The sequence below is a fragment of the Polypterus senegalus genome, chromosome 6 (genome assembly GCF_016835505.1).
Source record: "Polypterus senegalus isolate Bchr_013 chromosome 6, ASM1683550v1, whole genome shotgun sequence".
In the NCBI taxonomy this organism is placed as follows: Eukaryota; Metazoa; Chordata; class Cladistia; order Polypteriformes; family Polypteridae; genus Polypterus; species Polypterus senegalus.
Window position 1 is genome coordinate 143,207,444 of NC_053159.1, and position 72,089 is coordinate 143,279,532.

The window sequence follows — 72,089 nt, forward strand, 5'->3', positions numbered from 1 at the left end:
TTTGTGTCATCATGGGTTATGTTTAGCAGTATTGAATTTCCAAATGACTGTTTTTCTCTTTTTACTTTCATCTAGACCCTTTCTGAATAATATACGAATCAAAAAGAGGGGTATGAATTTTCTATTCCCTTAAGGATCAATGTTCATTTCTTGCTACCTACTTAAAAACTTTTTAAACTCCAAAACACAATTTTTAGTGACTTTTCACAGTTTGCAAAATTGCATGTGAAATTAATTTTAGTGTCAATTTCATCAAAATGCATGAGAAAGAAAGTTAATCTGTTTCACTGATTACAATATATTATTTAATAATGTTTTATTGTACATAACCAACAGTAGAATGTTTTGGTCAAGCATGCAGATAAGAATTGTATTGTGCTGTGTACATGTGACAATAACTCTGTAATGAACTGCAGACACTACATTTTGATCAAAACAAAACCTTTCGTTTTTTAAAAGGCCAGTGCTAGTATTCACCTTGTGAAATTAACAAACTCACCACACTTAAAAAGGTTTGGGGCAGCCACCTATATAATTTACCTGGCTGCAAAAGGGCTTGAAAAACAGCACTGATATGCATTGGTTGTAGTCCGAAACTGAACTGACCTAGGTAAGCCAAAGATGGCGGCTTTAAAGGTCTGTGCAAGAAGTGATGTCATTTGGGTCAGAACCGGAAGTGACATCTTTCTTGAGGTTGGAAATGGAAGTGATGTGTTTCTTGGTGCCGGAACAGGAAGTGACGTCTTTCGTGGGGCCGGAACCGGAAGTGATGCCATCAAGGCTGGATCAGGCAGAATTTCCCATATTTGGTCTGCAGAAATAACAGAGGAAGGTTTACTGCATGCCACCACCCCCTGGCCTGGCAAGGAATTAACTTCATTAGGTCCATTTAGCTTCCTCCTAAGCACACATGTGTGACAACATCAATATTGATACTAAGTGCGATAGAGAAAAGTCGCAATGAAACAGAAGGAAACATGACTCTTTAGTGTATGCTATGTCACAGTTTAAAATATGGTAGAAAGAGAAGAACCAAGGATGGTGTTAGAAAACTTTTACTGCTTCTTGATGGTTGACAATCATTCAAGTCCATTTTATGATGAGGCAGTTATAATTTAAGGCCTTTGATAACAATACATTGTGATTTCTAGTAATTTTAAGTTAACATTGAATGAACTGACTTTGAATCATCTTTATAATATTTTTGAATACCACTACTGGTGCTACCTCTTGAGACCTGCAACAATACCTGTGAACCCCAATTGTCTCCAGCCACCTTCTGTAGAAGTTTTTGGTGATCCATTTGTTCAGTTATTCAACAAGCCTTTCAGTTTATGAATGCAGGATTAAACACTAAGCATGGAAAAAAGTGTTTGACCCAACAAGGAGTTACAACGATTATGTAAATAAATTATATACAAAAGTGGAAAGCCTTTACTTTTGAGATCAAACACATTGATATTTATCAAAGAGGTAGAGTGGATGATGAACAGTATTTCATCCAGTAATGATAAAACAGTCAACATCTGAAAAATACATAATTATTTACCTTTTTACATTAATCTTTTATACTGTACAAATATACCTGGGCAACACCAAGTACTTCTGCTAGTTTGGAATAAATGGGCTTGGAAAGCAGATTAAGGAAATTAAACAATAGACTGTATTAATATTTATAAAGCTGGTTTCTATTTTAGTTGCATTTAGTTGTCCTTTGAAAATAAGAGACTCATTATTTTTATTTGTTTGACATTTATTTGATGATGCAATAACCAAGTGAATTGCTTACCAAGAGGCTTCTCCTTTTTTTGTGAACAAATTTTTATTGGAAAATTTAAGAGGGCTGGAGACATGAAAACTGTAAAATTGTAAGTTAATTAGATATTTATTAGAAGCATATCATGAAACGCAGAAGAATTGATATCCCTGTTATCTTCACCCACCCTGTAAAACTAGAAGATATGAGAGTTGTAGGGAAAATGCAGACATCTGCTCCATGAGAGGAGAGGAAATGGGAAAGGAACACTATGTTCACCATGGGCCAATTAATTCTGGGCCAGCAACCATTTGCCCATCTGGTCCACCTCTAATGACCACTCAAAATCATTTTTTCAATACACTTTTGCCTCTTTTTATTAGATAGGTGGGAGTGTCCTGCACTTGGGTTGGCACCCCACCCAGAACATTTGTAAATAAATAGATGGATGAATATAATCGAGGAGTTTCAAGCAGACAATGAGGCTTACTGGCTAACAAACCAAATCTTGACCAGGGGCCTCATTTATAAAGCTTGCGTATGCACAAAAAGAGACTTTATATGTGTGTACGCAACTTCCCATGCAAACGACATTTATAAAAGAAAACTTTACGGGGGAGTGTGTATATATTTACGGCAACTCTTACCCATGCATACACAGCATTTATGAGAAACTAGGGAATGATGATACCCTTCATCAAGTAGGGAAATGCAGCCAAATTAGGTAAATAATGACTCGCATGCATAATGATTAATATCACCAAGCTGTTACTATAATGCGACAAACATATTAAAGCTCAAATGTGATGAATATGATGCATAGACTATACTTTAGTTCCCTTTTAAGAGGACCAGTGCTGCGTATTTGCATTGTGCAACTTTTGTTGTGTTTTTTTCACCAGTTTAGACTACCTGTTGTCACCTTCCAGGGACCTGGTCGACAGGTCTTAGCCAAGCCTCACTTCATCATGCCATCTGTGATGGAAGCCTTAAAGTGAGCAAAAAAGTGCTACATCTAATTTCTTTGTGATGAAGGTGCATATACATATAACTTAACATGTTACTAGTATAAAATGTTCCTTTAATGTGGAAAGTGACATCTTCTACCTCTCCTACAACTCTACGATGGCCAGTGCAGTTTTTTACACTGTGGTGTGCTTTGCTGGTAAAATGACTTCCAGAGAGGCTCACTAAGCTAACTAAAAGGGCAGGGTCAGTTTTAGGACACACTGTAGACCCCCTGGAAATAGTAGCAAAGGGGAGAATTAAAACAAAACAGAGTGTCATTATAAACAATGCTGCACATCATCTCTGTGACACAGTAACACTGAGGACTTTCAAATAAATTACTCAGCAGAAGTGTGTCAAGAAACGCTACTGGGGCTCTCTTATACCAACAATAATACATACGCATAATGCATCACTGTGATTGTGACAGCTAAGTCATAACTTTGTTTTCTTTATAATTTTCTTACTTTTTAGTCATTCTGGTGTGTTTTCAGACAATTGTGTGTGTATATTTATTTATCTGCCTGTATAATATATATATATATATATATATATATATATATATATATATATATATATATATATATATATATATATATTTTATTTATTTATGTATTTATGTAAATGCTTCAGTAAAAAGCCACTGGAGACAATCAAAGTTCTATCATTCTAAGAAAAGGTCATTTGCACCAGTGTCCATTTTCCTAACATAACCACAGCACTTTGATAGACTCATACTGCAATAGGGGCACCTAGCGAGAATGAAGCTGCTTTTTTTAACCATAAGCAATTACATTCTGTTAACATGACAAGTAATCTGTGAAGCCAAGATAAAACTGACAATTGTCTAGACTGCTCTGGCATAATGTTGCATAAAATGTCTTCTCCAATTATAGATGGCATCAGAGAGTGTAGATGTGTTTTTTCCCACCCCCTGTTACAGGTACAGGTATACTCTGCCAGTGACTAGCAATCCGCTTTGTCGCCAGAGATCAGATTTTTTATTTTTTATTTTAGGCATGGTCTGCCTGGAGCTCATGGCATTTACAGCAGCAGTAAAATGTTGCCATTCAACATTTTTGCTCTTGTTGACACATGTGCTTAAGCCACCAAATTAAAGTTCTTTGTGTGCCTGTAATTTTGAGACCAGAACTTCTATCCATCTTATGCTACTGGATGCGTAATGTGGCTGCACTACCAGCCAGTGAAGTTCTGCAACATCATGTCTGTATATGTATGAGGTTGATTAGCATGGTAGGCAGCATGGTGGCACAGTGGTAGCGTTGCTGCCTCACAGTAAGGAGACCTGGGTTTGCTTCCTTCCTGTGTGTGTCTGCGTGGGTTTCCTCTGGATGCTCTGGTTTCCTTCCACAGTCCAAAGACATGCAGGTTAGGTGCATTGGCAATTCTAAATTGTCCCTAGTGTGTGCTTAGTGTGTGGGTGTGTGTGTTTCCTGCAGTGGGCTGGCACCCTTCCCAGGATTTATTCCTGCCTTGCACCCTGTGCTGGCTGGGATTGGCTCCAGCAGACCCCCGTGACCCTGTGTTAGGATATAGCGGGTTGAAAAATGACTGACTGACTGACTGACTGATTAGCATGGTTTGATTCATTGATGGTTGTTTCAGGGTAGACCTGAATACGGGGTTTCAGGCACCTTCACAAATGCATTTTACAAATTAAATTTGATTAATAAAGGGTAAATTGTTTGTATGTAGGGTTGGTTTTTTTTTTGATACACACATTTTCCTATTTTTTTTTTTGTATACATGTATTGTCTCGCTTGAAATCATACAAAGTTTAATAAATGAGGTCCCAGCACTAGTACTGGCTTATATAGTACAAGCTGGTGTCTATCCTATCAGCAAACAGATTCATTCTAAATGGTATTCAAAGCATTATGGGATATTCACACACTCTTAGTATGACCAGCAATTAGTCTGTTAGTTTGCTTTTGAATTGTGGGAGGAAGCATGTTAACACCAAAATCCACATTTGACATGTTTTTCATCTATGTGCTTATGCATAAATCTAAAATTACAACCTACAAACTAGACCCAATGCCTTGGTCAATATGCATATAGCAGATATTTTTCATATGTCTCTGAAGTCTGGTATTATACCAACAGACTGTACAGTGGCTGCTGTTATGCCAGTCTTCAAAACAGCTTGGAAGAAGAACAGCAGCACCAAGCAGCACAGCAGGATGCCAAGAAGAGAAGCAGAATAAAGGAGGAATACTGATCAGAACAGTTTTGCTAATTACAAATGGGTTTCCCACCTTTTGTTTTTCAGTTAAGGTGCAGGAGTATACTGTTGCTTAACATATATTTTCCTAAATGGAAAAATCACCAGTGTTTTACAGCCTTATTTGTATGGTTTTAGGCCTAGGCCTAGTACTAAAGATTGTCCAAAGATCTTCTCATAGTAGCTGATAATTGCAATTGTAGTGTTTTTATATTTCTCAGTCTTTCATCAACTCTTAAAACAGTGTTTCAAATTGTGGTCATTCAATGACTTGAGTTTTATTTGGGCCTTAGCAAAGTACAGTTTCATGATTTTAGTCTTATCAATCTGGTGGACAGCAATTAGAGTCAAATGGCAGCCACAAACATTCACTATCCCTGTTATCAACGATAATTCACAGGGTCCAGCCAATGGTCCACACTTATTTATTGTTTAACTTCTTCTATTTGATGACATTGTCAGAACAGATTGAAATTTTATTTTTATGTTGAAGACACTCAAATTTATGGTCACATCAAGCATACCCCGAGACTTTCCTCTTGATTCATTGATTACTGTTTGTGACACAACTATTTAAAACTTAATAGGGTAAGACAGAATTTTATTACTCATAGATTAATCATAGATTATATGACTCTGCTTAAATCTCTCATCATCTTTAGCATTGATATTAATGGTGGCATCTTGTGTGATTTTGCGGAGCATTTAGACTCTTCTCTTGCCAATTTTGATACTGAAACACTTAGCCTAGTACTAAACAGATTACAGAATTTGAACTCACATAAAATCTTGGGAATATATAACTCCTTCACTCTTGTCCTTGCACGGGTTACCTGTTAACATATTTCATATCTTATATAGGAAAGCATCTTCTTCTTATATTTAAAGTTCTGCATGTGAGTGTTCCCATATCTATTTTTTTAACATGTTACATTATTACACTCCATGCCATGTCAAGTTGTGGTCTTCTAATGAAGAATTAGAATATTGTCCCCAACACTAAACTTAAGTCACTAGGTGACTGACTGTTATATTTCAGCCAAGATTCCTCCTTTCTGGCTGATGGTCAAATTCCTTTTTTTCCATGTTTGTTTCTTTTATGGTAATGGTGTTATTGGGGTTAATTAGTTGCATTATTTTATGTTTTTTATTAGTTTTGTGCATTATTTAATTCTGCTCTGTCTGTGCTTATTCTGTTATGTTCCGTGTTCTTTGAGAGTGGTTCCCGAAGATTTGGGGCAACCAGCTTATCATCCTAATGAGTCTGCTGTCAGCCCTATAAACACTGAAGAAAAACCTACAGTCCTTTGCAGTTAATTGAATGTAATATATATATATATATATATATATATATATATATATATATATATATATATATATATATATATATATATATATATATATATATCTGCAATATCAGCATATTATCACAGAATGCTATGGAGATGATGATTGGGAAGTGGCAAGAAGTAGAAGAGCCCCAAGAAAAAAATATGTTGTGGAGACAATGAGCTTCCAGTAGGACAAAAGAAAGACAGCAGAAAGGAGGCATGCATCAAATATATAACATGGAAGGAGGGGGCACAGAAACTAAAATTGGCTCTCTTGATGCCTGAAAGTAGAGATCAAACTAGTAGCAGTTGTCACACACGTGCACTTAGGGGATGGTCAAAAGGCTCGATCACGCGTGAAAGAACAAAGGACAGTGGGCTGAAACGAGACTCTAATGCTTTTCTTTCCTTTATTCCGCAGAATAATAACAGAATAAAACAATCCTACTGGTCATCACATCCCTTTCATACAAAAGACTCCTTGGCTGGCTCCGTGGAGTCACCACACTTCAGGACTTCAGTTCCTCAACTCCACTCCTGACGTCAGCTCCACTATCTACTATTTCCTCCCCATTAATTGCACTTCCTTTTTGTTCCATATAAAAGAGTCAAGAAAGAACTTTATGTTGTCAAATGTTTCGTTTTAATTTTGACCTGAGTTTTGTACTGGACACTACACCCAGTATATGGGGAAGATTCCCCACCCCGTAACCTGAGTTTCTGTGTGCTTATTTTTTCACACAGTACAAAGATTAGTTACACAAGCAAGGTGCCAATAACACCAGAAGGTAGGTCACACTTTACACTTAAACAAATCCCTACATCTTTTACAGGCTCCACCTTATGAAACCATTATTGTGCATCTCTGTTTACATTGCATGTTGTTGCAAAATGCTGCTCAAGCCTTCCCCTACAAACCCTGTACTTCCATCATATTTCCAGTCAAAAATAACCAAATCAAATTAAAATCCACTCTTGATGAGATCTAACATGTCTTGTTACCAATAGTCTTAGCTCAAATGTCACACTAGACACCCAGGGTGCTCTTTAACATCTTCTTTTGCTTTGTTCTGTTTCTCTTCTGTTACGTCTTCTTATTTGCCTGATGTGAAGCCATTACTAGAAGCAGCAGCTACAAGTATTTTTTCTATTAGATCTGCTGGAACATGATCTCTCTCAGCATGGAGCTGCTGGCCCTCTGACCTAACTACAGGGATGCCAGAGGTATAAGAGATAGATGGTGGTAATCAGTTCCATTCCTGGAATATTTGAATATCTATGGGATATCTATGTGTGTGTAGCAATGACGTAAACCTCTTCTAGTAAATTCATACAGTTCTGATCTTTTCAAGTCACCATTTGCTTTGATTTAGTAATGTTAAGAGCACCTCATACTCCAAACTATCATTATTGACAGAATTGGTAATTAAGTAATGTTTGAACTGCTCATATAATTAATTACAAAATCTATTTTAAAAATGATACCTAAAAAGTCAATGCAACTAACTATTATACTTGATGTCCAAGATTTTCTGGTTAAAAACCATATTCTACAATTTTCTATTGCTGCCTTTTGTTTGTTTGTTCAGCTACAGATAAAGCTGTTGTCACATTACGCCACTTGCAGTCATGGGGTAGGTCACTGGACCTTGTCAGTTTAAACAAAAACATTGCTGCTCATGTCTACCTTATCAGTGAGTTCAGATGCATTCACAGCCATTTGTTTCCTTTACACATTCTATTTTAGCATATAAAACATGAGACATTAGGAAGATGAGCTTCTCTTCTGTTTGCAAGGTTCAAAACACCTGTGTTCCCACCCTTATGACTAAAGACAAAATGAAACCTATTTGGTTTAATTGAAAAGAGTCATGGACTAGCTGGAGTGATTTGCTGGGAATGTCACATGAGGGGATTGGCTTCAGGAGAGCACACTGCCTACTGCCTCCGACTTGTTGAGATTTTCTACATGAAGGTTAAAACTCAAAATCACTGGAAAAGTCATCTAATGTGACATAGCCTTAACTCTTGGCTGGAAATGGATGTGGAATTTATATTGGATTTTTATTGAACAAAGAAGGATGTGATTAAGCTTTTGCGTTCAAGTAAAATTACGTGTTTTTGATATAGGGTGTTAGGGTGCTGGTATTTTTAAGCTTTTCAGTGATTTATCAAAATGATGGGAGTTGATCAGATATTTTAAATCCAGCCCTAGAGCTTTTCAAAGCACAACTTACAGTAAATTAGGAGCCATCTTTGTAACTGGAAGTCAAAGCTGTCAGTATAGGGGCACACATTTCCTCACTGAAAAATGCAGATAAGCTGCAATACATGTCATTTATGCATATTGGTTATTTACAAAAAAATATCTACGCACATTCTCCACCTTACAAATGCTCCCATACCTGTGCATTGTTATGAGAAACCTCTGATTTTGAGCCATCCACAGCGATTTCTTCAGGTTAAAAGACTCAGACAATACATACAAGCAGGGGAAATATTTAAAGTGTGCTCACATGCTGTTGTGAGTATTCAAAAGGTTATTTTTTTTAAATTGAGTTAGTAGAGTACCTTGATTGTTCATGATACCCCCCACTCCACACTACTGCAACCCATTCAAAATTTAAAAACTGCAACTATGTTCTTCCTTCCATTATAGCCTACATGGACGACATGACCATTATTACAACAACAAAGCCATGTACTAGGCGATTGCTACAGAAGCTCCAGGAAAACACCCAGTGGGCAAGAATGGAGTTCAAGCCAAGCAATTCTCGCAGCATCTCCATCATAAAAGGAAAACTGACAGCTGAGCGGTTCTATATTAGTGGAGAACCAATTCCAACAGTCTTAGAGAAGCCCATCAAGAGCCTCGGGCGGTGGTATAATGCAGACCTCAATGACACCCAGCAGCTTGAACAACTACGGCATGCCATGGTTAATGGCTTTAGGCAGATTAACAACACCATACTCCCAGGGAAATTGAAGCTCTGATGCCTCCAGTTTGAGTTATTACCCAGACAGTTGTGGCCATTGACCATGTATGAGGACTCGCTCACTCATGCCAATCGATTGGAGAGGCTAGTGAGTTCTTACGTGAGGAAGTGGCTTGGACTTCCAAAATGCCTCAGCAGTGTTGGACTCTACAACGATGGAATACTGTCACTGCCCATTCCTAGCCTGGTCGAGGAGTTCAAATGCACAGAGGTGAGGCTGGACATGTCACTCACGGACTCCCGGGATCCCATAGTGAGAGGCGCTGCTCCTACTCTAGCAACAGGGAGGAAATGGACCCCAGCCACAGCTGTACTACAGGCCAAATCTGCTCTTCTCCATCGTGACGTGGTGGGCCACGTCCAACAGGGCAGAGAAGGCTTTGGTCTTGGAGCGGTAACACCTTTCTGGCAGCAGGCATTTGCAACCGAACGTCGAAACATGGTGGTGGAGGAAGTGCGTCGACAGGAGGAACCAGCCAGATGTGCCAGAGCTGTAGTGCAGGCCAAGCAGGGCCGCTGGATGAAGTGGGAGAGTGTTGAAAAGAGGAAACTCACATGGAGTGAACTCTGGGGAATGGAGTCCAACAGGCTGAGCATCATCATCTGAGATACATATGATGTGCTGCCTTCCTCCATAAATCTGCAGCTGTGGTTTGGAAAGAACCCATCTTGCCCCAGTGTACAGTCCCAGCAACACTCAAGCACATCCTGGTTGGTTGTAGGACTAGCCTCACTCAAGGCAGTTACACATGGAGACACAAGAAGGTCCTCAGGTGTTTGGCTGAGAATGTTGAGTACAAGAGGGAAGCCATCAATGCCCAAACTTTCACCAACCAGTAGGTGCATGAGCCCACCAGCATTTGTCCGGGAGGGGGACAAGCAGTGGACTATCCCTTCATTCCCGAATCTGGGACCGCTGAAGGTAGCCAGGGATTGGCAGATGCAAGCTGACTTGGATCAGAGACTCATCTTCCCCACAGAGATTGTAACAACTACTCTGCGACCAGACCTCGTCCTTTGGTCTAACTCCCGAAAACTTGCTTACGTCATCGAGCTGATGGTACCGTGGTAGGAGGAATCCTTTGAACGTAAGAAGCTGCAGTATGCCAACTTAGCAGCTGAAGCGGAGGACAGAGGCTGGAAGATCAAGGTGCGCCTGGTGGAGGTGGGGTGTAGGGGCTTTATTGCCAGTACAACAGCAAAGCTCCTTAGAGGGGTTGGAGTCAGGGGACAGGCCCATCGACAGGCTATCAGTGAATTGGCTGACACTGCTGAGAGGACCAGTCACTGGCTATGGCTGAAGAGGGATGATATCACTTGGGCAGGTAAGGCAATCAGCTAACCGCTAGACACATGCCCAGGCTTGATCAACCTGTGGTGGGCCTGCCTCAGCAGAGGGTGTCTTGTGATAAATGGCCGAAACACCCTGTGAAGTTGAGGCACACAACTGACAATGTGTCCTGCTGGTAAAGCCTCCTGGCTGCCATCCCTCATAGCAGCCATCCCTCAAGATTTCCCCCCATTTGAAGCGATGCAAATAGCAGGGATTGTAACATCTAGTCCTTTCATTGAATCTGATGAGCAAACAACCTCTTTTATTTGTAATTATTGCTTTGTGCTGTTTATTATTGTACACTTGCTTTCATATTAAGCTTGCTTTTTGTAACCAGGTGCTTCTATATAGGTCTGAATGTATTTAAAAGCAAAATCTAAATTAATCTGATTAGGCAGGTTTTATATCCTGGTCTAATCTGGATTTTCTTCATTTGAAGTGGGCAATCCTACCAGTAATGTTATGGAAAGGAGAGGACTCAAATCCTAACATTCCTGGCTTTATGAATTTAGCAAAAGCATGTATTTGGCTGACACTGACTGTATTTACAGTGGAATGACCTAGAAGAGGGCACTGGAAACCATATTCCCCTCTCCTTATTCATTCATTGAGTTGACACCGCAGCCTTTCTTTTCCATGACTTCTCATTTGTTAGGATTGCATAGAGAGAATGACCTTGTTATCGAATATTGAATACCTCAGACTGCTTAGCATTAGCTATTCTGTACTGAGGCTGGCAGAAGTGCCTGTGCCATGGTGGGTGATTCAGTGCCCTGGTGATTTAATCACATCCTATACATAAAACAAAGGTGAAAAACAAGATATTTATCAAAAATTACAAGTTTGTTATGCCAAAAATATAAGAGAAAATTGTGGTAGAATACAAAGTTTCAAAACAAATAAGAAGAAAGAAAACCCTGGCTGTCAAATTAAGCTTGCTATTATACTGACTCAGGGTGAGACAGTCAAGCTTTAATTTATAGAATCAGAAGATAAGTGCAGTCAAATGGGAAATTAAGATTGGGACTGAAAGACAATCCTTCTTTTCAAATAATCTGGAAACATAATCAGTAGTCAGAAATGAGAACAAGAGATCAAAAAATGGGTAATCAAAAGGAACAAAAGGTTTTGAAAGATTTGAGCGTAATTTATATTCGTAACACAACACTTTGGAGATGTTTGGGGCAACCTTTCTATCGTTGCTCAGTAATGCCAAACTCCCCAAAATAAGTTGGCATTGTGGCATAAAGGGCAAAATCTTGAACTATCTCAGTTCAAATTAGAAACAAAAAATAATGAGAAAACTAGGATCTTTGAGTTCTAAAATGCCTAGATCAATGCATAAATTGTATGAATCTATCCAGGAATTTCCAGAAAAACAGTTATAGGGCTTTGGATCATGTCTTCTAGGTAGAATGGTCCATCTGCTAGCCCACCATCCCAGAACTGTGTGAAAGCACCGACAACTCACCAGTGTCGCCTTCTTCTGTTTCTTCTTTGTCACTTTTTCTTTGCTATGCTCAGGCCACTCTATTCTCTTTCTGAATGAGTCCTAACCCAACTCTCTTCCTTGCTCTTAGCTCAAAGGCACTCGAACCGGGGGCCATCTTTAAATTCCTCTTTGGTGCAATCTCTGGAAGTGTTTTACAGGTCAGATTTACCCTCGATAGTCTTGTGGTCTGACTTACAGTGCTCACTCCGATAGCCCTTGGTCTCCACACTTCCCTGAACCCAATAGTTTAATTAAACCGGAATAAATATTAGGCCTTATCCAACATTGCTTTTAAAACTTGCAGTAGGACCATTTTCATTACTTCTTATTTTTGCAATAACTTATTTTCTATGGGGGAGGAGCAACAACTTTAGATTCGTCAAAATTTGATCGACAGTTTTCAGTGGATCTCAACATTTTAGAGTCCCCGATACCAAAACATTGATATTTCAATGATGGGTGTGTGTATGTCCGTGTGCCACAGTTTCTTGAGGGTGGTCTAGGGCTAAAACGGCTGGACAGAAAAATACCAAACTTGAAACTTAAGCCTGGTATGAGATGACGATGTGCTGAGTAGTTTTTGAGCAAAATCATGCAAGAGAAAAAGGCACACAAGAGGGACACTCAAATACTGCAATTCCGCAATTAGTTATGAACTCTCATCAATTGCTATTGTAATGACCTATTTTGTGATCAGCAGAGTGATAAATAATTACTGAAATGTTATAGAATAGTTTGGGTAACTTGGTTCCTAGGGTGCAATGCCTACTGACGCTCACATCTGAATTTTTATACAATTGATTTTATTCCAAAAATCTAATTTCTGGTAGGGAGTCATGGGAGTGCAATAACTAGCCTCATGGATTCTGGGCTTGAATTTCATGCTTGTCAATGTCATTATGGAGCTTGCATGTTCTCCCTCTATCTGCTTGGGTTTTACTTTTGGTGCTTTGTCTTTTTCCACCAGCGTTCCTAAACATGTGTATGTCAGGTTGATTGGTGATTCCAAATTGACTGAGCTGTGAGTGTGTGAGTGAGTTAGCCTGAAAATGGTTTGCTTCCTGCCTTGTACCTGATTCTACTGTTCATTTTATTGTGAAACAAAAAGTTAATTACACTCAAGAAAGCTTACCTTATATTTTATAAAGAAGGCAATTCTGGAGATCCAGTCACTTGTACCTAAACCACACTTGAAAAGGGAATTGATTCACTGCAGGCATTGCTTTAAAAGATGGTAAATACTGTAATTACTAACTTAGTGCCTAAGCCCAGTGGAGAGCCCATCTCCTATTGTGTGTGAAGTACTAGGGGATGCCCTTATATTGTTCGGGATGCAGTTGGTCTATGTGCTAACAGCAGGCTTCGGATTCCAGCATTTTCTGTCAATTGCATTTACACAATTCTACAGACCTGTTAGAGAGACTAACTGGATAGCTGTATCGACATAGCAGAAAGTGGGAGTTGAAAATGTCTGGACTAGAAGCTGACAGTGATGCTGGGAGTTTTTCTGCTGTGTATGTATACATTGGGCAGTGTGTTAAATAATGCCGCCTGAGGCATTCCACATTCTTGTCACACACCCCTACCTCCCTGGCCATACAGTATATTCTTACTAGGCATGCATGAGTCGATACACTTAATCCACATACAAGATGTTTTCCAGCAAAGGCTTTTCATTTTTGTACAACCCTTCAGGGTATGCTCAGATACACACCTACACTCACTCACACTAGGCTAATTTAGATTTGTTCATTTACTTTAAATTAACATGCATGTTCTTGGGATGTGTACTTGGAGAAAACTAGTGCACTCCAGGCAGAACACCACACAGGCAGTCACCAGGACTCTGAATTCAAATCCAAGAATCCAGAGCTAAGAGAAAGTAGCAGAATCACTGCGTCACCATGCCACCATCATCACTGTTAAAGACAGATAAGGAACTGAATTTTAAACAGCTGAAAGTACTCAGTCGCTATACCAGATTATTCTGACTGTTAAAGGAATATACCACACAAAAATTATAAATGTTTTTGTATGTGACTTACCCCATGTACTGTAAATTTTTAATCTCATGTTTAATGCAGAAAGGAGAGAAAAAAGTTTATAACATAATAGAAGCCAACAGTGACTAATGGTTTACAACAGCAAACAATGTGAAAAAATGTTCATGGGAAAAAAAAAATAAATTCTTGTCACATAATCCTCGTGTCACTTATTCACTCATAGCTCCCAACGCATGCTTTTTTACTGCAATATGGTTAAACAGTTATTTGTAGAATACACAAATCATTTTTGTTTGTTTTCATAAAGATTAGTATCTCGGGGTCATTCAGGATCCTCTCGGTATGTTACGAAACAGCATCTCTAAAAATTATTGTGGGAGACCAGAAAAGAAGCAAAAGATAATTACTTGAGATGAAAATAGTAGTTACAGCCAGGCCAGGTCAAAATTGGAAGATAAAAATGAAACACGAGTGAGCACAAAAAAGGGGCAAAGTCAAATTTAGTAAGGAGATCGAAAACTGAAAGGAAGTCTAGGACCTGGGCCACTTCAACAGCAAACTAACTAATGCTAAAGATTATCCAACAGAGGGAACCACCACCATATTTATAGAGTAACTACCAGCCACGTCACAACTGCACTAACAGTGGTCACATGACTTGCCAACTGTCATGAAAGAACCAAAATAAAACTTTATGAAAACAAATAAAAATGGTTAGAAGCCTCCAAAATTTAATTTCATCTGACAGAAAACTGAGAAAGACACAAAAGCTATATATACAGCATGCATTTACTACATAAATAGACAATCACTGCTTTTCCACTTTTGTCTTTCTGTGTCTGTGTCTCGTTCTATTCCACCATTGGTTCTGGTTCATGAACTACAAGATGCCTAGGACTCAAAGTGGCTCCGTGATTTGATAGACATGGTGCATCACAACATCACATATATCTTATACGGTAAATTATAGCCTCATGGCAGTCATTTTTTTCAATTGAAGCTGAATGAGTGGTCTTTGGATGAGATGTAAAACTGATATTCCGTGTCTCTGTTCCAGGTCATTTTTTAAAAAGAGTACGGTGTGTTGCAATGTCCTGGCTAAATTGCCCTTCATGGCCTAATCATTCTGGCGACCTAATGTGTGGTGAACATCCTAATGCAATAATACCTGCCATTATTTCATCCAGGTAGATACTATGTATTGGTGATAAGTGAAGTGGTTCCCCACCGTCTGTGGAAATTGCTTTGAGTAGGGTAGAAAAGTGCCACATGCATTTTTTAGTTACAGGAAGAAACCAGAACTTCTAGATCAGTACAAGGATAGCGCAAATATTTATTCACTCCACTGGGCTGAAATTTGAATCCTGGGCTGTAACCAATGTGCCATCATTCCATTCACCATTATGTTGTATTGTTTAATAGTACTCCTCTGCCTTTAATTTAAAACCAATAGGTCCTACTGTCTTGATAAAGTTATCACACAGAAAGAAAGTAACTATGATTAAGACTACTTATCTTCATAATGTAGGAAGAAATCCCACAGAGATATGGAGTAAATGCGTGAGCGGACTCTGTGGCAGAAGTGCTAATCAATACACCACTGGGTCACTCTTTGTGGGTCATGGTGACAGCTATGTCATCTCACCGATTTCCATTTTGAAACGTAAAACATTTTTTTAATACCTAGTGCTCGCTCAAGGGTGGATCATCTTAAAACTAACGCATACTGTTAGAAAATTGAGATAAATATGTCTGAATATATTTCAAAAAAGAGCATGACAGACTGAATTAGTATTATTATAATGTATAACATTGGCAGATATCAGAAGAACAAATAACAGATGGCAACATTCTGAGCAGCACGCCATCAGGTGCATGCCAGACATACACCGCAAGTGTGAGTCTGGCTTTATGAGTAAAGTTGAGCTGACACCTGTGCCTGCTGTACAGTAAATCATAGTGATAAACAATTTCAAAATGATCTGCTGTAATGCATGGTAGCTCACCAGTGCCCCAAGGCTATTAGTAAATAATATACCTGTGTTCACATCATAGCCGATTACACTTTGTGAAGTGCACATTTAACGGCAGCCAAATCCTAGAAACAAATTTTCTACATATAATTTAACAAAATAATAGACTAAACTGTCAAGGCAATGGATGAATAGATAAAAATATCAGTTTCTTTTGACCTTGTTTCTCTTGCATCCCAAATTTAACACGCTGGGAGGACTGGGGAAGCAAGCATGGCTAGAGCGTTACCTCCACTGGAGTGCTAGATGGGTTGCAGCGTTGCCTAGGACTTTCACAGGGCTCCATAGGAGTTTGGAATTTGATACAGCTCTGTTTGGGTCCATGGGCACTGACAGGGGGTGCTGCAGCAACTGCTAAGCACTCATGGACAGTTCTTCCACCACACCTGAAAGTGCTGCCAGAAGTAGATCATCAAACACATGGAGCACTTCCGGGTGCCTTATATAAGGGGCCAGCAGACACTACTCTGTGAGCCAGAGTTGGGAGGAGGAAGACGAAACTTGATCAGGAGGACTAGAGGAGAGAAAAGAGATAGAGTGCGAGAGAGAAAGAAAGAGAGAAGAAGGAGAAGAATTGTGCGTTGTGCTATATCATGCTGGTGGGACTGTTTTATACTTATGGGAAACGGGGAAGGCGTTTCCCACGACGAAAAAGAACAATAAAGTCCTGTGTGCTGTTATTTGTGCCTCCTGTGCCTATCTGTGTTGGGTACGGTGGCTGGTACACCCCCTGTTGGTGCCACACAAGCTACACAATAAATAGACAAAATAACAGCAACTCTCAGAAGTGACCCTGTCCTTTACAAACACAGCCCAATAGGACTCAGACAAATTACCAAAGTGAAAGCAGTTGAGTTTGTCTGAAAGTTAAAGGTCTGGGATGACAACAGTGAAAAAGATATGAGAGACATGAAAAAACCATGAATATACTGTAGGGATTCAAGATTTAAATTCTTTTGACATAGCATACAATTATTCATAGCAGAATTGATGACACCTAATTTCCTCAGCCCAGTGATTTCCTCCAACAAAAATTATTTGTAAACTTGAAGAGCTGTAAAATTAAAATAGTCTAGGTTATATTTAATGAATTTCACACTAAGGACATTACTATATACAGTACATAGACTGCTAAATGCAGGCAGTCTATCTGTTTGACAAATGGCAGATTGTACACCGCAATAAGAAGCACTAACCATGGGAGCTCCAGGTAGGCTTATTGCATTTATGCGTTTCTCCGGTAAGATTTCGAACAAAAAATACAGCTTTTCAGATTCTCAACATTGAGAACATTAATGTAGTGTCAGTTTAGTTCTAATAATTATTGTTTTTGTTTAAGCTGGTGTAAGATATGGCCGGCCATGTACCCCGGCCAATACCCCCAAGCCGCCAGGTGGAGCCCTCCTTGCAGCATGGAGGCCCCAGAAGACCAGCAGGGCATTATGGACCATGTAGTTTTTATGCACCGCCCTGCTGGATGCCATGGGGCCACGAGAGGGAGCTGCAGGGAGGACCGAAGAGTTCTTCATGCCCTATGACCCGGAAGTTCGTCATAGGAAGAGCGACGGGCTTCCGGGGTGAGAAAAACATTATTTACCCTGACCCGGAAGGAATAAGGACTTGTGGACTGTTGGGAAGGAACACCTCCGGGTCAGGGAATATAAAAGGACTGTGGGAGCTCCCAGATGAGGAGCTGAGTTGGGAGGCAGGGTGGCTAAGCGTCTGGGAGTGGAGGATTGGTTTATTGTTATTGTTATTGTGAATTGTGGAGAGGAGCGTGCTTTGTGCACTTTATTATTATAATAAATATCATCATTGGATTTTACCTGGTGTCTGACATATAGTCCGAGGGTACAAGGGTGCGAGAAGCATCTTATTCTATTACACTGGCTGGCTTTGCAGGCAAGAGATTGGCACGAAGAAGGAGGTGTCATAGCATAAAAGGCCCACCAAGGTACTGACAGTGGTGGTGGATGTCACTATGCAAGTGTGGGAAGGTGGACAATGCCAGGGAGCAGTATACCCTGTTTGTGTACTGAAAGCCCCTGAAAGGCAATAGAATCACCAGTGAAGAAGAGAAGTAAGAAACTGGAGAAACTGCATAGTCACATAACATAATACTAGACTATAGATTCCTAAATCATGGGGGGTATCATGTCTTTATCAGACTCATTCAGAGTCATGATTCAAAATTGTACTCAATGGGAAAGGGCCACGTTTACACGGTTTGTGGAGTATAGGACCTTCTCAGCATATGTTTGAGTAAGGAGAACATTATGAGTTGACACAATGGACACAACACAGTAGGAAAGCATGGATGGAATGCCAGTCAACCACAGTCCTGAATATTCTTTGTTCAATTTTAAGGTCACAGGGGTTTGAAAGTTAACATCACGAGTAAGGTCATGGCAAGCACCTTCAAACCTTCAAATGAAGGAAGTGTGGGATGGGATGAAGATCATCATTGGCTACAGCTCGAAGCGGGGTGCCACCATTGAGAGAGACATGGAGAGAGCAAACCAGATGAACAACTTCTTCAACAGGTTTGACCACCCTAACCCACTCTCACCTCGGAGTACTTCACCCTCCATCCATCCTTCTGCTGATACCATCATAGGAGAGTGTTTCCCGCAACCCTCAATTACAGCAACACAGGTAAGCAGAGAGCTGAGGAGACTTTGTGCCAGCATAGCAGTGAGTCCAGATGGAGTATTGCTACAACTGCTGAAGGCCTGTGCGTTGGAGCTGGGGAGTCTTCTACAGCGCATCTTCAACCTGAGCCTGGAACAGGGGAGAGTCCCGAGGCTTTGGAAAACATCTTGCATCACCCCAGTCTCAAAGGTATCACGTCCTAGTGAGCTGAACGACTTCTGGCCTGTCGTTCTGATGTCACATGTGATGAAGACCATGGAGCGGCTGCTGCTTCACCACCTGAGACCACAGGTCCGCCACATCCTCGACCCTCTGCAGTTAGCATACCAGGAGAAGGTGGGAGCAGAGGATGCCATCATCGATATGCTACACCGATCCTTCTCCCACTTGGACAGAGGCAGTGGTGCAGTAAGAATTATGTTTTTGGACTTCTCTAGTGACTTCAACACCATCCAACCTCTGCTCCTTATGCACAAACTAACAGAGAAGGGAGTAGATTCATACCTGGTAGCATGGATCGTGGACTATCTTACAGATAGACCTCAGTATGTGCGTCTCGGGAACTGCAGGTCTGACATTGTGGTCAGCAACACAGGAGCACCGCAGGGGACTGTACTTTCTCCGGTCCTGTTCAGCCTATATACATCGGACTTCCGATACAACTCGGAGTCCTGCCACGTGCAAAAGTTGGCTGACGACACTGCTATCGTGGGCTGCATCAGGAGTGGGCAGGAGGAGGAGTATAGGAAGCTAATCAAGGACTTTGTTAAATGGTGCGACTCAAACCACCTACAACTGAACACCAGCAAAACCAAGGAGCTGGTGGTGGATTTTAGGAGGCCCAGACCCCTCATGGACCCCGTGATCATCAGAGGTGACTGTGTGCAGAGGGTGCAGACCTATAAATACCTGGGAGTGCAGCTGAATGATAAATTGGACTGGACTGCCAATACTGATGCTCTGTGTAAGAAAGGACAGAGCTGACTATACTTCCTTAGAAGGCTGGCATCCTTCAACATCTGCAATAAGATGCTGCAGATGTTCTATCAGACAGTTGTGGCGAGTGCCCTCTTCAACGCGGTGGTGAGCTGGGGAGGCAGCATAAAGAGGATCTATCTAACCATTGACAATAACCTGAACTCTGAGAGGACGTTTCATGTTATCTCAGCATTTTACATTCTTTATTTAATTTATCACTGTATAATACATTTCTATGTAGTCAATTCAATAAATGGGGCATTGAGGCATGCAGGACTTGTATGTGAAATTTTATAGTGTTTCTCTTATATTTTTGAAAAGAATTATTTCATGTTTAAAATGTCTTTTTTCTTTTGTCACATACATGGCTGTAAAATTGTAATAATTTAAATGAGATCATTCAGCACAAGATTAGCAATGAATATTACTGAATATGAAGCACAATATCATACACAGGGAAAATAAATTTAAAAGTAGAATACAATTACGTCAAAAACCAGGTAAATTACTAGAGGTTGCCAGGTGAAAAGGGCACTACCAGGATGGCATAGGCAGATCAAAGCCCAGTGAGACATATAGAGAGAACGTCAGGCCAGGGAGGAAAGGGAAAAAGTTACAAACCTCTTGGCTGCTACTGTGTGGAATGTAACAGAGCAAGCAGCTTAGGATTGATGGAAATGGAGAGCTCAGGGACACCAAGGTACATTTGTAGATATTCTAGAATGGAACCAAAGTAATGCCACCTCAACCCCAGAAATGTTTCTACAGGGTGGTAGTGGTGGGTGATCCCAAGAAGGCGTTTAAAGTCACCTCACAAGCAAAGTCATATTGAATTAGAAAGTGAGTTAGAGTAGAATGGCAGGAAGAAGATCCACTGAAGTTGAAACAGAGTATGTCAGAGAGAGAAAGAAACTATTCAAATGGATAATGCATGCCACCACACAGACTAGGATTCAAGTGGCTCACAGGGGCTCCATACCTGGTCTTAGTTTGCTATTTGTTTTAGATGGTTTATGTTGTTGTTTTGTTGATTACTTTCTAATATGTTTGAATATTAAATTTTTCTTAAGTTATTTTACTTGATATCTTGTTTTGTCTTTATCATTGTTTTTAATTGAATTTGTGATTGTCATATCTGCTTATATTCTGTGTTTATTTGTCTACTGACTGAAAAAGTTAGGCATCCTGACATGGCATTGCCTGAGACCTATTTAAGGGACCAGCATGCCTCAGCAAATTGCCAAAGCATTAGTGTTCTAAATTTTGTTGTGTTATTACCTTTGTGCACCCTGCTGTTCAGGTTTATGTATTGTTTTGAATTTGTTAATGGTTACCCCTTTGCTTTGAGTTCTAGGATTATGTGTTAAGGATTATGGTCTTAATTTTCTTGAACATTTAGTATAATAGTTTTTTTTCTAATTCTGTTTTTGGTATTCCTTTCTTGTTTTTTAATTAATGACTCTTAGAATCTTCATCCTGGACTGTCACCTTGATGTGGTGTTGGAGCTTGTGCACATTAACTATGCTCAAATCTAGGTGGTCTAGAGCTTTGTGCTTTTGGTAGGGTCTTACTTGGTGAACAGGTTTGGGCTGAAAGGTCAGACAAAGAACGGTTTATATCATCCTTCATGATGGCACAAATTAGAAGAAGGTGTTCTTTGCCTGGGATAGGCCTACAAGACCCACTCTTGATGCCAGGTCTGGGGCTGGTGTTCACTGGTGAGGGTCTGATGGTTTGCCAACTCACATAACTTGTCTTGTGGGCCCACCATCTGACAAAGAGCAAGGGACAGGTGCAATGCCAGGTTAATACTGGCATAGACAGGAAAGACCTAGGTGAACTAGATGTTGGCTTTGAAGACTGGCTTTTTTTGGAATATGTAGGCGGTAACAGAGAAGTCTGGGCTAACTTCGTGGCCTACTGCCACAGTTCCCTTCACCAGGAAGTGGTTTCAGAAAATGAGATGATATAAGACTTTTGAATTCATTTTGAACTTTATTTTTTTATTAATTTAATTAAACTCTTTTTCAAGATGTTGTTTAATTTTCAGATTAGGCTTTTATGCTTCCTATCTTTTTCTCTTTTATTGATTTTATTAAGCCTTTGGCGTTTTGGAGTTATTAAGCTTCAAGTCTTTTTGAGTTTCTAGACCTAAATTATATTAATATATATATATTTATACTCTTGCCTATTCTGGACGAAACTGCTACTATTCACCACCCTTTAGGTGATGTATTCTATTTTGGATCGCAAGTCAACCTTAATAATTCTTGGCATTTATATAGCACTTTTCTCACTACTCAAAGAATGCAGGTTAAGGGCCTTGCTCAAGGGCCCAACAGATCAGAGTCCCTTTTGGCATTTACAGAATTCGAACCGGCAACCTTCCGATTGCCAGTGCAGATCCCTAGCCTCAGAGCCACCACACCACCAACATAACCTTAAACTGTCTTTGGACCCCTTCCTGTGGTGTTGACAGATTAAATAAGATGGATAAAATAACATAAAAAAATGACCCAGTAAAAAGGCAGAGCATAGAGTAAAGTGTAATAAAAAACTATATAGACGTTAGCAGAAATAAGTGGCAGCAATTGATTACATAGCCTCAACTTCCCCAACACACTTACAGTATTAGCATTAGACATACAGAAAAATCCCACTCAATGTCTGCAAAGTTTGCTAATTTGTACGTGGAGTGGTCATTGTTTTTAGTCTCTAGACACACTATCCCTGAGTAAGAAAGATTTCATACAGCTCATAAAATCATTTGATTCACCACATTGTTTTGTTTATTCCTTGATGTAAAATCCTCAGCCCACGAATACTGTAGCTGTGCTGGGAAATTCTTCAAGGTGTCCACCTACAAAATGAAAAGTGATTCAGTATCCAGGTAGGAATATCTTCTTTCTAGTCTTAGAAGGCCATGCCTGTTACATCCACCTTAAAGTTTAGTGTTTTGTTTTTCTCCTTCACTCTTTCCTTTTTTGCACTCCTCATTTAATGATAGGTCTATCACCATAACAACCCCCGTAAATCTTTGCAATCAGCCTTACTGCACAAAGGCCCTCACTATTGTAGTCTGTCCAAAATGCCTGTTTTATTCCTTTAAATTTTATATATGTTTCAGTAGAGACAGAGTTCACATATCGGATCACACAACAGTTACTTTATGGTTTTCCCCTATTCCATCCCTACCCTGCATTATTTTGTTTTCATACAAGTTCTATTTTAATAACTTTTGGCCAGCACGGTATCGTCTGTAGGGTGGATTGGGTTGCGGTCATTATAAGATCACCACCAGCTTTATTTATCTACCCACTCATTATTCAAACTTATTCTTTCAGTTCAGATTAGAAGGCCCTACAACATTATTAGTTATTCTTCTGAATGTTTTCTTATCTGAAAATATCTGTTAACCAATTAAACCAACAGTAAAATAATAGAGGGGTAAATGGATATACTGTATGTATATATATAAATAAAATATGTATACAGTATACTATACAGTATATTATATATATACAGTAAACTAGCTGTGTGTGGTCTTCGGGACAAAAAACAATCTGAAGACACCCTAGCACTTTTACTATATTCTTGAACTCAGAGAGGCATCAGCTAACTCTTAAGAATTACATGGTACAGAGGACATGGACACACCTGCAACACTGGCTTTTGTAAGAAGGCACTGGCGATGCCATATCTTAGCTGTATCTCTGGCATATGAGTCCTACTAATCTTTGTCTCTTATGCCTCCAGATAGACAATGTTGTAATAAAAACTTCAAGCCTTGCCCTTCATTGCTGAGGTGTTTCAATTGCATGTTGTTGAGTTCATTTTGATGTTGTGTCTCTTCATCTGTGTCATCAGCACAACGGCGTTGTTGCAGCGTTTGCTGCATACAGGTCTTCCGTAGTGAGAAGTGTGGTGCATGTGAGCACGGAGCAAATGTAAAAGCGCCTGCATGCATGCGCCATCTAGTGGCTGTGGTTGAGCATAAGCAGAGCGGAAGGTACCATACAAACTTACAGACACACACACAGGTCTTTCATTTATATATGTTTAATGTATTTGTTCCTCTATTATTTAACAATTGGTTTATTTGCTTCTAAATTGTACTGTATATATTAGTTTATTTGACATATACAGTTTCTTGAGTATATATAAGGATAACATTTCTTACAATATAGAAGTACATTCTGCATTGACAATGTTAACATGGTAAGACAGGGCAACCATTTAGAAAAAAACTAACTTTTTTTTCTATTTATTATTCTATATTTTGATTTCATCATCACTTCTCCACTTTGGATTTTGGCTTCAGTGGCGCCAGATATTGCTCAGGGCATGTTCTGCTTCCATGAGTATGCATGTGATGTCATGGTGTCCATCTTATTTAAGATTAAGTGTCATGCTCATGTCTGAACTTTGTTTCAAAGGGAAGCCTTCTGTTTGTCTTAAGATGAGTAATTACTTTTTGAGGCCTTTTGTTTTGCTTTCTGCTTTGAGCCTGCCTGGTACATTTGGTTTTTTTTTAACTGATTTCTTAAACTTACCTGAATTGACCCATGTTTTGTGCAGGCTTATCTTCCTATTTTGCCCATTAAAGTTCTTTGCCTCATTCTAGTACATATACTGACCTTTTTGGTCCACTTTTATAGAAAGATTAAATTAGTCTTGACAGACAGGAATAGCTAGGCGTTAGAATGTCCTTTCACTATGAATAGTGCCCCAGAGGAAAAAGCAATATGGCACTCATGGAGGAAGGCCGCTAATTCCTCCAGGGCACATTACAATTTCCTATTGATGCCAGAGGGCTGGACTTCCTGCATATGTTAAATGTGCCTTACTGTCTAGTAAATAGAAAACGAACCCTGGGGGATAGCAGAACACCAGGGTATTTGGCAAGAGAGTAAGACACTTCCCCAAATTGAGACCTGGCATGGATGTTGCCTTACCAGCTGCAGAAGGCTTCAGAATACTTATAAAATGAAATTTACTGGACACTTTTTTCACACTGAGTTTTGGTACAATCATGCCATCATGCAACAAAAGAAAGGTTGGAAGCAAGTGCCTAATAAAAACCATGGTATGTACCAATTACTAGTTTTATGATCTGATGACTTGTTCATTTTTTTCTGGCTGTTTCATGGAATTTACACAACAGAAACTCTACATGTAATCTAAGATTTTAAAACCATGGAAATACATTTTTTACATTTATTTTTCATTCTTATAAATATGACTCGTGTTCTCCCATGACACTATTTTCTCTTTCTTATAGGTGGCATCATTTTCTGGTTCAGTTGCCATGATGTGACAGTAGATTGTCCCAGTAATCATGCTGTATGCAGTTATCAATGAGACCATATTAAAGCCAGCTCTGGCTGAGACAATTCTTCCAAGACTGTGGGCTTATTACAAATATTGGTTGTTTTTGTCTTCATTGTTTTTGAAAATCTTATTTACAAACTACAGCTGTGTTTTTGACTACATTTGAAAAAAGTAACACTTTGGCTCTGGTTACATGTTAATTCCCTGGTTCTAGACTATAATTATTATTACAAATATTGAGCCTTGATTGACTTTCACATTATGACTTGTGGATTGGCATTTTAATAACTATTAATTTCTGATTCCAGTTTCCATTGTTAATGCTACGTTCCTAATGCAGTCAGTACAACTCAATGGAAATGAAGTGGTAGGCAAATTAGAAAATTATTGCTTTGCAGTTCCTCATCCCAGGCAAAAATTGACGTGAGTGACCATCTGAAAGTGTTATGAAGTACGAAGTCACTGTCCATGAATATGGTGGACTTCTACATAGTAGCATAGGTTCATATACTAGCTATCCCCTGTGGCTCCACCCGCGTAGTAGTGAAACAAGACAAACTTTAAAAATCAATAAACAAACAGGTATTGCTATCTAAGCGGAGGCAAGATACACTCCAAAACATGGCCAGAGGTAGACCGACTCAAATGGAAGCTGGCAAGTGAGTGAGGATGGCCCTGCCTGGCTCCCCACTCTTGACGTCACACTTCCCTCTCCCCTTGACTCACAGCCCATGTCTCGGATTAGTGCAAATAAATCACTTCTGCAAGTAATAGTGAGATGAGAGAAGTTGCAAAATCAACCGGAATGTTCAAGCAAATTAGAGAAAAAACCCCAATCTAAATCCATTATGTAGTTCTCTTGTGAAAAGCGAACAGACATACAGACAGACCGACAGACGATGGATTTTTATATACAGTATATAGAGATGCACTTTTATATGCATTACAGTGTTACAAAGCAATAACCACTTTTTGTAGTGCTCGGCATCCCCAGACAGAAAAACATCAGTAGCAGAGCATTTTCCCAGTTCAAAGCAATTAAATCTTATTTAATATAAAGAAAGTAATAAATACAGAAAGAATAGGAATCCAGGGTGGCAATAAAATAAGGTTATGAGCCTTAGATATGGAGAAAGTAAGCTTATGTATTTTCTCTTAAAATGAAGCATGAAGATGCAATATGTGTATGGCCTGAAACTGATTGAGGAAATGGAAGGAAAAGGCAGAAGAAAAGGAAATGCAAAGTGTGGGTGTCACAAAGCTGAAGCAATGCACTCACCTTTCTGTTTCTCCTGCTGTCTTGCTGCAGGGTTTGGTGTGGGTGGTGGAGGCCATTCTAACTGATCTTAATATGAGCTGCAGACACAAGGTGTCAGGAATGAAAACTTGCAACTTAAGCAAAGTGATACTATCTCTCCACCACTTGTCGTTAGAGAATGAAAAATTGCAGGAGTTGGGGGGTACAGGGGAAGGGCCTATTTACCTATCCAGATGTCATAGGGCTGGCAGTTGAACATCATATCATTGAGCAGTATACCACAAGTGACTTGCTGCGAAACATACATTACATTTGCAAACCATCGTGTTACCACTGCCATGTTATGACTGGCATCGTCAGCTTTCACTGCTGATGCATGGCATCAAAATATAGTCCCCAGTGGCATGACTGGTAATTCCACAACCACCAATGGCAATGTACATTGCAAAGTGTTGTAACTGTTGCACTTGTGAAGCCTTTGTGCATCTCGTTTACACTTGTCAAAGTATTGAGTGCTCTGCCAGTAGAAGAATGAAGCAGATTTATTTTATGTAAGTCATCGGTAGATGGATCAAAACCCAAAGACGTTTTGAGAGTCCATATTAGGGAAATCAGAAAGAAAGTTAAACAAGCCTGATGATAGATGTATATGTAGTCAGTAAGGATCACACTGGCTCAGAATATAAATCAAAAACCAATACCAAAACCATATCATGATTTTTACTAAAGTAAACCTTTAGTAAAAATTCAAGCCAAATTTATAACCTTTAAACTATTACCAATAATATGCTTTTTTCTTAGTTATCTTTAATCCAAAAACGTGCAGCATCATTTGATAAACCATTGCATCAGTTACATAACATGATGTGACCTCTGATGAAAACGAAAAGAAAACATAATAACAATACCTACTGTATATCCTTCCAAAAAAAATTAACAATAATAATCATACACAGGGAATCCTTCAGGCTTGAAACATTTAAAAATAAATAATCATTTTACAACAAAAATCATTCAGAGCAGGGAAAATTCCTAACGCTGTCTGAATTGTGAGAGTGTGAATCAAGCGTGTTACAGACAGACTACAGACTTGTGGTCTTATATTTGACATCCATATTCAGTGTGTGTAAATTTTCATATGCTTTATTAAGTGATAGGTGCATTGGCAATCCTAAATTTTTCCTAGTGTGTGCTTGGTGTGTGTGTGTGTGTGTCCTGCGGTGGGCTGGCACCCTGCACGGAATTTGTTCCTGCCTGTGGTGGCTGGGATTGGCTCCAGCAGACCCCTGTGACCCTGTGTTAAGATATAGCGGGTTGGAAAATGACTGACTGACTGACTGACTGACTTTATTAATTCATACAAAAGAAAAAATCGGGAGAGGTCTCCCCTAGACTTTCTCGTATACTCAGGGGATGGATATTTGAGGAGTAAACTGCAAGACAATGATTATATTTTTATATTATGTACATTAAAGAACCATTGACAACAAATCAAATCAAATTAATAATATATCGAACAATTATTATAAAAATAAAGTTGAATAAATCAGACTCTGCAGCTGCATGAATAAAAGCTAAAGTACCACTTCTGGTTAACAGAAAATGCCCAAAAGTTGGTAGAAACCGATGTTTTGCAACTAATACTTTTATGCAAAATTTGTTGACCTAAGTGAAAAAGTACTCAAGTTATTGTGTTCACATACAAATACACAAACACACACATGCACACAGACATACACACAGAAATAATTCCAAAAATGGTATTTTCGTACTCAGGGAGGTCTAAAACATTGAGATTCATCAAAATCTCGACATTGAATTTTTGGATGATTACAATACTTTTCCTATACTTTGTATACGGGAAAGTAAAAAATAAGCAATTAAAAAACATTCACCAACATGAAACATTCATGTTGGGAAAATAACAAGACTCTGCTGTACTAACTTCTGTTTAGCTACTGGCAACAGGGAAAACTGCAAAGCAAATACAGAATCATCGAAGACGGTGTTGAGACAAAGGAGATATGTACTGGCAAGGGCTATACTGTATAAGCTGCTTTACCAGTGTAACACCTGCCTGGCAGGAGATATTAAACCTGTGTGCTCACAGAATGTCCTGGACATCTATTAGATAGTGACCCATGATAAATAAGTGGAAATATTCCCCATGGACAGTAGTAAATGCCCAGTCACAAAAATATTCATAAAGACCTGTTTAGTCCCTGAAATATTAGAAGTTAACTAGCTGTATAAAGTCTTGGCCCTTTAAGGCTGATGGAATGTGAAGTTCTGCAGGTACACCAGGAGCCACTAACAAGCTCTAGCTTATTATTTTAATGATCTTTATATATAATACGCTACCGTGGCTGTTCATTTGTCTGTCCAGGATTTGAAATCACCTGTAGCTCGCAAACCATTTTGCCGATTGACCTGAAATTTGGTACACATATACTACGTGACGTCTACTATCCGATTTCAGGGTGATGATTGACCTCCAAGGTTATTCCTCTTTTTATTTTTATTTTATTGTAGTATCAACTCCCGGCAGTGGCCTGTAGGACCACCTTCGCCGTCGCTTCCCATACCTCTTCATATCTTAAATCATTCATGAGGCAGATTGAAGACTTAAGTGCCAGCTTAAGTGAAAAATTAAAGAAAACATACTAAGTAATTGCAACAAAAACACTGATTTAATCAGTTTTAATGCGAAAAGTTAAAAAAAATCAAAAATCAAAATCAACATCTTTATTGTCATTGTAGCAATGAGACATTGTACAACGGAATTTTTAGGTGCAATTTTCCAGTGTAAAAAATAAAATAAAAACAAAACAAAACACAATTACTCAAGTTAAAACTAAAATAAAAAGGGAATAAAATAAGTACCAAAATAGTCCATAACAGCCAGACAATGTTTTCCATTGATACATATGACATACTGCACTTGTCCCTTAGCCAATGTTAACTTAGAGTTGTATTGTAAACATGAGAGTGTATTATATTGTAAACATGAAGGTGCACTCGGTCAGATTGACCACTTAGTAGCATTCAGAATGGTGATGGCTGAAGGATAGAAACTGTTTCTCAGTTTATTTGTCTTAGTCTTTATGGATCTGAAAGATCTGCCTGAAGGCAGGCGTTCAAACAATGCATGTCTTGGGTGTGATGGGTCCTGAAGAATTTTCTTGACGTTTCTGAGACAACAGGAACTATGTAGTTCTGCTAGTGAGGGGAGAGGACAGCCAACTATCTGCTGGGCGACCTTAATGATCCTCTGGAGCTCTTTCCTCTGTGCTATTGTGCAGCTGGAGAACCATGCACAGAGACAGTAGGCCAGGATGTTCTCTACTGTGCACCAGCAGTTTCTCAGGGATATTGTTCTTCCTAAGCACCCTCAGGAAGTAGAGTCTCTTTTGGGCCTTCTTCACTACCTCAGCAGTGTGTGTTCCCCAGGTCAAGTCCTCCCTAATGGTGACTCCAAAGAAGTGGAAGTCTGAGACCCTCTCCGCACAGTCCCCATTGATGATGAGTGGCTGGATGTTGTCTGCCTTCTTCCTGAAGTCCACGATGAGCTCCTTGGTTTTGGCTATATTTAGGAGCAAGTTGTTATTCCTACACCATGTCGTCAGCCTCTCCACTTCATCCCTGTAGGCGGACTCATCCCCCCAGAGATGAGCCCTACTACTGTGGTATCGTCAGTGAACTTAACAATGGTGTTACTGTGGTGGGCAGGAATTCAATCATGGGTGTAGAGGGTATAGAGCAGGGGGCTCAGCACACAGCCCTGTGGGGAGCCAGTGCTGATGGCTGATGGGTGTGGAGAAGTAGGGGCCCACTCTAACCCTCTGAGTGCGATCACTCAGGAAGTCCTTGATCCAAAGGCAGATGGAGTGTGGAAGTCCTATGTCTGACAGTTTGGTCACCAGTTTGTGGAGTAAGATGGTATTAAAGGCAGAGCTGAAGTCTATGAAGAGCAGCTGTGTGTAGCTCCCCTGCTGCTCCAGATGGGACAGAACAGCATGGAGAACAGTGGCCACAGCATCCTCCGTAGACCTGTTTGCTCTGTACGCAAACTGGTGTGGATCAAGCATGGGAGGAATGAATGACATGATGTGGTTCCTGATGAGCTTCTCGAAACACTTCATAACCACAGGGGTCATTGCAGGGGCCTGTAGTCATTAAGACTGGTGATGGTCTGTTTCTTGGCCACAGGCACTATGACAGAGGATTTCAGGCAGGATGGCACAGTGGGCTGAGGCAGAGACTGGCTGAATATCCTGGTGAAGACCCCAGTCAGTTGGTCTGCACAGTCTTTCAGCATGCATTCTGAGATGCCATCAGGTCCAGCTGCCTTCCGCGGGTTGACAGCTCACAACGTGCGTCTCACCTCATGCTCCCCCACTGTGAAGATGGTGCTGTTGTTGGTATCTGGATGGGGTCTGGCTGTCTCTGGTGCATCCACTTCAAACCGGGCAAAGTAGTGGTTCAGTTCCTTAGCCAGCGATAAATCACCTCCCACAGCTCCGGGACTGGTCCTGTAGAAAATATGCCGACGAAGGAAGAAAAGAAGCGGGCCGCTAGGGTGGAGAAAAGATCTTCTCAGGAAGCAGCAAGCACATCAACCTTTGAGCAAATGAATGCTAAATGTACAGAGAAAAAGTATGAAAACTATGAATGCTCAGGTCAAATGTATTCACTTCACGTTATCATACAGTGTGCCGTTACTGGTATTTAATAATAAATAATTAATTATATTATTATAGTGCTTTTCTAACATGCTCAAAGAGCTTAAAATAGATATTGAGGAACCACTTCAAACACCACCACTATGTAGCTTCTACCTGGATGATGCGACTGCAGCCATTCTTGTTCCAGTTCACTCAACACACGTTACCTATTAGATGGTGTAGGGGTGAGAGAGATAATTAGCCAATAAGTGATAAGATAGAGGCCAAAATGGACAAAGGTATGGTGGACAATTAAACCAGGACTTTGGGAATTACCCTATTCATTTCAAAAGATCTTTTATAAACATACAGAATTAGGATCTCAGTTTTCTGTTTCATCCAAGGGATGGAACCATTTTTTAGTACAGTTGTCACATTACTGCACTGGAGCATTGGGATCTACACAAAGACCACAGGGTAAGCACCCCCTGCTGGCCTCAACAACATTTCTCTCAGCAGCAACCCAGCTTTTCCTAGATGGTCTGCCATCCAAGTCCTGGCTGGGCCTAAACATTCTTAGCTTCAGGTGCATTACCTGTTCTGAAGAATAGGTGGTATGGCTGCTGGTATATGTGGTCAAATGGTAGAAATATAATTCTAGGCAGGAGCAGAAATGACCCCAGAAACTAAAGTAAAGTTATCTCAGGCTTATGATTCAGGGAGTTTAGAGCTGATGCTATGCAGGTGTTAATAAGAGAACCTAGGCAAGAGTCAAGAGATGCGGGTGAAGTTCTGTATCCACCACATACCACACAGTGGTCTAACAATGGGCCATCCAATAGTCATACCAAGAATAAACCAAGGAGAATGAGGGAGACACAGACATGATGGTGAAAAAATAAACTGTCCTTTATTAAAAACAGGTTATATAAAAATTAAATATATTAAAAGTGTCAAAAGTCGAAGTTCAGTAAGAAAATTTTATTAGTAAGTCAATTCAGTTCTTGAGTATATGAGTTAAAATGATGAAAGAAAAAAAAATTGAAAAACTGACAAAAACACATTGATCCAATTCGTGTCCCTTCTTCAGGCTACTCGAATAGAAACAAGAACTTTCTAAAATGGGAAAAAAAGGAAATCACAACAGTAATCCCAGTCTTTATCCCATCTCCCTGTTCCAGGCTCTTTAAGGAAACAAAGGAGCTTTTAAAAGAAAAATAACAACTAATCTAAAGAGCATGCTCACCACATTATCCCCACTTCTCTATACTATACATGATAAACAAGAGTAACATGCACCTCTTCTTGTCCTTATTCATGCAGCTCAGGAGTACAGCGGTACACACTACACTAACGACAGACTTGTGCCAACCTACGAAAATTAACTCAAAAATCTACCTTCTCATCTTATTCGTCCATAGGATCCCATCCTCCAATCCCATCAGACACGTCACCCAGCCACTTCCAATCGCCTAGCGTGCCTTTATGCAGTTTGTTCTACGCACCATAATCTGGAAGGAACCCGTGAAATCTGTGTCACTATAAGTTCAACTACTCCTTGGTAAGAAATCACTTCTCTCTCTTCTTGATCCTTTAACTAACAGTGGAAATGGCTTTGCTGACTTTTATTCTGTTTATCATAGCTCAGTACTTCACACCAGTATACCTCCTCCTGTTCAGGCTCGGATGACTCAAGTAGCAGTCCACGATCCCCCCTTGCACTGCCTCAGATGTGAGCACCTACACAGCTGCCCTGCTATTTCTTTCAGCTCTCATTGGCACCACCAAGGTAGCCACATTTGTAACTATTTGAACAAAATAAATAGTTTTTAAATAATTGTCCTCACATAAAATAAAAGCAAAGTCATAGCACGACTCACCACAATGAGGTAAGAGACATGTGCCTGTGTAGAACTGTGGTTGGAGGTGGATCAGCTACTATCATTAGACAGAAGAAGGCTGTCCTATGTAAATAGGCCCAGAAAGCAACAGGTCTGTTATTTTTGCCTTTATTTTACATTTACATTACATTTACTTGTTTAACAGACAGTTTTATTAAAAATGATCAACTTTGTCATTTAACCCTTCTTTTACTTTTATTTCTGTTGTCACACATGTGTACCTTGGGGACAGCTTAAAGGCTCTGGTGGTAATAATTCAATGCTGATTCACATGGTAGCGTTGTATCGTAATGCCTCTTCTCTTCCTCCTTTTAGTGTATAGACAGGGTAGTTGACAGACTGACTGACCACTGATGATGTCACTTCTGTTATTTGTCCCCTGGAACGAAAGCATCACCATTTTGTAAAGTCTCGTCTTAGACTTGTGTCCTGAGGGGGCATTCATTTTTGCTGAAAAGCCTAAATAACTTGCATTTATAAAATATGGAGTTTTGGTCTTGCCCCAAACCTTTTTGATTTGTTTCATCTTTTTACACTATCTAAGTAGAACTTTCTTTTATTTATAACTAGCCATTCCCTCATGGCTGCACCTGCGTAGTAGTGAAACAGGACAGTGAGGAGGGCACTGCCCAGCTCCCTACTCCTGACTTCACGTTTCTCCATCCCCTCAGCCTTCAGCCTCTGTCTCAGATTATATCGCTCCTGCAAGCAAAATATGATTCTTAGTGCAGTGAGAGAAGTGGCAAAATCATTCGGAATGTTTAAGCAAATTACAGAGAAAACCCCAATCTAAATCAATTAAGTAGTTTTATTGTTCATTTGCTAAGTGGAGGTAAGGAACGCCCTGAGGCTGATGTGTGAGTGAGGAGGGTCCTGCCCCCCTCCCCTCAGTCCACTGCGTCTCTCTTAGATTCGTGCAAATAAATCGGTACCACAAGCGAACTATGATACATAGCGCTATGAGTGAAGCTGAAAAATCAGCCGGAATGTTCAAGCAAATTATAGAAAAAAAACCCCAATCAGAATCCGTTAAGTAGCTCTCTCATGAAAAGCAAACAGACTTGCAGACAGACAGACGTTGGATTTTATATAGAGAGATATCCAAACAACCATTTTCACTACCTGTTATCCAGTGCAGTGTCCCTGCAAGCATCAGGTGCAAGGCAGGATCAATCCCTGAACAGGGTACCAGCCATCACTGAGTGAACACACACTAGGGCCATCACCAATCCACTTAACCTGCATGTCTTTGGACTGGAGGACAGCATGCAGTGTCTACGCAGGTGGAAGACTGGGCTTGAATGCTGGTGTCCTAGTTGTGAGGCAGTAGCACTCCCACTACACTACCATGCTGCCTCATAAATACTATGCTGGAGTAATATGCATATGTAAATGTATATGCTTTATGTATATAGCAAACAATTAATTAATGTAATGTAAATAGCATTTTCAGGAACACTGAACAGTCATCACTTATTAGCACATCGTAATGAACTAGATTTGGAAATGAAACACTGATAACAGTTTAGAACAGGGACTGTTCATAATACATCTATCAATCATCTACTTACTAACAGCTATGCAACCTGACCTTAACAGAGGCTTTGTTTGTGTTATGTAAGGGCAAGTTACTAACAGAGTCGCTATAGGCATCCCCTAAATCCCTTACTCCTAAGTGTTACCCAAAAATATTATATTTTAAACAGCATAGCACAAAAGCTTTCTTTTGTACCTGTCACTGCAGGATTTTCACTTGATTTATCAGAATGTAAGAGCAGAGATTTTTTTCTGTAATTTTACTGTGGCACTGTAAAATGGAGTGTTGATCCTGTTATTTTATACAGTTTGCGTTTATATGACAGGGTTTATTGTGCATTATGTTGTAGCTCATTCCTCTGCTTCACAATGCCCAGTGATGTGTAATTACAGCTTGTCAGAGCTGTAAGATGGAGCAATAGGTGAAAAAAAAAATTCTACACGCACACTTGATTTATGATGCCCTGTACTGTATCAAAATCCTAATCTTCCTCTTACCTTAGCTTCAGGGCAAACTTACTGTAGAGCATTCTTATGATTAGTGTGAGGCATGCTAGGCTTTAGTAGAGCAAGGTTTTAGTCTGCAGGCATCAGGCATCTCTGCTGTGTATGTACAAGCTTTGGAATAAAACTACTCGTGTCAGAGTGTTTAGGCCAGTCTGGGATACAACTTGTATGTGGCAAATCCAGGGAGGCAAAAACAGAAAAAATATGGCGACCAAGAATATGTGCTTACCAGTGTGTGTCTGTGGAAGGACCATTACATTTTTAATTTCCATAGAGAAAAAGAAAGTAGAATATATCTGGGTATTGCTGAGAAAACATGTTAGAACTTTATCTTTTTCATTTTTTCTGTATACATGAACACGCAGATAGATAGATAGATAGATAGATAGATAGATAGATAGATAGATAGATAGATAGATAGATAGATAGATACTTTATTAATCCCAAGGGAAAATTCACATACTGTACTCCAGCAGCAGCATACTGATAAAAAACAATATTAAATTAAAGAGTGATAACAATACAAGTAAAACAGACAATAACTTTGTATAATGTTAACGTTTACCTCCTTGGGTGGAATTGAAGAGTCGCATAGTGTGGGGGAGGAACGATCTCCTCAGTTTGTCAGTGGAGCAGGACAGTGACAGCAGTCTGTCACTGAAGCTGCTCCTCTGTCAGGAGATGATACTGTTCAGTGGATGCAGTGGATTTTCCATGATTGACAGAAGATTGTTCAGTGCCTGTCGTTCTGCCACAGATGTCAAACTGTCCAGCTCCATGCCTGCAATACAGCTTGCCTTTCTCACCAGTTTGTCAAGGTGTGAGGCATCCTTCTTCTTGATTCTGCCTCCCCAACACACCACCTCGTAGAAGAGGGCACTCGCCACAACCGTCTGATAGAACATCTGCAGCATCTTATTGCAGATGTAGAAGGACACCAGTCCTCTAAGGAAGTATAGTCGGCTCTGTCTTCTCTTGCACAAAGCATCAGTATTGGCAGTCCAGTCCAATTTATCATCTAGCTGCACTCCCAGGTATTTATAGGTCTGTACCCTTTGCACACAGTCGCCTTTGATAATCACGGGGTCCAGGAGGGGCCTGGGTCTCCTAAAATCCACCTCCAGCTCTTTGGTTTAGCTGGTGTTCAGGTGTAAGTGGTTTGAGTCGCACCATTTAACAAAGTCCTTGATTAGCTTCCTATACTCCTCCTCCTGCCCACTCCTGATGTAGCCCACGATAGCAGTGTAGTCAGCGAACATTTGCACGTGGCAGGACCCTGAGTTGTATTGGAAGTCCGATGTATATAGGCTGAACAGGACCGGAGAAAGTACAATTCCTTGCGGCTCTCCTGTGTTGCTGACCACAATGTCAGACCTGCAGTTCCGAAGACGCACATACTGAGGTCTGTCTGTAAGATAGTCCACGATCTATGCCACCAGGTATGAATCTACTCTCATCTCTGTCAGCTTGTCCCTAAGGAGCAGAGGTTGGATGGTGTTGAAGGCGCTAGAGAAGTCCAGAAACATAATTCTTACAGCACCAATGCCTCTGTCCAAGTGGGAGAGGGATCAGTGTAGCATATAGATGATGGCATCCTCCGCTAAAGAGGAGAAAAAAGAAATATTATAGTGTTGGGGCACACCCTGGTGACCCTGTATAATTGAAAGCGGAAAATAATGAAAACACACAATAAGTTGCAGATGTTGCACATGTATATATATATATACAGTATATATATATATATATATATATATATATATATATATATAGTGGACTATGGCCGGCAGCTTATCCCGGCCAATACCCCCAAACCACCAGAGGGAGCCCTCCCTGCGACGTGGAGATGCCCCGAATTCCAGCAGGGCATCATAAACTATGGAGTTTTAATGCACAGCCCTGCTGGATAACGTCGAGGCCACCAGGGGACGCTGCAGGGAGGCACAGAGATGTTTATTTTCCATATAGCCCGGAAGTACTTCCATGTCATGAGAACATAAATAAAGTGCTTCCAGGCTGACAAAGAAAAGGAGTTTTCACCTGACCTGGAAGTGCTGAGTAATCACATGCCCTGAGGGAGCAGAAGCACTTCCAGGTCATGGACTATAAAGGACTCTGGGAAATCCCAGACGGACAAGCCGAGTTGGGAGGAAGGGTGACCGAGCTGCTGGGAGGTGTGGAGAATTAATGTTTATTGAGTATTGGATTATTGTTTATGATTATTGTGGAGTGGAGGGTGCTTTGTGCACATTTAAAAATATTAAAATCAAATTATTGCACTTTTATCTGGTGTCTGTCGTCTGATCTTGAGGGTTCAAGGGGAGGACAGCACCCCCTCTCTGTCACAGTGGCGTAGCTGGCAGGATTCTCTGGCCGTCGGTTTGGCAGAGGACCTAAACAAAAAAATTCTGTGGACAGAGAACCCCAAGAAGACAGCGTCAGGACACGCAGAATAAATCACCAGAACCCACGTTCACCAAGTCCGTGATGGGGAAACAGAAGGCAAGGTAGAGCGACAGCGCTAGCGAAAGTTCCGCGCTCGTCATGGCCAACGCTCGGGATGAGGTTCAGAGTGGCTACAAGGGTTGGGAGAAGCCTCCGGAGAAGGAAGATTAAAACGAGGTATGTGTCGGGGAAATCATGGATAATATAACTCATTTTGTACCTTGCACGTACCTCATAGAACATCATCCGGAGGCTCTGCGGGAAGCAGGAAGAAATCCCGAAGACAGTGGTGCGCTCTTGTTCAGTCAGACGAGAAAAACAAAGGACTTCTGCATGTCGGGTACCGGCAAGGGACAAATGACCTACCCTGACAGATTGTGGGAAGGAGAAGGTCCGCGTCCTGCTCCTTAAGGCTTCGCCCAAGAATCAATGGACTTGGACTTTCCGAACGGGAAAGGGAAGACGAGTGAAGCTCCGCTCAACCCACAAAACGGTAAGGAGGGCCGGGAAATGGCTGGTCAGTCTGCCGACAAATTAATAAAGGCAGATCGCAGTCCACCAAAGACGGCGACCCGGTCCTCAACAAAAGAAAACTCCAGTTCCCAGAAGCCTTCGCGTAACCCAACCGAGCATGTGCCTGAAGCGGGCGTGCTCATTGGCTCCTGGCCGGAAGGTAAGATGAATGATGGCTTGAGCCTGCCTCCGGCTGAATTAAACAAAATAGATGTGTGCAAGCTGGAGAAATTAATCCAGCCCGTGAGTAGTTTTTTACAGGTGGTGCAAACAATCCAGAGGATCGTTGTGAACTTGTAAGCAGCGGCTGAAGCGCCTATTAAGAGGCTTGATGAGTACCTCTGGCAATTTTCTCAGGAACCACCTGTATTAATTAATTCGCTGGTACAGGTAAGCAAGACCCGTACCGTATATAATAGAGGAATGCACAGTGACACGGGCCCGCGGTTAATCTATAGTAGGTGCCAAGTAGTTGTGAGCCCTACAAGGGAGTCGGAAACCTTGAGCGAGTGGGCGGAGGAAGAACAGATCGAGTTGGAGCAGCTGAACAGTGCTGTCTCCCGGAGCGATGCGGTTCTGAAGACGCTGCCGCTGGTCAATCACAAATCGAAAGGAGTATAAAAAGGAAAGAGTCTCTCTTTAACAAAAAGAGAGACTCAGACTGTGGACAAACCCCAATACGACCTCCTTAAGACCGAAATATTGAAGCGCTATGGGGTAACTTTGGGCCAGCAGGCGAGGGAATGGTGGCTGTGGAAATTCGATCCCCACAACCCAACGAGACCCCAGGTGTTCAAGTTCTGGGGCAAGCTCGGGCGCTGGCTAAGGCCAGACGTGAACCAGGCCCGCCAGGAAATGGAGCAGATGGCCTGTGAGGGGTTGATAAATACCATCCTGGATGATCTCGCCCAGCAGGTCCGAAGGCACTCATACAAAGACAAGAACAGTCTTTTGGAGGTCCTGGAGCACCAACTGGTGGTTCTCCCACTCGGGGGGTCGGAGAAGCCTGCTTGTGGGACCTGACAGGGACGCGTTGCCACCCCGGAGCCCGCCCGTCAAGCAGTGGAGCCTCCACCGAGACAGAGAGAGAGAGGGGTCTCTACACTGCACTGTTACAAGTGAGGTGAGGTGGGACACCTGCTTCCCAACTGTCCTCTCAATGCTGCAGATCCGATGGACTGCAACTGGGCCAAAGGAGAGAGGTATTGTGTTCTGTCCCATCCCCTGGCGGTTCCTAATACAGGGAGTGGTGTTAGTAAATGGACACTCGGTAGTGGCACTGTTTGACTCTGGGGGTAACATTTCCATTGTTGCCCCCCATTATGTTCTACCGCGACAATGGGCGGCTCAGAGAATGAATGTGACGTGTGTGCACAGGGAGACCAGATCATATCGGTCCGCGAAATGTCCACAATCCATGCCCCCCTTTCAGCTTACACTCGGACAAGACTGATCAGAGAGTAACAGCGGTAGAACAAAGACCAATCCCACATCTAGCCTGGGTCTGATTATGGAGGGTCAAGGGGCTCTCCCGGCCGCTCCCACGCCGTGCACTTCGGTGACTGTTGATGATGTGGTCAGCCGCACGGACACCTCTTCAACGACGGACCCTAACCCAGAACTGCTACTGGGTGAGGCTCCAAGTCGGACAGGAGTTTCCGCGGACTGCCTGCTGGACCCACTCGCCGGGGTGAAGCATCAGTTTTGCTTTACACCAGCAGCGTTTAAAAGAGAACAGTGGAACAATGATTCCCTGAAGTTCACCAGGAATGCTATTGTTTCCGTAGACGACCTACCATCTGTGGATTCCATACCACCAGTGCCCTACTTTGTATTAGACAATGATCTGCTGTACCCGGTGGCAGAACACGAAGGTGAGAGGTGGAAACTGCTGCTAGTGCCATGAACCTACCGGCGGGAGGGAATTAGTAGGGCTCTTCTCCCGAGTGGGCATACCTAAAGAAGTCCTGACGGACCAAGGTACGCCCTTCACTTCTGATACATTCAGGGAGGTTGCCAAGTTACTCCATATACAGCATCTTAAGACATCCGTTTATCATCCTCAAACAGACGGGTTTGTGGAAAGATTTAACCAGACCCTTAAACAGATGCTCCACAAGGTAGTCAGCACGGACGGCAGGAAATGAACCAGCTGTTACCCCTGGTGCTTTTCACCTATTGGGAGGTGCCCCAAACCTCTACGGGGTTTTTCCCTTTTGAGTTACTGTATGGACGCCAGCCCCGAGGAATTTTGGATGTCCTAAAAGAGGGATGGGAGGGTGAGGCCCTTCCCTCTACCAATATATTAGAATATATCACGCAGTTATGCAATAGATTGGGAAAGATCAGGCCTTTATTAAAAGACCACATGTCGAAAGCTCAAGCAGCGCAGGCACGGTTTTATAATAGAAACCCTTTCTTACGAGAGTTTCAACCAGGGGACCGAGTAATGGTGCTTGTGCCCACTTCCCACTCCAAACTCCTGGCCCATTGGCTTGGCCCGTAAGCCAACCAAATCGTCGACTGAGTGAAGCGGTGTATCATGTCAACCTCCTAAAGCCGTGGAAGGACAGGGAAGACCCTCCTCTTGCCGGCCACACCCTCTTCCTTTTCTCAAAAACAGCTGACCTTAACCTCGGTCACAATTTGACACCCCACCAATGATGGGAGCTTGAACGAGCAATCCTGTCTATTACGGAAGTGATCAGCGAAGCACCAGGCCGCACCTCGCTGATTCAGCTCGACATAGTCACAGAGGCGAAACGGGCAGAGGTAGAACTGGAGGTCCAGCGCATGCTGGATATGGACATCATAGAGGAAAGCCACAGTTCCCTGGTCCAGTCCCATCGTCCTCGTATCTAAACCAGACGGGTCTCCAATTTTGATGCATACCCCATGCCCCGCGTGGATGAGCTCCTCGAATGGCTGGGGTCGGCCCGTTATATGACTACTCTTGACATGACAAAGGGATACTGGCAGATTCCCTTAACAGCATCTGCAAGAGAAAAAACGGCATTTAGCAGCCCTAGTGAACACTGGCAATACAAGGTCCTCCCATTTGGACTGCATGGGGCACTGGCGACCTTTTAGCGTCTGGTAGATTGAGTGCTTTGCCCCCACCAGTCCTATTGTGCTGCCTACCTGGATGACGTGATCATTTATTCCGGCACCTGGGAGGAACATGTCTTGCAGGTTTACGCGGTCCTCCTGACGCTAGCAAAAGCCAGGCTTCTGAGCAACCCGCGGAAATGTTATTTTGGGCTGAACGAAGCTAAGTATTTAGGCTACCTGATGGGAGGAGGGCTGGTGAAACCACAGAAGTCTAAAATCAAAGACATCATGGAATGGCCCTGTTCGATAGTCAAAAGACAGATGCAAGCCTTTTAGGGAGTAGCGAGCTACTACTGCCGGTTTGTACCTCATTTTTCCGAGAGAGCAGCGCCTTTGACGGAACTGACAAAGAAAAGGGCCCCTTTATATGTGGTGTGGAATGATGTTACAGAACAGGCATTCAGTGACTTAAAGATGACCCTGACAACAGCACCTGTGTTGAGAACTCCTGATTTCTCCCTTCCCTTTCTCCTCCAGACCGATGCCTTGGACACAGGTCAAAGTGCTGTGCTGAGCCAAAGCATCAACAGTGTCGAACACCCCGTGATTTACCTAAGCCTGTACTGTTGGACCGGGAATACCAGGAATGCAGCAGTGGAATGGGAAGCCTTTGCCATCAAGTGGGTGGTAACATACCTGCAGTACTACCTGTTGGGCCGTGAATTCACCCTGATGACGGACCATGCCGCCCTCCAGTGGATGGCTCTCCACAGGGATTCGAATACTCTGGTCACCAGGTGGTTTTTTGGACTTGCAGCCCTACAAGTTCACCGTCACTTATTACGAGGTAACCTTCAGGCCAATGCTGATGCTCTCTCCTGGGTTCATGACCTCTTGGTTCGGGCCACCCGACCTAGTGGGTATGGGCTGGTGGGGGGGAGGTCATGTCATGCATGAGCACATGGGGAGCGGCTTAAGGATCAACGGGCGCCGCAACAAGCCGTGCTGGGGGACAGTGGCGGGGTACTAACCTCTCTTTTCTCTTTTCTTGTTCCTTCAGACAGACTGAAATGCAGCTGCCAAAAACAAACCCGGAAGTCTTCTGCGACCACTCACTTCCAGGGTCCTTTCTAACCTCCCAAAGATGACATCACTCTCCCATCAACCATCACGACTTTCCCATCATTTTCATCACTTACTGTTGCACCGCTATAAATTGTCCGACCTGCTTATGTTCTATGTCTGTTGTACTTCAGTAGAAAACACTGACGAATTATTTGAATTGCTTTAAAGTATATGGGGCCAAAAACCCCAAACCTTTATACTTGTTTGTGCTTCTTTATTACAATATATATATATATATATATGTGATACGGTTTGCATATTTGCAGCTGGAGATCCACAAAGGGAGAAGATGAATCATGTATTATAAAGTAGTTTTTATTATTGAGCTTTCAGCCCCTGCCAGGAGCCATCATCAGAGGATAATGCTTAGACATACAAGAATCAAAGGCAATATATAGCAAAATTAAGTGGTGGGTTGTAGGTCAGTATGTGCGTGTGGTGGTTTATGCCAGCTCTCTGGCACTTTTAGTACTGGCCTTAAATTTTACTTGTACATTCTCCCAGTTGAATGTATGTCCGGTTGATTTTGTATGCGTATAGATCAGTATTTGTGAGTCCTTCCTTCTGACGGCATTGCGATGTTCTTGTATACGTGTTGCAATTCTTTTTGAATCTTGGCTATCAAACGAAAATGCCATTAACAGACATTTGGACACAAACCCAGCATATGCAAGCTTAAGAAGAACATGTTCATAATAAATAAAACTTTACAACCAATATTCCTCCCAACCTCACCTCATTACCCCCCCATACCTCCACCCACACGCACACACTGACCTACACTGCCCCAAAATTTATATATATAGTCTATATTATATTAGGAATAGCTTTGATTGCTTGTGTGCTTTGTTGTGTTCTTCTTTATCAATGTACTGATTTACCACTTTTTTTAGGGTCTTAACTCTAGAATTCAATTCTGTTATTAACTGTTTGATTCTGACCTTAGTTTTGATTCGTATTATATTTGTACTTTTCAACCATCATATTTGCCACTGCCATTTTGTCTCTCTGTCATTAGGGTTGTACCCTGTGTTGCTATAGATGTATAGAAGTTTTTTTTATGCCCTGTATACTTTTCTAAAACTTAAATATTATCTTTAATCTTCTTTCGAACTGACTTTTATCTAAGATTTTTGAATTTGATTTTTTTGCCTCTTGATTTGTTTTGGTGCAAGTTGACTTGATCTCGCTTACAAAACTTTTGTTTGACTTTTCAACTATGCCTTTTTTACTGGTTGCCATCAGTTATTGTGCTAGCTTTTCTTGCATTAACACATAAACTACTGAGGTACATTTCTATCTGACCATCTCTCAAGTGCCTCACTACACAATCTCTGCTAATCTCCTATTTCTCTCTCAAGATCCTGGCCTCTCTTCCTATTGCCAGTGAGTCTTGACCCCATTTCTCCAAATTACTTTAGATTTAGTTACCTCTCTGGCTTTGTGCCCTTTGAGGTTCACTCTTATACAAGCCCATATATCATCTCTAAGACTATTCTATGGCTAAGAGAATATTAGATCATGGTTCCCCCTATGAACACTTCATCCTTTAATCCTTAATATCTGTTAAAGATCCATGTCTCCAAGGCAGTATCTAATCTGTCCAATTTGTTAAAGGCAGAGCATAATTCTTTCTATTTCCCACTTACAGATGCATACCTTCCAATGGCATGAAAGTTTTGTGACATCTCATAACATCTCGTAACCTGCATGTCCTAATATTTTCTGCATCACCATCACTATCTTTGCATTTATTTGAAGGCTACCATTTTCTTGCTCTGCTGCCCCCTTAGGTTTTTATTCTGTGCCATGAGAAGAACTTGACCATTTTTGGCTTGTGCCATCGTAGACTGACATACAGAGGCCATCTCCCTTTGCCAATGTAGTTCTGTCTTTTTCATTAAAGTTTTTTTTTATTGGACTTCCTGGTACCATTTGCTGTCCAATGTTTTACAGACCTGACAAAGTATCACCATATCATAACAAATTGCAATAACATTGAAAGTGAATGAAGTGCAACATACAAAAAAACTTCTAATTAACCTAAAAATTCCCTCATTCAAATAGTAAATCAAATGATTCAGATAGCAATAACTACCACTGAAAGCATTCAGAATATTTAAGACATTGTCCTGTATATATTACATTTCTACATTCTCTGTATTTTAACTGTTCAACTGCCATTAAAATATGAATAGTACATCAAATTGAGAAATGAGGATTCGTTCAGTTATTTAAGATCATCGATCACACAGACACTTTTGGTACATGTTGGGTTTTATAGACCACAAAAGATGTTTTGACTTTCATTTATTAGAAAAACAACAAAGTTATTTTTTTCCTTTTCATTAAATGTCACATTGTTTCTCTTTCATCTCCCACACTGCCCAGTTGTCTTTCACCAGTCGCTCCAGTGAAGATGAGTTTGCACAGTTATCTGTTTAGCCCATATTACTTTTTCACGTCATATGGAATTAAGTGAAGCACATTCATCCAATATGGTGTCATCTGCTTCAAGAAACTTGGAGACACTATCTCAGGTACCTTAGAGTACACATGTAATGAGGTGAGGTGGTACAGTAAAACAGTTCAGAGGAATGTATCACTAAGTTGAACCGATAACGCATTGAGATAACATATTCAGGACATGGTCTCACCTAATTTAGCATAACAGTGCATAGATAGATAGACAGACAGATAGATGTTACCATTTTTATAATTAGAGCCATTTTATAGAACTTTGAATGCATTTCAAAAATACTTAATATGGGATAGAAGTGGAAAAGGTTTAAGAACTTTTTTCATGATCAGACAGAATGGGATAGGAACCTGCAAAATTCTTTTCTCCTTTTAACTTTGTTATCTTTAGGTTACAGTTTGCATCTAAAATAACAATAATTTAATTGTTTTAAAATTTCAATTTTTTCTCTGTCAGAGTTGTAAGCATTCAGTATGAGTACTTAAAGTCTTTTCTATGGATGCATAACTACAGCCAATGTTTAATTCAGGACACCTTTTTATTGGTGTATAAAATTTTAAAAGGGAGAAGTAAACTTTGAAAAATATAAATTAAATAAAATAAACAATTCTCCATAAATTACAATACTTGTGAAATGAAAAACAGGTTAAGGTTATTTCCACGCTAAAAAGGAAAAAAAAAGGGTAAAGACACAACATTTCGGCTGTACAGTTTTCATGAGCTGGAAAAGAAACAAGCAGGTAACATATATAGGAGGGGGAACAAAGCCAGGGCTGGTAAAAGGAGAAAAGGTGAGAGCAGGTGAGAAATAAACTGAAAATAGAGAAGATGAAGGGAACGATTAAAATGTTTGTTTATGGACAGAGTAAATTCCAGTCAGACAATGACATTGACTTTTGGTTTTCTTTAAAAAGTGTCTTTGAAGTCCTGTGAAAGAACACAAATAAAGAGATCAGTGTTTCTATGATCAAGGAATGTGAGGTGTTTTACAATAGGCTTTGTAAGGTTGTTGATTTTAACAGCACGAATGTGCTCCTTGAACCAGTCAACTAGATGTCTCCATTTCAAAAATGTAGATGGCTGGACACTTCCTACAAGAAATGCCATTAGTAAGACTTTCAGATTAGCAAGAGGTCTATTGTTTAATATTGAGTTTACCAGAGGGACCTGATATAAAGGTATTGTTTGTGACATATTTACAAGTGACACCGCATGTTACAACTCAAAATGTCTGGTGAGGAATGTGGCTCTCCTCTTTGTTTGATGACCTGTGGGAGAGATACAATGTTATTTTGGAAAGGGAAGACCATTATGGATGTGAGTTTCATTACGGAGTTTCCGCTTGGAGATGCTTGATTGAGAGCCCTGTCCACAGTATATGAATGGTATCTTATAATATACCCGTCAAGACATAAAGGACCAAAACAAAATGCAATAAAAGATTGTTCTGCCTTTCTTGAGAGCCACCTTAACGTTATTAAGGGAGTGTGACAGATAGGGGGCGCTTTCTCTCCCTTGAACCCCTGTCCACAACTCCAGACACCAGGTAAAAGTCCAACACTTGACTTTATTAAATCTCCACAGTGCACAAAGCAACCTCTCCTCCACTATTCTCATAAATGAATCACAAATACTACAATAAACAATCCTCCAGACTCCCAGACGCGTTGCCACCCTTTCACCCAGCTCAGCTCGCCGTCTCGGAGCTCCCATAGTCCTTTTATATTCCCTGACCTGGAAGTGTTCCAATCCCCAGTCCATGTGACTCTCAATCCCTTCCAGGTCATTTACAAGTCCTTTCTTTTCACCCCGGAAGCCCGTCGCTCTTCCTTTGACGAACTTCCGGGTTAAAGGGCACAAAGAAGTCTTCGGTCCTCCCTGCAGCTCCCTCTTGCGGCCCCTGTGGTATCCAGCAGGGTCTTGTATAAAAACTACATGTCCCATTACTCCCTGCTGGTCTTCGGGGCACCTCCATACTGCAGGGAGGGCTCCATCTGGCGGCCTGGGTGTATTGGCCGGGATGACAAGCCGGCCACATCTCACAGGAGCTTAGGATTTCTGAGATGATTGGCTGGGGTAGTTCTTTTTTCATTTTGACTGACCTTTTTCCTCAGGTATTTGCAGCCTTCCTCTTAAAACCAATTAAAACATCAATGATTTAATTTTTGCTCTTCAGAGACATTTTCAGTCTAAATAATATAGGTAAATACACAGAACTAAAAAGCATTTCACAAACAATAATTAAATACAAAAATTAAAAAAAAATCTAAAGTCATATTAAATTTGTAATACTCACTTGCTCCAGGAAGAAATTAAGTGAGCATTATGCTTATGTAGTGATCTACCTACTGTATCTATCTATCTAAAGTTAACATTTTGAGCTTATTGTAATGTGTACATAGACAATAGCATACATTGTACAAAGACCACATACTCCATGGTTGTCTTTGTGAAGTATGCAGGAACTGCAGATTCTCTCACCAAAATATTAAAGATGTCACTGAAGACATCACTTAATTGGTTTCTGCAGAAATTTTAAATACACCCTAAAACTCCATCTAACCCAAAGGTCTTTTCTTTACATTATTTGTTTGTTTAAGAGTCCTCCTTACGTCATGTACAGAAACAAAGGAGGGTGAATCATCTGGTACTCCAGGCAACCAAATGCATCTTGTGATTGGAATGAAAGCAGGTGTAAAAGGCATTGAGTTTAAGTTGGATAAAATGCAAATGAGATTGGATTTAGTTACTTTGTAGTCTGGGAGCATCTCTAGATCTTGCCAAAGTATGCATGAATTATTACAGTTGTTAAATCCCATCCCTAGTTTACTCCCATACTGATGTTTAGCCACTTTGAATGATTTCCTGAGCTTGTATCTGCATGTCTTGTGTGTTTGCATATTGCTATTTTTAAATTCATTGCTGTATGTCTTCAGTAAATTCCTTATGTCACCAGCGATGCACAGCTTCACGGGCAGACACAGTGTTCAATTTTTTTTTTCCTGAATACTGTTAATCTAGTACTGTACTACTTTTCTTGCCGGCTCCTCACCTTTTAGTTTCTGCTAGGAAGCTGGCAGTTGAAGCACTGAGCGGTGATCGGAATGTCTAAGGTGGGAATGCAGTAGTGGGCAGTTATTGAAGCATAGCACTGATCTAGAGTATTGGCACCTCTTGTGGGGCATGGGACATGTTGATGATATTTAGGGCAGACATCCCTTAAATTTGCTTTTTATGATGTCCCCGACAACAATAAATAAACCCTCAGGATGGAAATGCTCATATTCTGTAATAATATTGTGCACATCATTCAGTGCATTGTGTATGTTGACTTGAGAAAGAATATAAATAGAAACCAGAAGAAAGCTCTATTTAATTACATCTATCTATCTGTTAAGGACATGTCTTAAAGGATAATTGTGAAAACCAAAAATATCAGAAGGTTATAAATAAAGGTAAAGGGCTAAAACCATGAGATTAATCAAAACCATGCAACCACAAAACAAAAGAAGACAACATACTAGAAAGTCAAAGACAAGAAGAAAATTGTAATCAAAACACATAATCCTTCTACTGGGGCATACTTGGAAGAAGAAAAAAAAAGCTAACTATCAATAAGAGATCTGAAGAGGTTTTTGTTTTCTCTTAGGGATGATTCTGTGAGTGATTGCCACCACATTTATACCATCACATCCTATGACATCATCACATTTGGCAATTGCAGCTCCATGATGGAACCCAAAATGAACTTACAAGTCCAAACTTGAGACACACATCTGAAATAAAATCCTCATGTGTCAAAACCCTAAAACACTTAAACATGTCTAATACTACTCTATCTAGGCAGTAGGTAAAATAATAAATGGAGAGCTTGCATATTTGGGGTTTATTTATAATTTACCATGTTTGTTTCCCATATAATTCATGCATTACAGAATTGCTGGCACTACATTCTCATAGCTTGAGTGATTCAGGTTTGATTCCCAGCTACTATAATTGTTTGTATTTAGATCTTCTTGTGTATTTGTGGGTTTTCTGCAGCTACTTCCATTTCCAGCCACATCCTGAAGACAAATGCATTAGGTGAACTGGTGACTTTAAATTGTCCATTTGTGAGTAAATTAATGTGTGCTTAAGTGTACCTTGAGGTGCACACCAAGTCCACAGTTGATACCTGCCTGCCATTTGTTCCTGGAATAGAGTTTTTCACAAGCCTGCAATGGTTTAAATACATTAATAAAGTGGACTGATGGATAGTTCAGGTAATTTCAGATATATAACACAAAAAAATCAAAACAGTACCTAAAAACAAATTATTTTATATTTTTTTTATCCATTTGTATTTTTATTTTATGTTTTTGAGATCTTCCAGATATTGCTGATTGCATGGTTTCTTAGCACAAGCCACCACTTTAAAGTTTTGAAGTTAGAAAATACTAACATATTTTGGGGCAGAAATTGTGGAGGCAAGACAAAGTCACAATGCAAAGCTGTACAAACCACTAGAGAATGAAAATCACTTAAACAGCCATGTGTCTCTAAGCCATGTTTGCAGTTTAAACATATTCAATTTATAAATTAGACATAAGGTACATACATGATAATTTGTGTTGTGATAGCACAAATGATTAAAGCCTCACAATTGAAAGGCAGCCAGGCTTGTTTGCCTCACCAGAGACTTAAGACCAGACTAATACCTAGGAGTGGAAGGCAGGAAGCCACTATTATGAATCTTCTACATGATGTACACCTCTACATCTAAACCAGGATCCTAAAGAGGTACTAATCTTGAAAAGGGTTGTTGTTTCCAAAGTAACCTATTTAATTGCAGATTGTTGAAAGGTGAAAGATAAGGTGAAAGTTCACTGGTGCTGCTATTGAACCTCCTGATTTGATTACAACAGTGATCCATCTTCAGTTGCTGGTCCAAACCGACAATCTACAAGGTAAGTCCTTGTTGGGCCTAGATGGAGAGGAGTTAGAGGAGCTCTAACAAGTTGCTGCTTTAATGACTGCAAGAAAAGCAGATGAACTGCTAAGTGTTGGTTTAACTCTTCCGTCTTTCCTAGTGTTAGCTTTAAATCGCTCTCCATAAGGCTCAGGAATATCCTCTAACACATGATGCCAGAGGGCACACTGTAACTCTAACCATGCAGATGCCAGCACAGGAGTTGAACCCTGGTGCCTAAAGCTGTGTGACACAACATCTCTAGCACTTAGCCACCATTTCACCCTGTCCCTCTTTTCATTAAAGGTGTCAACTTTTCTGTTTGATAATTGTCTGGAAGACTACAGTCCATATCACAGCTCCTTCTGATTATGAATGTGAGGCTGCCAGATAACTAGCAGTGACAGATATCAAATAGTTAAAAATCAGACACACTATTTAATTGCTTTTAACACTTTAAAGCTGCAAATTAGATTATGTCAAAACACAAGAGAACCAAACAGGAGTTAAATAAGACATTGGGGAACAGAAAATCAGAGACAAAAATGTAAAGTATTAGCATTATTGCTCAGCTTGTTAATACTCTTTTTGTTTTACATAACATGCTTGAAGAGATTTATTGGTAGAGTAAAGTCTTAGGCAATCCAGAGTGGTCTTTAAATATATCAGCCTACAATACTTGGGCTCCAGTCGCGCTCCTAGTTTGTATCTGATATACAGCATATTGCCTCTTATTCTGATTTCATCTCAAAGAGGTGCATTTTAAGTAAATTGCAGATTCTAAATGGGACATCTGTGAATGTCGGTGCATGCCCAGTCATAGTACCTACATTATTCCTAAAATTGCCATGATGGTGGCCAATCCCCTCAACCAGGAATTGGATTAAGCAGACTGACAAATTTTATGTTTATTGTGTGAAGGTGACACTAACATGACAAAAATGGTGTCAGGCCCTCTAAAAGACCATAAAGGTAATTCAGTACCTTTACAAGCCAGTCCAATTGAGGCACACCTAGTCCAGCTTGCCCCAGACAATTACCTGCTGGCTTCGGCCCAGCTAGACTCTAAGTGGTAAAAACTGGCTTAACAATTTAAAATACAGAGAAATGTCCCAACATATATCAAAATGCCCTAAAGGGAGGAGATAACTACAAACCCCTGGCATGTAAACAGAAAGCAAAAATATTTATAAAGGAATATAACTCCCTTGCTTTTAGGGTATCAGCCTGCTTTCTTTAACTCTGTAGTAGGTAAAGAACACAATTTTTTAATTGTGTTTTTGTTTAGTTAGCTGTTTCAAGTGGGGTAAGTTGGCACAGGTGGGGGGCTGCTTTTTCTTTTCATTAAATAGCCCAAAAATCACTTACATCAATTACAATTTCATCACAAAAAATAGAAAAAACAGAGCAAAATGTTCAAAATAACAAACATGAATTAGCCTAAAACACAAGCCAAAGCAACCAAGTTCCAATCCATAAATCCCAAAAGCAAATTCAAAAAAGAAAAGGCAAGAAGGAGCACCCAGCAGAATTGACGTCAGGGTGGCCTCACCTCCTGGGGCTCCACACAGAAAAACACATGGAATGGAGGCATTAAAAGGACAGTATACAATTACAAAAATAACAAAATGAAAATACATGCAAAACATGATAATTCAGAATTACCAAAATAGCAATAAAACAAATTAATACATAACAATATTATATTTATACATATTGTTTCTAAAAAGCCAAAGGAATTACTGGACACACTGGATTTTTGCAGGTAAAGCTGTGGAAGCGTTTTATTTTCATCTCATGCAGCCCCTTGTGTTTTCCCTTCTGTCAGGGTCACAACAAATCACCAAAAAAACAAACCTCCTTTGGTGTTCTCCTCAATGGTTGTCCATGTGCTCTCCTACTGCTGTCTCTCTCGGTTCTCTTCGCCACATTGCTTTGTCTTGGTAACACAGGTCTTTCCACTCTCCTTTCTTCTCCTATTGTTATCTCTCCTCCTGCAGTGTTCCGGACATCCCAGAATATGCCCATCTGCCTGTTTTATTCATCCTATCATTCATAGACACTGAGCTGAAGTGTCAATTTGGGCTTGACTGACACTTTATCCAAAAATAAGTGTGTGATGGGGCACTGGCCAACGTGGTCAACTTATTGTTCTTGATTCAGTTTCCATTTAGTGACCTGTGTTTGTGTAGTTCATCAGTTCTATAGGCAAGATGACTCAAGTTATTGCTTCAGTTTCTGCTGCTAACTGACTCAAGGACACCAGTGGAAATGAAGTGAAAGTATATTTAAAACTGGAGCCTGGAAACTGTTGTTTACATGAAGAATTGTGAGAATCTGGAACAAATTACAGAGACAGGTAGTTGAAGCAGAAACCTTGGCAACCTTTAATAGGTATCTGGATGAGATATCGAGACAGCTCAGCTATTAGCTAAGCAAACCAGGTTGATGGACTGAATGTTGTCCTCTTATTTGGCAAACATTTTACATTTTTAGAATGGGACTTTGAAATAAATCATCTTATCTGGTTGTGCTTCAGTGTTAACAAATCATGTTATAACCATGTACTTGTAAATTGGAGTCTACTATGTAAAGGTTCTGTATAAAATAAGCATTCATAATTTACTAAACAGAAATTATGCTGTTATTTCACTGTATTTGACCCCACTCTTCCCCCACAATCCTAAAACATGCACTCACATTGGGATGCCTAAACTGGTCAAAGGGATTGGCAGTGAATGTGTGCTGAACTAGAATTCTGTTAAAGGTTACTCTGGATATACTTGTTTCCTTCCACATCCCAAAAATGTGAGATGTTAGGTCAATTGACAACTTTAAAGTGGCACAGTATGAGTGGGTGAGGGTATGAACATGTCAGGGATGCCCCCTCAAACAGGTTTGGTTCCTGCCTTGTGTTTGTTACTAAGCTCTGTCTCTCCATGATCCTTAACTGGATAAGCTGAAAGACCGAAAGAATCTTTAACATCAGAGCAGCATGATGGTGTATTAGTTATCTCTGGAGTCCTGGGTTTAAATTCCAGGATGGGCACAGTCTCTGTAATGTTTGCAGGTTCTTCACATGTTCTTTTGTATTTTAAATATTTGTTCTGATTTATATTCACCCTAAAAATGTACTGTTTGGGGTGATTAAGATTGAAAACTGATGCTTTAGTGGTAGTAGTGGTAGTAGTATTGTCACATGTACGGAGTACAGTAAAAATCTTAACCAACATGCAACTCATTTCCACTTTCCAGTGCCATGATAATACTAAAGCATACAATATACAAGACATAAAGCAGCTTACCTGCTGTACTCCTTATCAATTTTCATTTGTGGTTATAAGCCCCATTACATTTTTTGCTTTATGAGTGAATGTGTGTTCCATTCAAAGTTGGTTCCTGCCTTGTGCTTGATGACACTGGAATAGATTTCATCCCCCTATAACCTTGCATTCTGAACCCGGTTATCTAGTTCAGGGTTAAGGAATAGATAAAATAATTAATAAACTGAATGAAACTATTTTTGTTATAAGATTTAGTTTAAATCCCTTTAATATCAACCTGATGAATAAAAATGGCCGGCTGATGATGTGGTTATCTAAACATTTTATTTTGTAGTGCAGCATTCCAGAGCTTTGCTTCATGATGATCTGTTTTACTAACAGCAGCCATCTTTGAGAATAAATAATTGTAAAAAGTCTTTATTTTACTACTGCTGAAAATTTTTCATGTCCTGTAGCTTGCTAAGATAAACATTTTTATTTATTTTTTTATATCTGTAAAATCTTCGCCAGGATTTTCTGTACCTCAGCTGCATTATGAGGCCATCATGGCTCAGACTTTGCATGTTTTGCCCACAGCCTCTGCCTCAATCTGCCTGTGCACTTTACAGGAATTATTTCAGTGGCAGCATTTGTACATTTTCTGGTCACTAAACATTCAAGAGCATTTGCAAATGATCTCTTAACAGCAGACCAGCAGCGGGGCATGATGAATTTTCATGTACTAATTGGCAATGCAATTCCATCCTGATGTTTTTTGGTCAATCCAAACAGGTGTTAAAACTGGACAGATGTACAGAATGCATATTCTAATGGTCATATCACACCAGAGCATCACTAATGTGCTTTATTTTGATTTGTTCCACACAAACTAAATAAGAACACTTTACATACATGGGTTTAAATGGTTTGAAAATTGTCAGTTTTTCTGGGTTTTGAACTTATTTTTTGAAGAATATGGAGATACAAACCTTTCTGAAGGTATAAGAGCCCCTGAATGTTTTTTCTTTGAAAAATTCAATTCTGTGTTATAGGCAGGTAAGATGAGATCTGAAATACATAACCTGTGTGACTATTAATGATAATTGACTTTATTTTTCACTTTCAACTACAAGATCACACACTGTGAAACTATCAGGTTTTTAAAAATACACAGACAACACAAAAAAGCAATCTGGATGTGAACGGAGTCAAAAGAAGGCAATCAGAACATGAAGTTATGATTAACTAAAAAGGGAAAACAGAGCTACTGACAGAAACACATCTCTTTGTGGTGAAGTTGTTGGAAATTAAAGGCTACTTCAGATGCAAACCTGGATTAGTCCAACAACAGCAAGGTCATAATTAAAAAGGCTCCAGCGCCTGTGTCCTTAAGTGCGCAAGGCAATGGATAATGAGTTTGGTTATTTCTGAATGTTATTATTGCTCCAAAATGCTGGTATGGGTGAGAATGTTTATTTGTTATTGTGCCATAAGACAGATTGGCACCCTGTCTAGTGCTAGTTCCTGCTCTGTGTACAATGGCACCATGGTAGGCTTCAAATCTCTGTAATTCTGAACTGGAGTGAGCAGGTTTCAGAAATTTACAGATTATGGACGGCGTTCTTCCTTGTGGTATACATATTTTAAGGTTTGTGTACCCAGAAATCAATCAGTCCTCTGGGCTCTACTGTTTTTGATATGTTGTCAAGTTTGGGTCACAAAGTTGCACAGGAGACCAGAAAAGGTAACGGGTTTCCAAGGTACAAAATCTTTATTGCTGAACTAAAAGGTACAAACACAAGATTTTATCCTGAAAGGGTTTGTCAACAGCAGAAAAGCACACAGGTTGCAGCTGTCAAACATGTCGGTCCAGCTCCCCTTTCCAGGTCAAAAGAACACAAAGTTCTCCCCATCAAGCAGGTTCAATGGCTCGGAACCAGCAACTGGAGCAGAGGCAGTCTGAGGGAGAGAGGACAGGAGAGTGAATGGTTAGGTTGGCCGTGGCTCGATCTTCTAAATGTTCTAATCCTGTTATGTGGTAAGCCTACAAGCCTGCAGCTGATCCCACAAAGGGGATGGGTAAGAGTGTGTTTGTTTCTCATTGAAATACTGTTTAAGAGGGAGTTTCTGAATGGCAGCTGTGTTTCTTTGCCATAGGTTTACTGTTTAACAGACAGACAGCTAGCAGTTAAGAGCATGCAGCTGGCAGCGCTATGCAGGAGGAAAAACAGATCAGGGGAGCTACTGAACTGCACATGAGCGACAATTGCCACTATTATGGGCAACTAACCTGCGGCGACACCTGTCACAATGTATCTATGATATATCCATCCGTCCATTTTCCAACCCGCTGAATCCGAACACAGGGTCACTGGGGTCTGCTGGAGCCAATCCCAGCCAACACAGGGTACAAGGCAGAAACCAATCCCGGGCAGGGTGCCAACCCATCGCAGGACACACACAAACACACCCACACACCAAGCACACACTAGGGCCAATTTAGAATCGCCAATCCACCTAACCTGCATGTCTTTGGACTGTGGGAGGAAACCGGAGCGCCCGGAGGAAACCCACGCAGACACGGGGAGAACAATCTATGATATAGATCAATCAAAAAAATTGTCAATTGGACCAAATGTGTTCTTACAGTTTGAGCACAAATAAGACTATTCATTCTATTGTGCAGTGTGAGTAGGCGTGTGCCCATGATTTAAAAAAATCGCACCATGTATGCCCCACATTAGCCTTGGAATCAATCTACTCAGTCTCCTCTGGACTTTCTACAGTGCTGTTATGTTTATTTATTTATTTGTTATATTTAGACTAAAACTTAGAATGGCTAAGAAGATGACCTAGGAGCTCATGTAGCACTCTAGTTCTTTCTCCGCTCTGATGCCGCCAATCCAGAGAAAGAATCCTGACCCCTGGTTAACTCTCTCCACCAATTCAACTCTCTCTTTTCAACTATCATTTAAAAGGATGCCTGTTTTGTCTTGCTAGAATAATATATTACTCTACATTTCCCTTTTGTATTATTATGTTAGTCTTTGTCAGAATTCCTCAAATCTCTCAGACTTACCACTGTTTATAAGGTATTGAACCATATAACTTCTCCCCACCTTCCCTTCTACATTTATAATCTCAGACAATTAGGTGTAGTAAAGGACAAGCAGGAGTTAAGTTACAATTTAAATAATATATTATTTATAAAATACATAAATAATAACAATATGCAAAGTACACATGAATACTGGCAACTATACAACCTGAAAAATGCTGATGTGTAGTTTCAGGTGGCACACAGACTTGCTCGTTACTTAAAATGTCTCTAGTTAAGTCCTCATATTTGGTCAGCTTTCTTCAGAACAGACCGCATGCGTGTCTCACTATGGGTGCTGAGCTGTGCCATTTATTGTGTTGTATTTTTCAGTTTATGGTGTGTGAGATGTTCCTTCATCAGTTGGTAAGAGAGAGAGAGTTGGTTAAAGCAAGCAAATTTATAGATTCTCTGTCCAAACCCTACAGCCAATAGGGCGTCATGGTACTTAATGGCTTCAGGCAACTTCAGATCAATGGGGTACACAATAACTCACACCTGCCCCCAAAACCATTAGTTGAGCTGACGTTTGACAGCTAGGTAGTCTGGCTTTCCCCGCAGAGAATCACTTGCCAAACTGGTTTGAGGCACTTGCCCCAACCCTATTGTAAAATTACAAAGAGTCTCAGTCCTAAAAGGGGGTGGCGGTACTTCACCACACAAATAAAGACATACAAAATATTTATCAACTTATATGCAAAATTTCACACTATAACAATGCCAAAAGAACAGAATGGAGTCTCTGTATCATATCTCAAATAAGGATGCTAATGTTTCTAATCACATAGAGAGTTTCAAGAATGAAGTGGATTTACATGTCTCAGCTAACATCTTCATTATTAAATGTGGTTTTACCAGGTGGAACCACAACTCTTTTTCCGGCTATATACAGTATATATATTTATTATTTTATTTTATTGTAATTTTACTTACGTAGATAGATAGCAGCAAATGCTTCCAGCTCCAGTGCCCCATGACTCTGAAATGTGATTAAGTGGGTATTTTGTTTTGTTCCTAGAAAGGTTATGAAGATGACCTGGGAACTCATGTAGCTCTCTGGTTCTTCCTCAGCTCTGATGCCGCTGAAACAGAGGAAGAATCCTGACCCCTGGTTAGCTTTGTCCACCAATTCATCTCTTCCTTTTCAATTATCATTTAAAAGGATGCCAAAAGAACAGAATGGAGTCTTTGTATCATATCTCAAATAAGGATGCTAATGTTTCTAATCACATAGAGAGTTTCAGCAACAAAGTGGATTTACACGCCCCAGCTAATATCTTCATTATTAAATGTGGTTTTACCTGGTGGAAACACAACTGTTTTTCCAGCTATTTTATTCTATTTTTACTTATGTAGATAGATAGCAGCAGGTGCTTCCAACTCCAGTCTCCCATGGCCCTGAATTTGATTAAGTAGGTTTGAGAATATTTTGTTTTGTTATTTTGTTTTGTTCTTTTAGTGATTTAACTCTGATGTTTTGTGTTTTAGTTGTGTATTTGTTCTTTTCTTTCAAGCCAGCGTTTGAGTAACCTGGCTTGAAAGTTAGTGAATGAATGACCTTTATATTTTGAACACTATTTCAAATTCTATAGCATGTTTTCTTGTATTTGTTTTTAACACTTGGGGACACAAATTTGTACTTACAAAGTAAGTGAGGCCAGGGTGGTGAATTTAAAATGTAAGTTTGGTTTACAGTCAAATGTCTTAACCTCTAGCCCTCAGTGCTTTTTGTGTGCTTTTAGCAGTGACACTATGGCGGTGTTGGCTCCACATTGTCCACTTATCTTCATGTTACTGGACGAGAAACACCACACATATCATTGAACCTCCAGACACAGCAGTATGATGAAGATTTACATGAAGGGCAATATACAACAGTGGGGTAGACCAGAAAATAAAAAACACAGAGAAATCCTGCAAGACTTACATGCCATGTATGTACTGTACATAGGCAAAACATGCAGACAACAATGAGAAATGTTAAACACCCAGGACTAATCATCACAAACAGAACCAAAAAGAGTGAAGAAGACTTGCATGGCATCACTGAGGTCAACAAACAAACTGCACCAAGAGGAAATGTCTCAACAAATTATTATGTGATGGTACAAGAGGGGTGAAAATGTCAAATTAATGGCAGCATTCATTCAGAAGCAATATTTCTGTACTTAAATCAAACAATTTACATGGTGTTCAAAAATGATAATGTGATTAAACAATCCATCTTAAAACAGATGTGGGGGCATTTGAAATTATCCATCCACAGAGCTTACTTGAAAAGCCTAAGGCTGGAGTTCCTGTGGTGTTTAACTGAAAATTTATCATTGGATGTGTTGACAGAAAGTTTGTAAATGCCAACAAAATGATGGCGGCAAGATTGATTAATATTGTTAATTATCTTTACAAACAATGCATTTGTCAGAAGTTGCAAAATCTACATATCATTTCTTTCTTACTGTGGCACAATTCTAAGTAGAATAGCCCTTCAAAAAGAAGAATTAAAAAGGTCTAGGATACTGAGTATTTTAACTGCAGCATACACTAAATGAAAGAAAATGAATCCCTCTGCTTGAACCTGCTTTGATCTGGTGAACTTATAACAAGCACATCATTTCAGTTTCAGTTTTGGGTTCAGATTTACATGTCTTATGTCACATTTATCCTGAAAAGGAGCTGTGATCGGCAGTCATAAAAGATGGGAGCAGTGCTCTGTCCAGGGTTAGTTCTAATGTTGCTGAGATAGGCACAGGCACCCCATGACTTTGGACTAAATCTTTGAATTACAGAACAGACAGATGGACAAGCATACAACATAAAAGATACGTTACAAAATAAAAGAAGGAACATAATAGGTTATCGTGAGCAGAAACAAGAAAAGTACAATAGTGCTGATAGGATTTGTTAAAGAGGGATCAATGATGAAAAAAGTAGGTTTGACGTTACCCCATCCTTATTACAGCATGCCAAGGAAAGGAGATTATCAACCAAACTGGACAGAATGCTTGAACTTCCAGAAATGGTTGAAACAATCCTCATACCTAAAATATTATCATGGTCTTTCTAAAGGAAGAAAATAGTAGTGATCAAGATGAAAATGCCGTGAGAGACTAGATGCAAAGAAGCTTATGACAAGAAAAGGTCCAAGTAATGTATTTAAAGCTTCAGAAAGAAAGCAGGAAGAAGGGCTGGACAACCTGGCTCATCCCAGTAGAAGATTCATGTCAAAATCTGTTTATAAAATGCTCAGTAGCTGAACAGAAAAATTGTGTGCAGCAGCTAAACACATATTGGACTGGCTGTAAATGCAGCATGAGGAGCAAGCCTGGAGGTCAGTCACCAGTTTGTAGTGTCTGGTTTTAACTACATAATAGTGCATTTTAGTGGTAGAGTGTCTTCATCTTGCTGCAAGTACTCGACGAAAACAACTTTTAACATATATGTGTAAATGTTAGCACAGGGCAGCTGCCCCATCAAGTATGAGAAAGAGATCACCTGATTGAAGGCATGTAGTTCTCCCCAGGGTCAGGTGACCCCTGTATTGACAGGGAGATCTTACTCTCCATATGAACAGACTAGGTCTGATAAGGGGACAACGCCCTTTGGCTCTAGAGGGCACACAATTTCAAAAAAGAACATATTGGGCTGTGTTTTCTTTTTGGTAGTGGCCCAGAAGTGACCCCAGGGTGGGTTTTAATGCTGTGTCCATGCCAGAGGCCATCTTATGATGGGTCGAGAGGAGCATGAGCAAACCCTCTACTGACAGGAGTTATGAGAAACTTAAAGACACACCACAGTTTGATAGAAAGAAAGACTGAGATGGAGGATGAAAAGTGGAGCCTTTAGTAATGGTACTAGTGGGTTAGTGTAGTATTAACATTTTGTTTATACATACATTTTTGACTATTTTGGGTATTTTAATAGGTATTTTTAATTAAAAAAAATTTTGTAACTTAACAGTAACTTCTTAGTTTTTTTTTAAGTTCTGCAATGCCATTTTAAAGTTGCGAGGCCTTGATTGTTGTGCTGATGACGTAATGGAAGTTAAAATGTAAGTATGGTGGTGAACACACTATGCATTATCCCTTGGTGGATGTTAGAAACATTTAGATCTTCATAACACTATCTTTATTTACAAGTAGGTCCCAGTGTTAGGATTTTGAGTTCTGGTTACTACCTCTTGTGAATCTAATTTTCAATTTTTGCCTTGTCCTTTGAATCTGGTTACTTATTCCTCCTTTTGCATTTCTGGGACTCTCACTTCTTGTTTGGCCATAATGTCTTGTTTCTCAATTATCTCCTGGTTGTTTTGTTGTGCACAATAGTCCTTGGCACTGTGCTCCCCTACTAGATACACACAAGTTCAAATTCTGTTCAGTCAGGCCCTAAGGAACAACAGGGTTTTTGTTTTCCCTTTGTTTATTGGTACTTTGGTTGACTCACATTTTGTGTATCCTGTGTTTGCCTTGTTTATGAAGGTGTCATACTTTTGTATCTTTTGCCACCTATTTGTATGTTCAGTATACGAAATATCACTTAATCCAACTGACTCTTGTGGATGACTGGAGTCTGTACTGGCAGAAGCAGATGCAAGGCAGAAACCAAGCCTGGATGTGGTATCAGTCCATTACAGGGACCACTATGCGCACACCCTCAGTCATACTCCTACTGGGCAAATCTGGAGTTACTGATCAACCTAACTGATACGCCTCTGGAATGTGTGGAAAAAACAACATAGACATGGGCCACCAAGCAAATTCCACATAGACAATGAGCACACAAGTGATTTGGTCCATGAGGCAGCAGTGCTAACAACTTGTAAAAAAAGAAGAGACACAACAACTTAGAAAGATTTGGGTTCCAGGAGGGCAAACTCCATTTCATGACATAGGTCAATGTGTTAAAGTTTAAGAAAGCTTCCAATAACACCGGTGTTGTCTCCACCAGTCTTCAACGATGGTCACACAGTAACTGACGCCTTGATGGTGGATCTAAGCCAGAAAGGGCAGCGCGTTTACAAGGTAGGGTCATCATCTTTCTGGGTAACGAAGAAGAGCATGATACTGGGCCCTCCCTAAATCTTCCCTTGCATTATACTAAATTCATTTCGTGTGAAAGCCTGTGCCATTGTCATGCCAATGACAATCAAGGTTTTACAGCTGGTGCACAGACAGTTCAAGTTCATTACAGTCATTCTTTGAAAAAGAGAGTAGGATTAAGTCAGCAGCCTTGTGGATTTAAGTCCAATTTAGGCCAATCATAGTAATGTACAAGGGGGAGTCAAGCTAAAGTTAGAAAATGGAATGAACCTTAACAAAACTGATAATGTCACATTTTTCAATGTAGTCTCCACACTTCTCAATGCACTTGTGCTACCTGCCTGGAAGTGCATGGATTCCAGCAGAATAAAAGGTTTTTCCTTGTCCTCACAACCACTCGTGCACCCAAGTTATTTTCGAACAGTATATGCTGTGGGGTACTACACTCACTAGTTCAAGTTACTGTGACTTGCTGGAGACCAATGTGAAGCCTGCTATTCGATCCAAGTGATGGGGACTGCTGTCTCAAGAAGTTCTTTTGCTGTAAGACAATCCTCGCTCACACACTACTAAGAACACCAAGGCTTGTCTGGAGAAATTGAAGTTTGAGGTATTGCCACATCCTCCTTATTTACAGATTTGGCACCGTGTGATTCTCACCTTTCTGGACAGACTAAAAAACACTTGGGTGGTCGTTGATTCAAGACAGATGATGAAAGAGGTGCACAGGTGGTTGCGAGGACAACACAAAACCTTTTATTCTGGTGGAATCCAGGCATTTCCAGGCAGTTGACGCAAGTGCATTGAGAAGGGTGGAGACTACATTGAGAAATGACATTATCAGTTTTGTTTGTTCAGTTTTCTGATGAATCCCATTTTCTAACTTTGGCTTGACTTCCCCTCGTATTAGGATTTCAAAGACCAGTAGTGTGGAAAAGCATATGAAATAAACAAACCAGTCCATAGATGTGATCAAATTTGATAGCATGGAATGAAAGCTGAAAAATACCCAATCAAATTAAAGCTCATCAGTAAAAACATAAAGTACTGTAAGCTATATAGAAGAAAAGGTAAAGTCTACAGTGAAGATTGGCATTGAGAATGGTGACTGCACCACTCCCATATTGTAATGAAAAATTAACGTGAAGTTCGAAGACTACTACTGGAAACAATCAGGGCCCTTAGAATAATATTTTGGGTAGGAGACACTAGATAATGCAACAAAAACTTCAAGTAAATTAAGAAGAGTGACATTTGTGAAGATCATTAACAAGACATGTTCACCAACTAATCCAATGACAGTCACATCAATCTGTGTATATTCAGTATCTGGAAGGATGAAGTTCCATAAAAAATATATATTTCTGAATAAATCCAAACTTTTTTGATACATGATAATTAAATAAGTGGGAGCAAATAATGGCATTATAAAGATAGAAACAAAAACTAGCACAGTACGAAGAATTCCATCTATGCTTATAGTGTCTCTTTTATTAAAGTTTGCATCTGGACATAGCAGCTTAGTACACTAGATATCAATCGCTATCTGATTACCCGACCTTATACTCTTGTTTCTTCTGCCTAGAAAATATTATGTCATAAACACAGTGCAAACCATGTGAGATGATTTTATATTCCATACTACACTGGCCCTGTTTGATTTGACTTAAATGGAAAGGATGGAATCAGTAGAACAAGTGGAATGGATTCAAACAGTTATTTCACTCTCCAGTGCTTCCCTGGCCTTTGGCTAGAATCTGCTCCTTTATCCAAAAGCAAATCAGATTTCCTTCATTTAACATTACCGTACTGGCGTTACCAGCTCCGTCCCCAGTTGAGTCTACCAGATGAGGAAAAAGGATGGTTGAAAAACAAGACTCCTGTCTGTAGGTGTGTGAATTGGTTATTTAGTATGTGCAGTCATGTGAAATGGATAGATAGATAGATAGATAGATAGATAGATAGATAGATAGATAGATAGATAGATAGATAGATAGATAGATGTGAAAGGACTGATAAATATAATGATATAACTGTCTTGAACTAAAGCAAGCACATACATAACACACACGTTGTGTAACATTAAATATTGTAAAACACATTTAAACTCATTCATTTTACAATGCCAATGTGCATCTTTTCTATTTGTTGTCAACTATGATTTGCTAAAAATAACCCATCAGACTTTGAAATGCACGGGTTTTGTTTGCATGCATTTTATTAAATGGGTCAATGCAAAACAAGGGTGCTGTTTTAATGGCCTGCAGTGTCCAAATGGGTCATTGTGTCTTTGTGATGTGCCAACATAATCTGACTTAAAAACAGAGCATCTTCTTAGTTGAAATGAATGTTCTGGCTATCAGAAACCATTTTAGTTGGCATAATCTGGAATAATATGACAAGTGAGGCATCTGTATAATCACCAACAGAATGTCAATGTTCCTCCCTATGGTAACTTTAATTTAGCCAACTTTGTTCCTGACAGGCACATAACCCCCAATTTCAGCCATTTTTCATTTTTTTGGTATATTTGAAGCATTTTTTTTTTTTTAAGTGAACATTACCCAAGCTTGTAAAAGCAACATAAAAGAAATCAATACGCAGTCAAGTGAGCTGTTAGTGAAGTTGTTATCCCTTGAACTGGCTTGGGAAAATCTGTCTTTTTCTTTTTTCATCCTGCAAGTTGGAGATCATTCAGATAATTCCCAGTATAATATTATTAGGCCATGATTACATGATTTTCAATAAATAATTATATGTAAACTATGGATTGCAATCTTGTGTTTCTATGGAAACTGTAGCTACATGTTGTTAACACCTTAGGCAAACATTTTTGCAGGTCAAATTAATAAATTATGTGAGCATGCCCCATTAAATGAAAAAGTCACCTTAAAGCTAACAATTTATATTAAATTAAATGATAAATTACACATGTACTATGGAGATTTGTTATAGGGTTTTTATTACACCAGTGGGCAACATCTTTTCTAGTAATAATAAATATGCAACGACTAATGTGAACTCTGTTAGCCAGCAGAAATGATGCAAGGAAAGCACCTTTCCCTAAAACTAAAGTTGTGCTTTGGGATTTCAAACACACAACAAAGCCTCGTCTTTGCATTCTATTAGGCAAAGCCTCGAACTTTAAGACCTTTGCTTCCTGGCTCCATTTTCTTCATGCCTGCTGTAGCAATTTCTCAGCAAAACAGGCATCTGATGACATTTTCGACTTCTATAAACAAGCAAATGGTAAATAGCTCCAGCTATTTTAAAATATTGTAAATATTCAATGAAAGTTGTTCAAATTTTATTTATTGTAGGAAATTTAATGTGAAGAATTAACATTATGATGAATATCTGCCCGCTTTCCCCATCATATGGCTGTGAAGTGTTAGAACCCGGGAGGGACAACAGCCCATCGCAGAGAATGTTCACAGACAAAAAAAGAAAAAAAAGGCGCAGCCTTCAGATCTGAGAAGTTTTTTAGTCACTTTTTTCTTTTAGAAATTTAAAACCATTTTTTAACAAAGGAAAGTATTAAATATTATTTTTGTGTGCCTGGGACACTCAAAGACATGCTTCTAATCTTCTAATGCTTTAAAATATACATTTGTTTGAATACGTGAATAAATACCTGTGGAGTATAAGCTGACAAGCTGGACCTTAGGTGTTTTAGCATTTTTCCTTTACTTTGGATCGTTGTCTCTATGGACAGCATTTATGTTGGTTTTCTCCAGATGTCCATGGTCAGGTTTCTCTGGGAAGTTAAGACTTACACCAAATCAGCCCTGTTAGAGTGAGTGCAGGTCTGACTGCAAGTGTGTTGGGAGACAGATGTGTGTCCTACCCAGGAATGGGTCTTGCTTTACCAGGAAAAGGCTCCTGGCTCCCTGTGATTGAATTTTAAAATGACTAAATAGTATGGTTGTACGTGTCCTGCTGAAAGTATGATGGTGGAGTTCTTAACAAGCCTGCCTCTTACCTGCATGGACTTAGATTCCATTTCCAGATTGCTTTGGCTGCATGAGTTTTACCAGGTGTGCTGGATTCCTTTCACTGCCCAGAGGTCTGGTAGACAGGTTGATCATGGACTGTGAAATGACTTCAGGAGGATGAACCTGGTTTCTTGTAATGGGTCAGCATTCCACCTGGTGTTAATTTCTGTCTTGAACACAATGCAGTGTAATCTGAAAGAAAATAAAATGTCAAAATGGATGGATGATTTCCTGCTGCCCATGCTTTGTTTTTAAAAGGCTCACTTTTATATACAGTATTGTGATGGGCGGCTACGGCCATTACTTGGCCCGGATGCCAGCTGGATGGAAGGACCGGGGGGAGAGAGCATCCATAAGGCACTACCTTCCCCTGGACACTAGAGGGCAGCCCTCCAGCGCGGCTGTGTAGAAGCCTACTTTGGATTTCCCTCACACCTGGGAGTATCTCCAGTTAATCCTGATGAGCAAACTGGAGCACTCCCAGGTGTAACATAAAAGGAGCCATTCAAGGAGCCAGAGTCGGGAGCAAGAGGGACGAAGCTTGCCAGTGGAGGAGTGGTGGAAGAAAGGAGAGGAAAAGAAGACAGTAGGGATTGTGTATTTGGTGCTCTATTGCACTGTGCTGCTGTGAGGAGTTAGGCAAAAGCACTTCCCCACTTGGAAATAAACTTGTGTTGTTGTACTTGTGGCTCTGCCTGTCTGTGTTGGGGTTGGGCCGGCTGGAGTGCCCCTGGTTTTCACAATATTTTTTAACATAATACTTTAATATTTATTGGTACCATTTTAATATTGTGAATCTTGCAATATTATGCAAAAAAAAAAATTAAAAAACCACCTGAATAAACATTGGTGTGATAAAACTGTGACCCGACATTTGCGCGATAGACATATGTGTGCCAACAAAGTAGCGCCGATTAAAACGCGGCGTCAAAATTGCGCCAACAAAATTGTGCAGACAAAATCGCGCCGACAAAATTGCGAAAGTTTCATTAAATATGAATTACTAGTTTAAAGCATATATAATAATGTTTATTTTAGAAGTCAATATTATGAGACACGGCATGCCATCAGCACGGCCCACAGATAGTCCTTAAGATCACGTCCGACGTCTTGATAGTTGAGCGTATTTAGACTTGCTGGCTGCCTGACTGCTGGTAATTCCGCTTTGTGTACGACACGTTATGCCAACCCTCGACTGAGTTATTTGTTCGCGGCATGCCATCACCAGTTATAACAGTTATTATTACAGTTGTTGTGTACTCTCTTGGCCTCTCTCGCGATATTGTCGTGGCGATTTTGTCGGCGCGCATTTGTCAAAAACCAGTTAACGGGTTTGTCGGCGCTCATTTGTCCGTCGCGGTTTTGTCGGCGTTCATATGTCTTTCACGTTTTTGTCGGTGAACCAATAAAACATTGATATCTTTTGAAATTCAAATGTCCTCTTCCACCTTGAACTTTCCAGAACCCCGAGCTGTAGGATCAATTGCACAAATAAATATCACTTCAAAGCATCTATCCATCCATTGATTCATTTTTAATATGAATTTATCCAAATTAGAGTCATGGAAGCTGCTGCAGATAGATTGATACTTGAATCCTGAGGGGAAATTTACATACTCCAGCAGCAGCATACTGATAAAAACAATATTAAAGATTGATAACAATGAAAGTAATTTTGTATAATATTAACGTTTACACCAACGGGTGGAATTGAAGAGTCGCATAGTGTGGGGGAGGAATGATCTCCTCAGTCTGTCAGTGGAGAAGGACAGTGACAGCAGTCTGTCGCTGAAGCTGCTCCTCTGTCTGGAGATGATATTGTTCAGTGGATGCAGTGGATTTTCCATTATTAACAGGAGCCTGCTCAGCGCCCGTCACTCTGCCACAGATGTCAAACTGTCCAGCTCTGTACCTACAATAGAGCCTGCCTTCCTCACCAGTTTGTCCAAGCATGAGGCATCCTTCTTCTTTATGCTGCCTCCCCAGCACACCACCACATAGAAGAGGGCGCTCGCCACAACCGCCTGATAGAACATCTGCAGCATCTTATTGCAGATGTTGAAAGATGCCAGCCATCTAAGGAAGTATAGTCGGCTCTGTCCTTTCTTACACAGCACATCAATATTGGCAGATCTGAAATAAACCAGAATTCTGTTTTTTTTGTGTTTTAGAGCATTCATCCTTGTCTATATCTCAATTCTTCCATCCCCTGGAAGTTCAGTTACAGCTCCACGAACCCAGAGTCTAAAACTATGCAGTAGTGCTATTGCACAGGGCACCACAAGGTATCACACCACTTGTTAACTTATTCCACATGTCTATGGGTCATTATGTGAAGTATGATCCACGCAGAGGCAAATTCCCATCCATTCATTGCAAAAAGCACTTAAACTAATTCAGGGCTGTGGAAAGCTAAAGCCTATCTTGGTAGCACAAAGCGCAAGGCAGGAACCAACCCTGCATGTTGTGTCGGTCCATTTGAGGACACTGACAGTCATTCATGCAGAGCCAATTTGGAGGAACTATATAAAATGAAAACTGACTGACTGAACACTTTCAGTTCATTAAGCTCCTTAGAAAGTCAGTAAGTTTGCTAATTTAGTGGCTCTTTATGGCGCATTATAATTGTGGAAGAAGCAAACCATTAACTTAATGAAGCCTTTTGTAAGCCCAGTGCTGTGGTCAGTTACTAACAGCTTATTAATGCTCTCTTAAAAACCTATTAACACCTTCTGGGAATTTACTGTTTACAAATATACATGTGCTGCTAGTAAGTTAAAGTATTACCAGTCAGTCTGCTGTATAACACAAAGTGTTACACAAACTGAATACGGGATACACATGTTCAGTTTTTAAAAGATGACCAGAGATTTGTCCACTTCAAGTGTGCCCTTAAAGATTCTTCTTTTGGTGCTCACATTCAATGTATTCAGGCCAGCGCCCCACGTATTGTGGCAACAATAAAGCTTGTCAGCTGACTAATTTGGCCCTGATTCTGCTCTTAATTCTTGTATCTACATAGAATTTTCTGCAGCAATATTGATGGAAGCTCCTGCTGGGCTTCTGTAGTCCCAGGTATGACTAACTGCTATCTTGTTCTTGTGAACACTCTGTCATTTATCTTGTGCTGCTATGCTGGCTGCCTGACTGCACAGCAAGACAACACACAGTGACAATAATTTGCACTGATCGGCCCCCTCTGCTAGTCCCACTGTTACAAATGGCAATCGATTACCATGCAGCAGTGCTATTGACTGGCTGTGCTTCATGTTTGCTTGCTTACATGCCTTTTTTATGATTTTTTGCTCAAATTATGTACTGTCTGCGATTGAGCATTTATGCTGGTATGGCTTAATGTTAATTAAATCTTAGGAAAGCTACAGCAAAATTTTAACATTTTTAAAAAATACATGCATAAAGTAAAGGGGATATACATATATTATCAGCACAAGGATAACTAAAATGTGTAGATCAAATACGTATAAAAACCTGACAAAGTTGCATTTTATTTTAGAAATGTTTAACTGCTTTCCATAGTTATACTTTGGCAAATACATAGCTCTTTGTTCTTCTTAGCACTTAGATTCGGTTTCATTTCTTTAGTCTGTCACTGTCAATGTGGAGTTTTCATGTTATTGCTGTATTCTAACAGGCTTATTTCCATACTCCATTGATTTACCATTAAGGTAACTGGCAAGTCTGCCTAAGCCTGGCTTTGGTAAGTATGGGTGAGTGGGCCCTGTGAATGACTGACATCCAAGCCAAAGGGTGGATCCTGTATTAAGCCTAATGATCATTTTTAATTTAACTGCCCCAGACCCTGTTGCGATAAAAGTATATTCTGACAAGCTGTTCCGCCATGCTACCACTTTTGCCTATGCCCTTCCACCTGAGTGAACCTTTTTTTTATGTATTTAAAAACATGTATCACCATGGACCCCCCCTTTTACCACAGTTCCAACAGTGGAAGCGCTGCCCACATTGAGGACTGGGGTCCAAATGGAAACCATCTTTTTAGGGCTGCCTGCTTTAATGGTGTCCAAGGCAGAAGGGGTGGTGCCAGCTGTAGCTACTGTGGGCGGAGCTAGGCATCCTCCTTCAGCATCTTCTTAGAAGTGTGGTGGAAAGAGAACTTACCATTAGCACCAATTCCCTCATCTCCCTCAATGGCATTACTTACCTCATCACAGCCAGAAAGGTGGTGCATGACACAACATAAATCAATACAATATAAAAATCATTGACATGCTATTTGTGGCACATGCAAAAGCATTTGAATCTGTGCTTGCTTTGCAGAAAGGACAGCCTTCTGAAAGTTATGGACTAGTCAGCCAGGCATAGGCTGGTAGTGTCTAGAACATGCTGAATTTTAAAACTCATGGCTGCCTGTTCAGTCTTTAACTTGCTAAGCAAAACATTTAACTTGCTCCAATTATAAAAAATCTATATAAGCCATTGACATATAATAAATTCTTAAGAGTCACCTTTGGTCAAATGTGAAATGATAATATGCATAAGTGTCTTTTATGTGAAGACTATTAACTAACCAATTTCGTCTTCATGGGAGTAGGTTTCACTGTCTGCGTGAAGTTTGCACTTTCTCCCTCTGTCTACATGAGTGTTTTTGTATTCCTCCTTCATCCCAAAGACATATAAGTTGAATTATTTGGTGAATTTAACATTGGTCTGATGTGGACATGTGTGAAAGTGTGCCCTATGATGAATATTCCAAGGATAGTAGCCACCTCCCCAAATGCCTGTAATGAAATAAAAATAATTTTAATATATGGAGGAATAGATAGGCTCCTTAGTCTACCTAAGATTTTAGTTTTCTTTATAATTAATTCTATAGTGATAAATCCAGGGTTAAGTGAAATTATGAAGTGTACCAGAAAAGCAAGCATAGCTTTAGCAGCTTTAATACTTTGCATGTCTTCCCCGTGTTTTATTGAATTCTTTATTGATGCAGTCATTTAGGAGACATAGTGAATAGTACTCCAATAAGAATTTTCCTATTAGGTATTTCAAAATGAATGATTTGGAAAACTAAGTATGTTATCGTAAGTATAAAAAATGCCATTTATTCAGATACTTCATTTTAAAGAATTGCAACAACCGAACTGTGCATTTGCATTTGAGAAAGCAGCATTTTAATCAAAGCAAATGCAACTTGTCTCTGATTCATAATTTTAATACACGTAAAAAGCATCATTTTATGAGCAATAGGATGTATAAAAGTTAATGTTCCATTTATTGTGAATGTAATGGCATATAAAAGGACAGTATTTTATTGGGTTAGTCTCAAAAAACATTTATTGCCAAAACAAGATCACTACCAGGACAGTATGATAATGGGCCCATTGAAAACCAATTTCTCTTTTAACTCTCAGATCCATGAAAGCAAAATAACTGATAAATATAAGTTACAGCAAGACTACAGCCATGTTCACCAGCAGCAGGTCATAGGTAGGACATGCTGGGAGACAAAATGGGTTATGCAAAAAGTGTTTGAAGAAAATCATTATATAATTCATTAGTCTTTCATAGGAATTGTGTTGACATAAATATTCATTAAGATTCAATGTAGTATAAAGATGGGGCTCTATCTATCTATCTATCTATCTATCTATCTATCTATCTATCTATCTATCTATCTATCTATCTATCTATCTATCTATCTATCTATCTATCTATCTAACCATTGTCATGTATGTGCTGGAGGGCAGCACTGCCTCTAACCTATTTACCATAAACCTATTTATTTCTGCTTCAGTCCAGTCAAGAACATTGAGAACTCCTATCTCCGCCTACATTGCCCAGAGTTGACCACGCCTCTTCTGCTCCCAGAACAGAAGGGGGTGATTCCTCAATCATGGGGTCATTTATGGACCTAACAACATCGAGGACAGAGCTCCTGTGGAATTTACTACAGAGATTTAGTTTACTTCATTTGGTGCTATGAGCACTACTTTGTTTTCAGTCTATAAACTTATTAAATGGAGTAACCTGCCTGGTGCCCCAGCATACTTTACTGTCACTCTCAGTCTATCTATCTATCTATTTATCTATCTTATCTTCAAAAATAATGTCACAAAAATAATTAAAAGTCTAAAATGTTTCTTACATATTTATCATGTTTACACACAAAAGGAGGTACATTCACTTGCCACAAAAATACAACTAAATGCATGCCACAAAACATGAGGGTCCCAGTGCTATTTGGGAAAGTTCTCCACTTGTCATATAAGGATTTTGTTCCCTCTTAAATATTTTGGATCAGTATATTTTCTTAACTTTTATTATCCATGGTATCTCTAAGCTGAATGAGCTGAATGGTAAAGACACAGAGTACCAGTATTCACAAACGTTCTAAAGAGACAATAATGTGTAGATACACAATGACTTTTAAGAAGGCAATTAAGTTGCTTCCTTTAATAATTCTAAAACGATTGTGAAGGAAATTATATTATTACATACACAGCATAACATAGAAGAATATTCCAAAGCCTAATTACTATAATTCATCATTATGGTGAGTTGGGGGCTGTCCTAGCAGCATCTGACACAAGGCATAGAAACGGCTCTGGAAAGGGAACCAGTTCATCTCAGGGCCCAATCACATAGCTATATTCCCACTCACATGGGGTCAATTTGGAATCAGCAGTCCACCTAACCAGCTTGTCTTTAAAGGATGTGAGAGGGAAACCAAAGTAGCAAAAGAAAAATCCATGTACACACAATGAGAGGGTGCAAGCTCCACAAAATAACAACTGAACATTGCAGGCCATGATGCTGCAATGCTATCCACGATAACAGTGTGTGATATAAAAATGTTCATAATATATATATGTTGTGTTTTTAGATTAGTCAATTTTTTTTTACTTGTTCCTCACAATTCTTCATATATTTTGTTTGAATAATATACTACATATGATGATTTTCCATTTTATTTTAAATATTAGATATTGTATGTGTTTCTGATAAAATATCACAAGTAAATAACTAATATACAACTAAGAAAAAACTATATTTTTTTGTAAAGTGTTAATTGTCTGTCTGTTTTACAGTATACAACCATTTTATTTATTTTGCACACTAACATATATAAAATATAG